General features: G+C 33.1%; 4 protein-coding genes across 4 annotated transcripts; 3 read left to right on the forward strand and 1 right to left on the reverse strand.

Annotated features, from left to right (window-relative positions):
• The first annotated feature begins 496 nt into the window (after nucleotides 1-496).
• LOC113498187 (circadian clock-controlled protein-like) lies at nucleotides 497-6,035 on the forward strand. The gene is made up of 5 exons (XM_026878129.1): nucleotides 497-550; nucleotides 855-1,132; nucleotides 3,875-4,005; nucleotides 5,077-5,232; nucleotides 5,807-6,035. The coding sequence occupies exons 1-5, from the start codon at nucleotides 497-499 to the stop codon at nucleotides 5,971-5,973; spliced, it is 786 nt and encodes a 261-aa protein (XP_026733930.1). The 3' UTR covers nucleotides 5,974-6,035.
• A 7,161-nt stretch (nucleotides 6,036-13,196) lies between these two features.
• On the forward strand, nucleotides 13,197-25,903 carry LOC113498314 (circadian clock-controlled protein-like). Its single transcript, XM_026878293.1, has 5 exons — nucleotides 13,197-13,624; nucleotides 16,891-17,110; nucleotides 23,369-23,499; nucleotides 23,966-24,121; nucleotides 25,284-25,903. The coding sequence occupies exons 1-5, from the start codon at nucleotides 13,546-13,548 to the stop codon at nucleotides 25,448-25,450; spliced, it is 753 nt and encodes a 250-aa protein (XP_026734094.1). The 5' UTR covers nucleotides 13,197-13,545; the 3' UTR covers nucleotides 25,451-25,903.
• Nucleotides 25,904-40,413: 14,510 nt separating this feature from the next.
• On the reverse strand, nucleotides 40,414-44,113 carry LOC113498145 (circadian clock-controlled protein-like). The gene is made up of 5 exons (XM_026878085.1): nucleotides 43,889-44,113; nucleotides 43,397-43,619; nucleotides 42,308-42,432; nucleotides 41,649-41,801; nucleotides 40,414-40,670 (listed from the first exon to the last, which is right to left on the reverse strand). Exons 1-5 carry the CDS (start codon nucleotides 43,959-43,961, stop codon nucleotides 40,519-40,521), a joined length of 726 nt encoding a protein of 241 aa, XP_026733886.1. The 5' UTR covers nucleotides 43,962-44,113; the 3' UTR covers nucleotides 40,414-40,518.
• Nucleotides 44,114-46,701: 2,588 nt separating this feature from the next.
• Nucleotides 46,702-58,205, forward strand: LOC113498188 (prominin-1-A-like). The gene is made up of 15 exons (XM_026878130.1): nucleotides 46,702-46,782; nucleotides 48,225-48,448; nucleotides 49,219-49,406; nucleotides 50,702-50,797; nucleotides 52,245-52,447; nucleotides 52,876-53,011; nucleotides 53,411-53,581; nucleotides 54,081-54,180; nucleotides 54,357-54,438; nucleotides 55,162-55,325; nucleotides 55,714-55,935; nucleotides 56,005-56,120; nucleotides 56,768-56,958; nucleotides 57,751-57,945; nucleotides 58,128-58,205. Exons 1-15 carry the CDS (start codon nucleotides 46,702-46,704, stop codon nucleotides 58,203-58,205), a joined length of 2,247 nt encoding a protein of 748 aa, XP_026733931.1.
• Nucleotides 58,206-62,514: the final 4,309 nt, after the last annotated feature.

Consider the following 62,514-nt stretch of genomic DNA (forward strand, 5'->3'; position numbering starts at 1 on the left):
ATCGTAGAACATTATATATAATAATAATAATAATAATATTTATTTCAGACTTATTTCATAATAGTCCATAGTTATGTATAACATAAATTCTAAACAGAAAACTACTCTAGAATTAATTAAATATTATTTTATATAACTAAATGCTGGTCGATGTCTGGTCATGCAGCGCCACATTATGGGGCTATCTACATGACCAGCTACAATAGCAACCCGACTGTTAGAACTATCGCGTACTCTCCGCATCAGTGATGCTGAACGCTGTCTCACAAGTGAACCAAAGTCAGGAACACCTGCATCAGCGAACATCCCTGATGCGCTACAAAATCGCGGTAGTCCCAAAAGTACTCTGAAGGCATTATTGTATTGGATCCGCAGAGCATTGAAAGACCGTTTAGTGTAATTGACCCATAGGGCACACGTGTACAAAGATTGGCAATATGCCCTAAACAGAGTAACTTTAACATCCCTTGTACATCGTGCAAATCTACGAGCTAGCATGTTACACCTTACGGCCAACGCCCTGCGCTCTCTATCCAAATCCGTATCATCAGTAAGATCATCGGTGACCCAGTGACCCAGGTACTTAAACCGAGTGACTCTGTTGAGTGGACTACCTTTATGGGAGAGGCAATTTATCAATAATTGATGTTTACATAAATCGTGTATTTGTCAATGCATCATGTTACAACTAGACTTAGACAGCGTATATTCTAAAATACTGTAGAGATTTTTCACTGACCTACTTAGCTATATAGGCAAAGTGTTCACAAATTATATATGTACTTCATTTTTGACTGACTACGTCAGAAAGGGTTATGTTCTCACATTTTCGGAATGACGGTCAAAACTTTTAGGAAGTGGCCCTTTTTTGCAGTATATTTTTTAACTATTGCAAATTTTTCCTTTCCACAGCTGATTTCATCCACCCATGCAACAACACAGAACCAGCCTGCCTGATTAAAGCGACGCAGGATGCAATACCACAGTTCTGTAAGGGTCTCCCACATCTTGGAGTGCCGCCCTTAGACCCGTTTGTCATTGATGAGCTCCCGATACAGCTGCCCGGAATCAAAGTTACGTTTTACGAGGGTAAAGCGACGGGACTACGGAAATGCCAAGTTTTGAATGTTGAGTACGTATTACTAATTATAACCAAGTTGTATCACTGTGAGCGACGGTTCGTTGCTCCAATCCCCGCGTAAGGCAAGCATTCATGATATCCACAAATGTTTTTTCGAAGTGTATGTGCATGTGACTGAATCTATATTAAATCCCAAATACCCGAAAATTAAATCCGTTAGCGGAGGAGTTGTAACAAAAACCTATCTAAGAAAATGCTGGTGCCAAAACAGTACGGTATGACTGCTAGTTAATATAGAGCAACGCTGACAGCATGTGTTTTGTAGATAGGTAATTATTTCAAAGACATATTGAGGTAGGCAGTGGCTTCATGTAAAATATAATTCAGTTAGACTTATCTTCTCAGTTGAAGTCTTAAAAGTTTAATGTTATTTCAAACCATCAATGATAGCATCAAATGAGCTTTCTTTTATAGACACTGGAATATGATATTCCGAAAATCACGTAAAAAAAAACGAATAACCTAATTGAGGAATCCTGAGTATCGCAACATTCTATCAAACCCTTTTAAACTTCTATTTTTATTTATTTATCGTTTTTTTTTTTAATAAATGTTTCACCCATTTTTTTTTTTTTAATTCTTTTGAGTGGTGTACTGGATTATTTTGGTTTATAAACCAGCCTATCAGAATAACGTTTGCCGGATCATCTAGGCTCATAGAAAAATATACAAAAGCACACTATCATTCATTAGGTCACAGTAAGCAAGCCACTCTAACAGAAAGACGGAGATTTTCCCACGTTTTTATACATTCACTTTTCTTCTATTGCTGCTTACTTGTGAGTTCCCGATTGACATTCATGTTTCTACATAAGGTTTCCCTTCACTATTCTTCAGTTTCAGTCCGATTCTTCAACCAAAACCCTACTACCAGAATCACGTTTTCAACATCCTTCTCTAATTTTTATTACACACCAAACGTGATGTAAACTTGATGACATAACAAATTTTGTTTTTTGTTTTTCACTAAAACAAAAGTCATCCATTTAAGTAAATTTGACTTCGCAATCGGTACTTGCTTTGCTGCTTACCTAACTCGATTGCTAAGGAAACCTTGCCTCACCACCGTTGAATGTAATGCGGTTTGTTCTCACGCCAAACTGTGGCTTGACGAAACCCTTTGTATTTTGCCTACGAATTATTCAAACGGAATGGATTCGTATAAGGAGTTTTCAAGGATGCACTCTGCTGGAGGATTTTGTTCTTTGACGGGGTTTGTTATATCAAATCCGTAAACGTTCTTTGACTTTGATTTCGTTTAACGTTTTTATGCTTAAGTAAACGGGTATAGGATGAATGGGATTGAAATCTGTGCTGTTATTATCGTTTGCATCTGTAGATAAAATATGTTTTGTGAATTAACAAAGTTTAGCTTTTATTAAAAAAAGTTAATGAATCCATTTCTTTTTTAATAACATTAAATCTCGCTTACATCACTCAAACACCAAAAAGCGAAAAGCAATAAAAGTCATTACATTTACTTGCCTAAATATAAAACAAGAATCAACTATTTTTATGTTACTAAATAATTGAAGTCAACAAAAAAATGATATTTAACTACCATATCTTTAACAACCATTATAACAATTGATGACATCAAAGCATTACAAATCAGCCTCACCAATGATGTATCTTTGATCTCTTTATTACATCAGAAACGAACTCTTTTGTGCGTCGACCTTTTTCAAACCACAATGAAAAGGCATTTGTACTTAGATTTAGGAGATACTCCCTTCAACTTACTTTCGAGACTAGATGAGGAAACGTTTATCCCAAAATAGGACTTTTCGTGAAGTGTGGAGTACTATAGAGCAGGGATGTTATACAATTTATACGAACTAACGTATATCTGAAATAACAAATTATCCGCAACGGTAAATAGAATGGTTGTAGAGCTATGGATGAAATTGGACAATGTTATCTATTTATGTGAATTTAAAAACAATTTGCTATGGAAGATCGTTGCCAAACAAGTCGTCACCCAAGACTCCCGTCTCTGAAAAGGTTTATTTAACTTCTGTAAACATAAAAACTTGTCTTTGTGTAGCGTACTTGAGTGTTGTAAAACCACCCGCGACATTAAATGTGGAAGTTGTTATAAAAAAAAACAATCGTAACCGAAATCAACGATTGGATATTCATATATCCGTGAACTTATCCGAAACGTCATATCTGTGACATCCCTAGTACAGAGCTTATTATATTGTCGTCGGGTAAAAGGGTATGTCATATCTAAATTGTTTTTCCTATTGTTATATTGCTCCAAACTCCAAGGGTTCTGAGCGCTGAATAGAAAGGCTTATAAAACATTTGTTGATGAAGAAGGAAAGTTTATTGTTCAAAGTTTTGTATACAATCCCTTTTTATTCAATAAATCCATTCAAATATTGTTGGTTTAGATTTTAAGCTTAAGAGATGAGTCATACTTACAATTTTGAATTTGCTGATGTCTCATTTTTGTTTGTTACTCTCACCTCCGATGTAGTTTTAAAGGCACTACAACTTTCGTATAAAATCTTATACAAACTTCTTTTCTTTCGTCATATTTGAACATCCCCTGACATTGTCTGGAATACACATCTAGCTATTACATCTAACCCTGTACGCTTACTTTACTGTGTAAACAATAATATGTGTTGCATAGAGCGCCTTTAGGCTTTCACGACGTTAATTCCAATCAAAGAATTTGTTGCGTAGGTACTGGGTGATTTATTATTATTTGTTTCATTTCAGGGCTTATTTAGAAAAGAACGTGTTTATATTGGAAGTGCGATGCAACATCACAATCAAGGGCAAATATACCGCAGTGGGAAGACTTCTACTCTTCCCAATCAATGGAGAAGGAGACTCGAAGATCAAAATAGGTTAGTTATTTTTCATTCAAATCTTCACAGCGAAGAAAAACTGCCTTTTATTTGTCTCAAATATTTATCTAATAAAGTAGAGCGTCTCGAAACATGACTAGATTATTTTTTCCCCTACAATTTATTTAATGTGAAGAACTATTAATTTAACTAATTCTCCCTCTACAATTATAGCGTAGTAGATGATTGAAGAGGTGCGAATTCAAATACAAGAGGTAACATTCATAAAACAAAATAAACTTCCAGTAGTTTTTCGCTATATAGGATTCCGAAAAGGTTTAAATGTTCTGTTCACAATGTTTGCTTAAAAATATAACTTATGGTGAAACTATCTCAATTTCAACTTAATTATACGAATGTGGGTATTTTTTCAGTGACTCCAAATTACGCTTAGCTTAGTATCTCGGGCAATCCTCTTTTGTTATACGTCTTACTACCCTCGACATCATCACCATCGTTAATATAACTCCAAGAGTTATATTAACGGATATAGCAACTGACGATTGAATAGAAACCGTGCATTCGTGCATACGTAATAATGAATTGAATGAAAGACATTGCTTCATTTTAGGCGCCTTTTAAAGAGTGTTAGCAAAATCACGATGATAAGTGCTAAGCTATTTTAAATAATAGATTTTAACTGATAATTTAGATATAAAATTATTTTTTGATTGAAGACACGCGCCAGTACTCGATTATTGAATAAAAACATTAAAATATTGATCAGATTTGCTATTAATTTATCGTAAGGGGTCGATTAAATTAATTATTTTAGTAACAATCTCTCTAAAAGGAGAGTCGACCATTTCATAATCATGTACCTATTTGATTTCAATCTATTTGTTGTATTAATAAATGTTACTTTATAACAATTAAACAAACTTTTCCCATAACATTTACCCTAAACAAAATTTACGCTAGGCAATCAAAATAATCATTTAGAGGAAAAAAAATGATCCTATCTTCCTACCTTTTTAACCGACTTCAAAAAAAGGAGGAGGTTCTCAATTCGACTGTATTTTTTTTTTTATTAATTCTGTTAACTTAACCTTATTTTTTTGTCTATTCCAGTAAATTCTATAATAAAGCTGAATATCAACACGAAATACTTCAAGGACGCCGAAGGCCGAGATCACTTTGGTATCAAGAACTATAAATACACTTTTGATTACGGCGAGAGGATTGTCTACACAATCAACAACCTTTTCAAAGGCAACCCTGAATTAAGTAAGTATTTACAACCCTACATTTTTGAAACACCTTATATACATGAATATCATGAACAATGTACTAATAATAGTGGATTTAATGGCCGAGGAATTCCCTACCAGTCAACCATAGGGTGATGTAGAGATAAATTTAACAAGAAGTAGAAGCATAAACGAAAAAGGTTCAGGTCTCAAGGCAGAACCTAGTTAATAAGTTTAGACACTGTAACTGTGTTTGACTACATTTTAGGGCATCGTAATTTCAACCAATAATAAAATAACTGATTCTGTTCACAAATAAAAATCGAAACAAGTTTGGAAATTCGGGAACCACGCCAAACCCACCGAGTGCGTCGTGTCGCGGGTCCGATCCCTGCGTAGAACAAGCATTGTGTGATCCAGGAACGATTGTTCTGAGTCTGGGTGTTGTTGTGCATGTGTTCATTTGTATGATTGTAAAACCCCCCGCGACACAAGGATTAAATTCCTTGCGACGGAAGTCGTTAAAAAAAACTGTTATCTAAAAGCGGTATTTAGACTTATTGAGACTGTGATGTAGTTTATCCACTCATCCATATTCCTTACTTTTTCAGGTAACACAGTGCTACAGTTCCTGAACGAAAATTGGAGAATAGTGACTGAAGAATTTGGACAACCTGTTGTGGATTTTGCGCTAAATGTGACTGTCAGCACTGCGAAGAAATTCTTCGATGCTGTACCCTACGACGAACTACTCAATGTGCCTATACCGAAGTATTAAATAATCAAATAAAACAAATTATGTTATAATACTTTAATTAAATATAGATGTGTAGGTTCGTGTCAAGATTTCTTATTTGTATTGAGTGTGTGTTTCACTTCGGTCGTAAACGTTCTTAAAAAACTATTTTAGTGTATTTTATGAGAAATGATTTGAAGACATACTTATAAACCTAAATTCGATCAAATTTGCTCTAGCAAAATGTAGAGACAAACGCAACGAAACGTTGAGAGTTGCATGAGGAGAAATGAATTCTTCTGAATTCTTAATTCTCTTTATATCGCTGCTACACAACTAAAACAGCATCTGCGACTTTAAAAGAAATGGCAAGCCCTCAGTTACCTCACAAGAGTGGTGGAAAGACCTTAGTTTGTCTTAACCTCAATAGAATTGATCATAATATCAAAGAAATATGAATGTCAAAGTGAAACATACTTACGATTGATAAGAAAGTATTATCGGTATTTGAGAGGCTAAAATATTTGTTAGTTTGTTTAGAATATAAATTTTCATTATGACTGACTCGGTAAATTTAAAAAGATTTCAACCTTGAGAAAACGGGTGGGTAAATTATGAACCAACAATATACTTTACTATTTATTAAATATCTACTAAAACTATGCTTAAAGGACAGTTATCATTTAAATTTTGTATCACTTCACTGTCATCTATTAAACTATTATTAATCATTATATAATTCATTATTATGTTTAAGTACGTAGTTCTAATTTATGAACAAAGTTTAAAATTGTTTTAGTTTTACAATTAGTTATATTTTGTGTGTTTACCTAAAAACGTAATTTAGTTAAGTGTTTTGACAAGCCAAAGGCGTATTATTAGGCCGGTTATAAACTAAATTTTATCTGTCAGGCCACAATATATGTTGGGACAAGACAATCCCTGTTCCCAAAAATGTTTTTTGTATATAGTTACCTATACCTTAAATTGTAAAATATTGTTTTGTATTATAATAAATAATTAAATAATATAAATAAATTTAACACTATTCTCGGTCTAAATTAAATATCCAAGGTCATAATTTTATTACCTCTATTTTATGATAGGTAAGCGTCAAATAAAATGTCAGTCGTTAAAAATAAATTTAGAGAAGTCAAATTTGATCATGATTCATGTTAATGAAAAAGAATACAATTAACAGTAATCATCGCAAAAGATTAAGGCCATTGAGTATATTTTTGAAAATAAAGAGATACTAAATCTAAATTGCTCAAATTACTTCCGAAGAATCTAAATAGCTAGCAATATTCGTTTCAAAAGATTGATCAAAATAAAAACTTGGCCTTGAATATTATGAACACTAATTTGTTCGAAAATCCTCTTTTTGTTGCTATAAAAGTATTATCTTGATAGATTACACATAAATGCATTATTAAGACTGATTATATACATATATATTCCAATCCGGTTATGGATTGTAATAAAACTTATAACTATATTATAATCTATTAGGAAAACGGCATCTATCGCTAATTCGAAATTGGATGGCGTCATAACTATTTTAATGAATTGACATTGAAGAAACAATGTACACTTCTTTTGTTTTCGGATCAGAGAAGTGTTGAGGGGCTGTCAGACTACTACTGATGAAAACCCGAACATGTTCCTTCCGTTGCGTACCGGGGCTACGTCCCGTTGAATATACTCTCTTACCACACTTTCTTATATTAATTTCATTTTGGGTCTAAGTTAGTCGTTTGTCCTTGGGGCACTCCGAGTTGAAGAGCTATGCCTATGGTATTTATTGATATTATAATTTTCATCCTTGTCTACAGGAGCATTAAACGTGGGTATATCTAAGCGGCCTTTTGACATAAAATACAGGTACTTGTATTTTTGTTGACAAATACATACGTCGAATTTAATTTTTACCATGTAGTAGCTGTAATGTGGCAATGATAAATTTCTTATTTTGATTTTTGAAAAAAAAATCCTGTACTATGGAATTTAATCCTTGTATTGCGGGAGTATGACAAACATTTAAGTCACATGTACATTGACACCTACATTTAGGACGTGCATTTGAGATTCAAACAAACGCTTGTCCTACGCGGAATCAAACTCGCGACACGTCGCGCCTCATGTCCGACCTCAACCATTCGGCTATCTGTGAAATCATTATATTGCAGTGAAGGTGAAATACTTGTAATTATAATATAAGACTTTGTGCCACATACTGTGACAGTAATAAGTCAAGCAGTTTTCCTTCCTTCAAGGAAAATATTGACTTTCCGTTTTCTGTCCCACAGAGGTACAAAGCCTTTACCCTTAAAATGTTTTTTTTTGATAAATAATGAAGAAATAATATCACAAGATTTATGCTCATAAAACAACTAAGTATATTATGTGAGCAAAGCACCAATAGTTGACCGATTAATTTAATCGTGGGATAACTCTCACCACATATTCAACGAGTTTGTATAATAAATATACAAACTTTACAACGTACAAAACAATACGACAATAACTTATGTTCTATCTAATTTCCAAAACGCTTTGCATTCAGTTTGCCGCCCCGATTGCGTTTGTTACAAGTTCAGAATGCATAACTAAGTAAAACAATTTAATTCATCGATGTTTCCTCTTTGATTTTTTGAGACACTTTAATACGTGGCACCCTTACTTACTGTCGGAAGTTACTGTTATCATCATCATCATCCACTGCCTTTATCATCCCACTAGTGGGCATAGGCCTCCCATCATCCTACTATCCATTTCTACGGTCTTGTGCTAGCCTCATCCAGACTCGACCCGAAACCTTTATTATGTCATCGACCCATCTTGCTCCCGGACGACCGACGCTTCTTTTGCCTTGTCTTGGCCACCATTCTGTCACCGCCTTAGTCCACCTGCCGTCACTTCGTCTGGCCAAGTGGTTACTGTCATATTATTTAGTAATTAATGAAATTTAACTGGACGTAAACTTGGTTAAAATGGGTGAACACAATTGACTAAAAAATAGGTCAAGTGTGAGTCGGACGCCGCCGTAGACGTCGATTTAGATTTTTAGTTGTTATAGTTACAACATAAATATATCTAGCTATCACAGTTCCTGAGATACAGCATAGTATCAGAGGTACGGATTGACAGCAGTGCCTTAGTAATAGGGTACCGTTTTTACTCTTTAAAATTCTAGATATAGATACTTAGATCTTACTTAAATCTCACTTTCGATACTAACTGCTCACTATTGCAATGCTATTATAACGTATTTTATATGTACGTTTACGTACTTTTGATAGAAAGGTCCCGATTCCTCGAAATGTATCTAAAGGTAAGCTTTCTATGTAGTCTCTAGTACGTATCTTATTAAAAATTTACTGGAAGCACTTTCACCCTATATTAAAAACGTTAATGTTTTATGAATGGGAAATATGAACTACATTGGTAAGAATATTAGTTATTTATTATTATTAATATGAGTATTTCTTTATTAAATCTACCCGAATCTAATTCTGTATAATGTTTTAATAATATCGCAATCGATAAATCAGGGATGCAAAACTAAAAAAAAATCACATTAAAACAAAACCGATATTGTTTTAAAACATTTAAATTTAGAATCGATTTGAACTTGACCTCAATCAAGTTCACTCTTATAATCCTGGTCTTATTTTATTTATCGAAGGTCATTAACATTTATTTTTAATTGCACAAGCATGTACCTCTTTTAAAACCCGATCGTATAGTCATTGTCACTTTTTAATAAGGCTTTTAATTAACTTTTCGGCCAGTAAAAGCTATTTGCAAGCTGAAGTAATGATGTGACAGTATCAACACTGAAACCGGGCTTGATCACTGCTCGTACCTTCTTTGTGACGTGATGATTCTTGATTTGATGAGGCCTTTGATCTGCTTTGAAACAAGCCAGCGCCATAATGAAGTACAACCTATATTTACGTGTCTCTGGTTTAGCAAGAGATGAAACTACGCGGTAGAAGACCACGTTTGTGTAGGTAAGTTTTTTTTTTTTTGCTGTTTTGTAGCAAGCTTTTAAAACCAATGTGTTTTGCCGTTTGTTATTTAAATTAATAACAGCGATGGTGTGGCTAAGCAAGAAATGTTGAAGGTTGTCGAAAATCCGTCCTTCGATTTGGATAATGTAAAAGTACTTAAGTGGGGTATCTATGACTAGGTAAAAACTTCGACCGAGATAAAGGGATGAATAGAGGCTTGAAAAGGATGGATCTGGTTGATCTAAGATTAATAGAAAAGATTAAAAAGAAAAACAAAATTTGTTGAAGAATTGATTCCATTCTCTACATTTATTTTTTAAACAGAATATCTTTAAATTTCAATTGATTGATTAAAAACAGAAACAAGTAGGTACTGTATTTTACTTTGAGCTGTCATATGTGGGCAAAAACCCTCCTCTCTTACGTTTTATATTATTTTATCGTACATTCAAAAGGGACAGACATCGATTGAAATACCCTGGGGTTAGGGTAAAGCAGAATAATAATTATTTTTTATTTCGCTCTTAGATCGTTATAAAACTAAAACATTGAATTAATGAACCTTTTTTTTTTTAGATCGTTTGAACACGATAAATTAGGTATACAAAAAATGGACTTGACAATTCCCTCAGTTAATAATAATACAATTTAATACTGAAAATATCATCTACGCATTTAAAACTTTAACATTAGTCAGTACTTTAGTTGTTTAAAAATAAAAAACTATGTTCATTTTCCCAGTTTCTTGTTTACCTCTATTAAAGACTGACAATGACATAGGATAGATGCATAAATTGATATGAAAGTAATATTTTAAACAAATATAAACCTTTTACAATCTACTTTAGGTCTGTATTGGTTTTTATATTTTTTGTAGCACTCATGCGTATCCTAGCGCAGTTCCAGTAATGTGGCAAGTTTGAATGAGTACCATGGAATTTCATTCAAATATGTGGCCCTAGTATGGAAAATTAACAGGAAATTGTAAGGTTATTTTATTCTTATAAATCTATTTTAATAAAAAGCGAATAAAAAGTTATTGAGTTACTGACAGTCTTATTTATTAAGTGCCGATATATACATATCATTAATATGCAGGAATTGGTGATTAATATGTTTTAAATATACTTCATTCTATCAGGCCTATTTATTTGGTTACTTGTTACACTATATTTAGCAATTCTCTTTCGATACAACTGTATACAACAGTTGTTTTTAATATATTGCTGACGCTACTATGCTGTTAATAATTTTACGTCTAATACAGATTTTTTTATTGTTTTGCGTTCCAAACGACTAATATTATTAAGTAAACCATAAATTTAACCGCATTACAGTAGCGTAATTAGGTTATAAAAAAATCTAAAAAAAAATACGGAAATAATAACATCAAAATGATGGTCACCATCAAGGTCAGTCGGTGTTTAAAAAACATACACTTGTTTTCTTAGGTATTTTAAATATGAGACAGTGTCAACTGCAGAATTAGTCTTAAAAACTTATAAATGAGGAAAAAACGAAAAAAACATATTATTAGATAATAGTGCAACAAGAAAATTGATGATTAATGAGAAGAATATTTTAAAAGGCACCTTATCAAAGGTGTCATAAAAATTGGTTAAACTGCTTAGCAATACGAAATTATAAATATTTGCATTTTAGCTTTTTATATTAAAAAACTCGTTGCATAAAACAAGTAAAATACAAAATGTCAAAGGTGTTTCCTTAAATTTAGATGTTTAGTTTCAAAAAGTGATTAATTAGATCCAGAACCGAAATTCTTCTTGATTTTGAATTTGATACCCAAAAGAATAGAAGTTTTGCCTCGAATACCTAGAAATGGACATAATTTTGTGATTTTTGACGTATTTTTTTCTGCCAAATACAGTTTTATAATGGGTAGTGTTTTTGTGTAACTGACATTTTTTATGTCTTTAGTAAGTAACTGCGTTTATAAAATAAATGAAACTGGTATTATTATTTTTTTTGTACGACATTGTCTGTCATTGACTATTACAAAATTGATATTTTTTATTCATGTGACAAAAACACTTAGTAAAATTAGAGCATTAGGATTTATTTTTTTATTATTTCCAGATATTAAAGACAGATGCATTCGATTTTCAGTTGCTGAATATACTTAATCTTTTAGAGGAGTTCTGATGGGCATACTGGACTGGAAACCCGCCCAAAAAAAAACAGATTTTTGTTAATTTTTAAAGAAAAAGGAAATTGGTATACATCCTTGAACGGCTTTAGTTCATGCGTGATCTCTAGTATTTAGGAAAATAATTGATCCTGCCCTGAGTTCTTTAACTATTAGGTACTTATTATAGTTTTTGGTACATAGCTAATCATCTTCTTCGGCATCTTAAGCACTTCTTACCACCACTATTTATTATGTAAAATATTTTACGTTAAATGTTCCTTCGATATTATCACAAAGAGGATTCAATGTCACGATAAATTACTTCAAGAAACAATCTCTGTAATTATATAAAAATAAATTATACTAAGGTCTCGTTTTACGAAGTTTTAAGAGTTCCCAAGTAGGAATTATTGTGCACAAAAGAAACAACTATAGTATTATGGAGGTCATAAATATTCCTGAGGAAGGTGATATATATATTTTTTTCATTTCAGACCTCAATGTTCAAAAATTATATAGATATACGTATAACTTTTTAATTTCGTGAAAAACAAATATCACTTTGAGAAAAAATTAAAATATTCGGCCAATATGTTTGTCGTCTCAAACACAAATTTTACAAATTGCCAGAGGTTTTATTAATCATGCACGGAATCAATAAAACAAACTAAGAACTTTAAATCACTTTGTTTTTGTTTAAAAATATCACACCTACCAATATCAATCATTATATAATACTAGCAACATTTTTTTTCTGTATTCGTATCACAAAAAAAAACAGCCTATATCATAAAATATTTTTATGGTGCTGTTTATGTTTTATTGGCATGGAAGTCAAAATACATATAAGCTAGACATATAAAAATAGTATTTTATGATTAAAACATTATTTTGTTGAATCGAATTTCCTTCAACAGGAAATGAAAAACGAAACATTTTCCTTTTGTTTTTAGGCTTTTTTTTATTCATCATTTTCACAAAAAAAAACAGTACTGCATCCAACATTGCATCGTTAGAGACAAAGTAAAAGTATTTCAAGCGAAAAACTAAAACCGCTTTAATTTATTTTTATCAATCATCCAATAACATGTATCAAAACATTTGACATAAAAAAAATCACAGCTATACTCAAATAACGTTACTACATACTCGAACAATCTCAATCAAAATAAACAACCGGAACTCATACATGGATTCACTAGGCCGTTCGCAACACCGCTTAGCCGAAGCTCATTAACTTTGTAATGTTTTCATACCAGCTAATCAGTATGAGGTAATTGTGATAATTCGACGCTGATGTTCCTCTTAAGACCGGTCGTCCGCCTGCAATGTCGGCTCTCGAAGGTCTAATAATAATATCTTTCCATTTAGTCGATATATAGCAGTTAAACACGACGCCACGATACAGTTGTAAGCACACGGTTAATTGTTCAACATTGTTGATCAACAATGAATTTGCAAGTGCTGATCGTCAGTGTACTAATTAGTTTTGTATTGTTTTTCTGTAGTTGTAACGCGAAATTGGCACGTAAGTTTTTTATATGATTATTATATCTAGACATTTTTTATAATTATGTTTGAATTAATTCATATTTCATGTTTTTTTTTATATTTTATGAACATTCCATTTAGAGGATTTAATTTCTATGCAGATCAATCAAGATTTAATTTAAAAAGGGTGTGAAGTGATTGCAATTAGACGTAGGTATTTATACCTGTGGTAATTTTAAAACATGAGTTGAATTTTAGTCTAACTCCCTCTGAATCAAATGTATAGATAATTAATAGACAAAAATATTAATGTAATGAATATTTACCTCGTTAAGAACAAAACAATGTTGATATGATTTTTGTTTTGTGTATTTTAACATGTATAAAACGTTAGAGATACCTACATAAAAACGATTAAAAATAACCTAAACCTTGTCCAAACCAAATTAAAACTAGTTTTATTTTAGTTAACCGTCGGGTTATAATTTTATGTTATTGATGAGGTTATTGACCATATATAAATCAGAGTTACAAAAAATTCGGAAACAGTTATATAAAAGTGTAATTATATTTTATTGTTGTATATTTTTCGTCCTTCTCTTTTAAATGGTTCAATATCCAGAAGATAGCCAGATCAATTGATTTTTGGATAAGCTTCGTTCAAGTCTATTATTTTTATTTGTTTAAAAGCGAATGACTATTTGCTAATGTTTGAAATGACTATCTAACATACTATTTTTACACTATTTTGTTTCCGCCAAAACTAAGACTACCATTGACATATTTAAGACCGGGATATGCAACCATGCCTCACTCGATTCCATAGTACAAGATATTAAAATGAATTCAGAATTTATGTATATTTTACTGACCAAATAGTCCGAAACTTGTCACCCTTGGTATGGTCCTTTTGCTTAGCTGTAGAGTCGCACAAGGGTATAATTTATTTAAGCATTTAGTGTCCCAAAATAGTCATGATTTCCATCCAATACTTACGGTTTTAAGCTTCACGGCAACGGTTCAATGAACGCATAATTAGGCTGTTTTTACAGATTCAGAAACACGCTTGCTAACCTTTTTAAAGTTTCTTAGATAATTCTAAAATAGCGAATGAAAACGATTATTGAGATGAAGTTTAAAAAAAGCAAAAATCCTTAATTTAGATCTATACTTCTATACTAATATATAAAGCTGAAGAGTTTGTTTGTTTGTTTGAACGCGCTAATCTCAGGAACTACGGGTTCGAATTGAAAAAATCTTTTTGTGTTGAATAGACCATTTATCAAGGAAGGCTATATAACATCTGGCTGCGACTAATAGGAGCGAAGATACAATCGATCACGTGGACGAAGTCGCGGGCAACAGCTAGTTCCAAATATTCGTCAACCTGTCTTCATTAGTCCCACTGATGAGAATCAACGAAGCAGTGCTATATTCACAATCACGTAACCACAATACACCATTTTAACGCCTATGCTTGCATCATCTTTAAATATTAGATCTTAATTATTATATAGATCAAATTCTATATCAATAACTTCTTAGATTAAACTACATATTAAGTTTAATAAACTATTACGTGAAAATTAATTCACTAATTAGTTTTTAATTACGTATTTAATTAAGAGGAAGGTCGTACTAAATAATTGTATGTCAAACCATCAAGGCCAATGTATTTTATTAAGTTCCTTTAAAACCTGATGTTGATTATAACATAGCAACACTCGAACTTTAAAATCTGGTTGGATTGAATGCAACAAACATTTTCCGCGTACAAAAAGTCGATAGAAATTTGAGATCGATACAAACAACATCATAAAAAGCACTTGGTTTTAAAATAAAAAGATTATATAAAAAAGAAATAAGTTGTGACATCAAGAAATAGTCTTTGAGAAGCTGGATGTGTCACATTGACACCTGAATAAAGTATTTAACGCAGTAATTTAAGAACTAAAATTTGAGTAATCCGTCACAGGTATTGATAATGACCTGATTTTAATACTCCAAAAGTATTTCAAAATCAAGTTGTTCATTAATTTAAAAAAAAATCGCAACAAAATTACTTTGTCGCAGTTACATTCGTGAAACATTTAATAATTTATTAAGGAAATCAGAAACTTAAAATTCCTTAAACAAAAAGCTTAATAAAAGTAACATAAACAACTCGTCATACAAGGCAAGCCAGTTAGGTCTCTTTTCGAACGAACAAACTAGGATACTAAAACTAAAGTCATAATTTTAAAACATTTTTAGGTAATCTTTTAAACCTTGACTTTGTCCTCGAAAGACTTGCTCTGATTGTTATAAATAATTTCATAACTCCATTAAAATTGATCGTGTTTTAATTATGATTCGAATTAATTCACGTTACTTGAAATTTTGAAATAGTTGAACAAACTTTATAGATGCTTCATAATGTGTACCTATATTTATTGGTATTGTGAGATGTTGAGACGGTTAAAATTTAGTGCGAAAAAAGTAACTCAATTTAGTGATTCCAATTTATTCCATTTTAATTCTGGAGCTTCTTCTAAGAAAATTATGAAGGTTCTGTACATTTCTGTAATTTAAAAATGCCTTTGCATCCTTGGCAAATTGCAATTCGTTAGAGGTCAATCTAACCGAATGCATGTTTAAAAGGAGCGTAATTATGTAGTATTCCCAAAAGCATTGCATAATAACGTTGTCTGTATACTAACAATACTATAGTCATAAAAATAAAATAAATGGAATCCAGATAACGATAGAGCTCAATCAACCATTGTTTTAAACATAAAGTTCCAGTGATCAACAAACAGTTGTCCACTTCATAATAAACATTTTACTTTTTTCTTTGTTCTAAGATATTGTTTATTGAAAACTGCCGATGTATAATATTGATAAATTGTACCTTTGAGAACTTGCCGTCATAGATATATTTTTATATGAGAATCAATAAGCGTAGAAATCTTTCAAATATAAAGAAATCACATTCATTTTCACAATTGTTTCTCTCTTGACAAACCTGTAAAAATGAAATGGTTTCTCGATAAATCATACTCGCTTGTAGACAAGTTATATCATACAAACCTAAGGCTGTTCAAATCACTCGAATGTATGAAAATGACCTTCACAACAAATGATGTTACTTCTATAAATTCAACCTCAACATTAAAAACACAACGAAATACGAATAACTCCAAAACTTAGCTAGTAGAATCACAATTTGTATGGCCCGTTCGCATTCTCTCTGTAACCTGTCAATTCCATAAATTTGAGCCAAATGACAAATTCACAGATCCCTGTTTTTCACTCTCTTTCCAGCCGACTACATTCGACCATGCAACGACACATCCCGAGAATGTCTGGTGAAGTCAACACAGGATGCGATCCCAGAATTCGTCAAAGGGATCCCTGAACTTGGTGTCGTTTCCTTGGATCCCTTCGTCATCGAAAGACTGTCCATCCCTCTAAGTGGATTAACCTTCACCTTCTATAAGGGAAAAGTGACGGGATTCAGAAAATGCATCGTCGATGACGTCTTGTAAGTATTTTCCTTATGTTATTTTGTTCCTTTAGGTTAAGGATAAGTTTTACGAGCTGACAAGTCGTAAAATTCGTCTTAGAACTGAAGTTGCTTTTTTGCTTATGAACAAATACAAGCATGCATTATAGTCGTTTTAAATGATAGTTATTTAATTCTGCAATTTAAAGCAAAGCTTATAGTCTTTCTACGACGAATTTTTTCGCTTTCGATAAGAGTTTCTACTTCACACCATATTATTATAAACAAAATCCCAAAGCATTGGGGTGATGGACAGTGCGGATTCCTGTTGGGTCCGAAACTTCTCTCGGGGTTACGATAAACACGCGCGAGTTAACCATTATTAAACAAATAACTATCTTCTTCATACTTTGTCATAATCATATGTTATCATAAAATTTCAAAGCAAGAGTAATACAGTTGTCTAAATGACAAGGCGCAATTAGTCTAAATACAAAACCAAATACGGAAAAGTGCAATAAAGTATTGCATAAACCGTACATAGCAATCATTATCGATGATAATCTGTAATAGTAATAATCCTGGGTCATTCTGACCAGCGCAATAATTAAAAAAACAAGTTCAAAACGAGACAATGTAACAAGGTGATATTAGATAACCTAGCATATTGGCTGGGTTAAGGTTTTATTTAATAACTCTAAGTATTATTCTTGTATGAGAAGGAAAATATGTACCGTATAATTACGTTCCTATGTTAGAAATATTATTATCAAATGAGCCGTGTATAGACCTAAGTTGGACACCTAATCAATCATGCTAAAGTGATATTGGAACATAACATAAATGTAGAGTCTATCCAAGAAGTACCTAGTCAATGAGCTGTAAAGGTCAGATTTGGACGTTGTTGTGAGTTACTAGGAGCACCGATATAGCTTGACTACTGACGAGTTACTACCAGGCATCATTTAGGCAAACGTTATATGTACTAAGAGCAACCTTTGGAGTTTCTTGCCGGTTCTTCTCCATAAAAACAGTTTTGTTTAATTTTGATTTTGCTGAGAATGAGAAGAGTTCTCTGGCTTTTCACTAACGGGGCATAAAATACGTGCGTGTGACTTCGATGCTTCAATGACTTCAAAAACCAAAAACGATCAAGATACGATAACTTTGAGATGTGAAAGAGGACCCTCTGTATAGGCAAGCGTGATTGAAGATAAAGTTTTTGGGTACAGGAGACTTGCACGGGCTCGTAAACGCAGGGCCTAAGACTTCAAGTTGTCAACTACACTCAGGTACGGGCTTATGTTATATATTGATAGAGCACATAATCATTATGGTAGTTAATCCATTTAATATCATCAATATTATGTAATCTGATACTAATCGATGACAACGATAAGCAGATTAAAGGAATTTTTCCCAACGTTCATGCAAATTTTATGCAAAATATCATTATCATAATGCGAAGTCGATTATTACTAAAACACATGTTTTTCTATTAAAAACAACTCCCGAATTTAGGAATTTTACCAATTTGTCAACGGTTAGCTTTACTCTTGAAGCGTTTCACAAACATTTAAGTCACATACACAAAGACACCCAAACATTGGGCACATTGGGTTCCTTATGCTCACAACAACTGCACGGACAGTCGAACGGTATAGCCGTTCGACTGTCCGTGCAGTTCACACATAAATTTTGAGTATGTGCTTTCTATAGCTGTAAAATATGTACCCATGGGGTCTAATCAAATCTTTATTATTCTTTCTCTGCTAAAAATCTGGTAAATATGATTAAAAATATTTTCCCAGAAAACTTTAGGTCCTTAGAGCATTGATTCTAGAATGAGAACACAGCACATTAATGCTATTTAAAGAACTGGTTAATAACCAGTTTATTTAAGTCGCTTAAAATTAGGTAAGTCGATTGGCTATAACTGTTAGTTGAAACTAACTTTTATAGTTCCTTTGTGCAGTTGCAAATGAAGACGCCGTTAGTTCTTTTAAATGAAGCAAGTTCCTGCAATAACAGAGTTAAGCTATTGATATTGCAGTCTGGATTTTGTTAGAATATCTATTGGTTCAAATAGACTAGACTAAGATAGCATTCTAAGTTCAACCTGTTTGGTTATTGATACTGAGATAATTATGCCTTTTTTGTTGCTTGTGCTGGTGTTAGTGTTTACTTTGTGAAAATTAAGTAAGAAATTAAGTAAGAATGGTATTATGTAAAAACGAGCCATATGTCTTCTACCAAATATTTAGGAAATAAAACTGTTTGTAGCTTAAAGGTACAAAAAAGGAGGAGATAGACTTGCAACACAACCGGAAAGGTTCGTACTCACGACGAGGTAGCCGTAAAAACTACTGATGTCACTGCAACGATTAGTTTTAGTGACAATAAATTACATCATCTGCGAATATTGAAAAACACACAATGTATCTCAAGGAGTGGTAATATGGCAAAGGAAGAGAGACATGCCACTTAAAATTGCATTCGTCTTACGTGATAGAGTCCTTAAATACTAAAATTTAATGAACCAGTCAATGCTTGATGCCGATCTCCCGTAAAGAGATTCATTCCGTATATTGTCCAAGTAATAACAACTAGTGACGTCATTATAAACATTGCTATTATTTACCCGTGAGAATGAATCATGTGAAATGAGAAAAAAACATATAGAATTGTCATTCTCGCCTTCTTGTTAAATCGATGACGGATGACAGCAAGATCATTGTAGGATAATGAGCTTAATTAAATACCACTTAGCAACAGATTTCTCACACATTGTCTATTGGAAATTTAAAAAAAAACTTTTGAACTAACTTTATATTTTTTAGATTTCATGGTTCTGTTTTCTTAGTTCAAAAAAATATATTATGATGACGTCAACTGTAACCAAACATAGGTCAACGAACTCTTGCGTAAAACATTACAATCTGAATATTCGAATACTTAATGCATCCTTGCAAAATAATTAAAAACGAATAAATAATGTAATTAAATTACTTTAACACAAAATTTGCGCTCAAAATATTGTCTACTTTGGAAAATATTTTGGTTTTGAACTAAATATCCTCTAATTTATATTCCACAAATATGTTGAAATAAAAACAATTGCACACCGTTGTGTTCTTGACTCCTATCGGTACCACATAGGTACAGACAGCAAAAAAGAAGATTCCAGTATTTTTAAGTGTCATATACAAATTGGAATTTAGTATGTTTTTACTAATAAGTGTAAAACCTTATTTGTATCCTTATAACACAAAAGCAACAACATTGAATTTGGTTGTGTGCAGTTGTTTTGTGTTAGTGACTTCTGGTGCTGACTGTAGTATGTTAACAAGCGTTAAATGGATTTTATTACCTGTCATTGTATTGTCACATCATATCATTTACCTCTCGTAAAAATATTGTTTGACACAAAAAGCGACTGTTTCACGGAGCGATAAAACTTACAAATTATTTTATTTAGGAAAAAGTTTATGAGTTTTATTTTGTAAACCGTGTCATAGGTAACGTTACCATGTTGTATATTTGACTTTATTTGTGTTTTACCCTTTTCCTAAAGTAACATATTTTGAGTTTGAATTTAGTTTATAATATTATGTACCCGATACTTATTTGCAGACATTTCTTGTATTAAAATTACTGAAATTAGTTCAAATAACTGTTTGTTGGATTAGTAACTGAATGTCCTTTAAATTTATTACAAAAGCTTATCGAGGCCTTTCATAATTGACCTGACCATAACTTTAACTATTGTGGAAGCGAGACGCCACTATTCAATAAAGAATGCGCCATCTCGCTTTAAAAACATCACCAATCCAGCGACCACTGTGTTCCAGTCAATATCGATGAATATTAATGTAATCGGTGGACACCATTATATCATAATCTGAGCTATTAATTGTGTAATTAAGTATAAGCTTCATGTCCTATAATATGACAGTACCAAGACAAGTACTTTAGAATAATTACATGTAGAGCCACGCAAAGAGGGTTTACGTTGAGCAGGTACACAAACAATTTTAATTTAAAGCATAAAATGTACGTAAAGTTTTAACATCGTTTGTTTTATTTTAATTAACTTTGTCACGCACGCAACTCAATTAGGTGTGCCATATTAATAAAATGTGTTGTACTTTTAAGATTTATTAAGTTTTTCGTCTTTGAACATTAAATTTGAAAGTTGCTGTAATTCTTACACAGGTTGCTAGCTCAAAATTCAACCGCATACGCCGTTTGACCGTATTTGAGGAACAACACCAGGTCTTAAAGAAGATACAGCTACAAAATTGTCGAATGTCTTGGTTAAAAGCAGCGTCTTATTACCACAACAGCAATAGCAATGTAAATCGTCGTTTTACCGCTTTTTGATTTTCAATAGCTTATTGAATTAGTTCATGAAAAAGTCGGATTAGATTAAATAGTGATAATGGACATTTAAAAGATGACCCATAACTGTAGAATAAAGTATCCGTACAATCTTTGTATGGTTAGTGGTAGACGGAAGTCTTCGTGGTATAAAGAGCATGAATAGACTTCAGAGTGAAACAGTGTTTTCTTTAAACAAACCTATGACGTGTTTTATCCTTTTCCAGTTTTGTAACTATTCGTTCATAGCCACTTACGTCATTCATAACTCACATCGTGCATCGCTGCCAATGTTATTTGCATGAAGTCAGTTTTGCATTCAAAGTACATCGGCGTCTTCCGTTCACCTAAAATTATGGTTACAATAACTTAACATATTGAACAATGATTTTATTGTTTGAGCTCTTTGTCACTGTATTAAAAAGTAATCGCCCAGAAGTTTCTATCAGCCCACTTTTCAAGACAGGACACAATATTATGCGATGGTATCTAATTATTTATGCACTTTTGTTGCTGATGTGCAATGTTTGTTTTTTTTTATAAAGTCTGTGTTTTGTTTTAGCACACCTATAAAAGTACAAGAACCAGGTATAACCTTTAAGTCGTAAGAATTTAAAAATATCTTGATTTCTATTTACATGGTCCACCACTTAAATTTAAAAGTAAACTACAAAATACGTTCGGAGTGTTAATAATCGCGTTAAAGGACAAAAATCGTTTTTCCGGGTGTTGTTTATCTTTACTAAACATTATAGTACATACATACAGAAAAACTTGTTTACATCAAACTAAAAAAATTAAAGTAAGTAAATTGGAAGAAAAAAATAACAATAAAGGTTTTTGTTTTTAATTTCGAAGGCGTAAACAATTTTATGTCTGTAAATGATACACACTCATACACATACGCTTACAAACATTCGGATCATTACGGAGTAGTTTTTTTTATTGAATAAAAAAACGTAGTTCCTTATTTGTAGCTGATATTGATATAAGCTTTTGATATAAGGTTGTGTAATTAACATACGTCCTTTTTAGTGTATTGTTTTGTAATTTCAAGATGACACTCTAATAAATAAAGTATTCTTTAAATAACGTTGAAGATCAACACGGTGGAAGTGTCATTGACTCAATCCGACGGTGTTACCTGATCTGAACAGTTCTGATTTTTCATGCTTTTTGCAATTTTATTTTTTTTCATCATAAATTTTATTTATTGCTGTTTTAAAAAAGGTTATGTTATAAAAACTAAACACTCAGTTAAATGTTACCGAAACGAGCAGAAAAGAATCTGTAGCTTGCAATGGGCATGAGTCCTTGTAAAGCGTAAAATTTGTAACCGTTCGTTTCCAAAATGTACGATTTATTTAATAGTATTTGACATATCGATTCAAGTAATTGCGCGAAAGGTTTTTTCCATGCTTTTTGTTCTTTATAAAATTTTAGATTGTATTATATTTCATCAGCGTTACATTGCTTAGTAAGCATCTATAACTCGTAACACCAGAAGAATAAAATTTCGCTTTCATTTTTAAAATTAATAATGACGAGTAAAGAATTTTAACTTTACAAACCAACTTTAATTAGGCTGAACTTTGTTGAATATTTAGCGCCGTTTTTGCATAAAAGTATGAAGGAGCATTCATAATTATTTTCATTATTTCTTGATTATTTTCAAACGAAAAAAAAAAAATACAATCGTAAAACTGATGAACTTTTGTAAATGATTATTTTTGGTTGAGTTGCATGTGTTATTCAAAGCTAAGCACTAGTTCATTAATAAAAAAAAAACGCTTGTACTTTAAAACATAATTTTAACATGAATAGAAGCGAAAACTTCTTGTATTTTATATTAATAACAGATTATGGAGGAAGATTGGTTCCGCTAAACTAAAAATACAATTCTACTTTGTATTTCAGGTCAAACCTAGAAAAGCGTCACTTTGCCCTCGCTTTTCACTGTAACCTCACAATCAAAGGCACTTATGACGCCGTCGGAAGAATCCTTCTATTCCCCATTGACGGCGCGGGTGAGGCCAAAATACGCCTTAGTAAGTATCTCCTATTAATAATTCAACAGTTTTTGATGTCTATGTCGAGCTCCCTTTATCTCGGTTTCGGGTTAGGAAGGTTTGCGTTTCGAAACTCTTGTTTCGCAAATTTTATTGCAGTTTTCATGACCCCATTAAATTAATATGCGCAAGGATTTGTTTTGTGGTAAACAAAATGGTGAATCATGTAATGCATTTTTTAGAAATCACCACAGTTTTGCGTGATAATAAAAGTTTATTTCAGTTGTTTAGTGCAAGAATAAGATTTGATAACTTGAGGATTTTTGTACGAAAATTGCGTGGGAAAGTTTTTAAAATATGTAAATTTATATTTTGAACATGACATTTGCCAAACGAAAAAACTTAACACCTTAGTATCAAATTGCTGCTTTTCAAATTTTTCTTTGGAAATCGAAGTTTTTGGTTTTGTCTCAATATTCTAATGGCCAAATTCTGTTATTTACAGCTAATCTTAGAATGAAGGTCGATATAAACACAAAATACGTCAAAGACAAAGATGGTGTCAATCATTTTGGTTTGAAGAATTATAAATACACTTTCGACTACGGAGATCGTGTTTCATTTGACCTTGAAAACTTATTCAAGGAAAGCAAGGAGCTCAGTAAGTATAAAACTGGAGATTAAATATTATTTATGAAGTGTTTTTTGTAAACGATTTAGATATTTACGCTATTTGGCAGAATTAATCCTGTTTATGACGTGAAAATATGTTTAGGTGAATAACGATTATAAAATTTAAAGGTTCATTCGGCGAATTTAAAATATCTTATTTTTTAGTAACATTTCAAACCCTCATATGTATTTCTCATATTAAAATTAGCTCATACAATAGCTATTAAGAACCGGTAGGGTCTGAATATAATGCAAAAGCGTTCGTCCTCCTTTTATAACGTCCCTTGGCCTCCCTCTATGGCTATTTGGGACCAGAAGGCCTAAAGGTTCTAGCGGCTGTGGAAGAGAGACGGTACGCTAGGTTCCTCTTTATTTCGATTTTGGATTTCAAATAGACCGTTTTCAAGGCTCTTTGAAAACGTTATAGTTATGACTTTGAGCTGCGCGGTTCCAGAATGTCATTCCTATAGAGGAAAAACTCCATAACTTACTCTTTCAAAAGAAAAATACACAAAATAAATACACGTTAGGTTAATTGGATATAGTAGACATATTGTACTTCTAAGTACTTCACCCGGTATTGCAAAAAGTAGGCAATTATCGGAAACAGACTTGTCCTCATTACGTTTGCCTGTCAATGTGACAAGACAGCAATTATTTCACTTAATTGTCTCCAACGGTATATTCGTGAAGGAAATCCTGTTCCGATTAAGATGCGTGAATCGACTGATGAGCCTGTGTAATAAAACTTACCGGAATTAATCTTTTGCAATTCGTAATTAATAGCTAACGCGTTATTAGGACCTTATCTTGCAATTTATCATGTTTTTTTTAATTCTTGTAATGAGCAGTCAATGATACTAAAAAACTAAAATAATAGAACCACTGCCAATTTACTTGGCAATATATTATGTATCTTTTAAGTTCGATTATAAATATAATACTTTTTAATTACGTGACGAGATATGACATTGGAATCATTTGTAAATACTATGATAATATCAATAACTGCTTGCATTAAGGCGAAGCTTATTTTTATGATAAACAATATAATGTCAATATAATAACATATTTTAATCTCAATTTATTTTCAAATGCAGAATTTGCGTTTTTTCTTTTACATTAATTTCTATCATGTATTATTTTTACAGGTACCACAGTGCTACATTTCCTAAATGAAAATTGGCGAACAGTAGCAGAAGAATTTGGAAAACCTATCGTGGACTATGCAGTAGACTTGGCAGTAAAAACAATTGAAAAGTTCTTTGTCGCAGTACCCTACGAAGAACTGATAAATGTACCCATTCCTAAATTCTAAAGTGATAATAATTTTATGTACATTAGTTAGTTTTAAAATATAACTTGGTTTTAAGATATCATTGAGTTTAATTGCTAAGATATCACGTCGTGAAATGTCACCAGATAATTTAAAGCATTAAATGTTTACTGTAATTTAAACTTTATGACATGGTAATAAGAGCTTTGTGAGAGATCATTCGTTTTGGAAATATCTATTCATTTGTCTTTGTAAGACGCGAGAGTCACGCCCTTCCCGCGTTTTCTTCATCTTGACAAAATCCTTTCCTATTACTTGAGGCGTTAGATTTTTTACACTGCCTTTGCTACTAATGGCAAGTGAGTGAAAGACTTAAAAAATCAAGCAGTTACATCTTATCGCCCATTTTCTTAAGTACTTTGAAAAAAGTTCTATGCTTGCACAAAAATACTTACATCAAATTTGTGCGTTTAGCTTTGTTTTTACAAAAGCAAATAAATAAATCAGATGTTAAAATAAAATCAAACGAATGGCCAATGACAAAAATTAATAATGAAAGATCATTGGAATTTTTTCGTTTTGTTGACCGCTTAAGAAACAGTTTAAGTGAATCATATTATTTATAAGAAAACCGTCTTTCTTTTAATCACCGCTTGTAAAATTAAACGTGTCATGTACCTTATTCAATATTTTTCCCAAACAACGTTTTCAGTATTACCATTTTCAAACTGAACTACCGTTGAAGATAAGTGCTGAAGTTTTTAACGCTCGTAAAAATATATTTTATATCGCAACTTAGTTAATTTTACGTTGTTCATATAACTCATAGCTGTCAGCAGACGGATTTTTACCGTGTTCCGACTTTATTAACGTTGTAAAAAATTATATAAAGGTATGCAAATGTTTTAATTAATGTGACGCACGTTTACGGCCTAGAAAATGGCGTATTTACAGTAAGTGTTATGAGAATGCTGGATTGAAGGGCAATAAAACAATATACGAGAAATGAACTCTATAAATAAATGTATATGTGCATTCTATAAATATCTTCTTCTATTAAATAACACCTGCTCGAAGAGTAAATAATTTATTATGTAATCTTTCATCATTCTTGGGAAATATATTTTAATATTATATTTTACGATGTCTGTTCTCCCCAACAAAAATCAGTTGAGTAAAAAATTATAACATTAAAATATGTCTCTCAATGTGCATACAACTATCAAAGAAAAATGCTTTCAAATAAAAGAAGACGCTTAAGTAACTACTAACTTATGAATACTCGTCCGACTTAAATTAAGAACTCACCAACGCTTATAATTTTTCAACAAAAAATGCAAACTGCTCTATAATTTTTAAGTACCGTATCAAGTGTATCAACCTCATTTGCAATTCAATGGTACCACAGTACACGAGAAAAAGCAACTAGTTCAAAGATGGGACAGCGCTACATCAACGAAGTCGAGTCTGAAACTCTTAATTAAATGGCCGACCAAGCCAAGAGATAACCAAGTGCAGCGAATTCTATTTTCAGTAACAATGCCGCACCGAAGCGCGGAACTAGTCGGAACTAGTCGGAACCAGTCGGTAAGTTAACAACTTGTTGTGGCGAGTGCAACTGCTATGTACGTTGTATAAGAGGATTGTCCCGGCTGACCGATAGCTATTTTATTGTAGCCAAACTTCCTTTCTATTGGATTTGTGCGTGAATTCACTGGGTTATAGCAACAAAGGGGTATTCTAGGTTTTTCGATTTCGTAGAACTCGTGTTGTTTCACTAAAATTTGCCCTCACGAATATAGTACAGTAAGATTTTTGTCATGAAAATTTCGTCCATACCAATACCTCTATCTCTCTTGATCCACACCCATTCTTGATAAAGTTTAACTGATTAAACTATAGTCCAATAAAATAAATCCAATTTGTATGTCCTTACACTAAAATTAAAACATGATCCCATGAAACAAAATCACTCTAGGTATATAGTTCGAAGATATAGATCCCTGAAAGGTATATTTTTATCGTATACATACCTAGTAATGTTTTACATCAATTTGCTTACTGAAATTTTAGTTGCAGAACCCCAAAATGTAAATGAAGTAAACTCAGAGAGCGCTAACTACACGTCAATTGCAACTCGCATCGAAAACCAATCAAACGTGAACGTTAATCACCACTGATTTTGTATCAAATTGATGCCAGTTTTGTTACACGTAGGGGATAAACTTGTTAATTATGTTCCCGAAGTAATTTGTTTATTTAACAGTAGATACATAAAAAATAAAACTAGATGAAATACACAGCTTTGAATTTATGAGTTTTGATCGCAGAATATTTATTAAAATACTAGATTTTTTACCGAAACTCAGGCTACTTGTTAAATTTTTGAAATGCAAATGTTAATATGTAAATTATATATAATATAATGTTCATCATCACCACTGTAAAAACGTAATTTAATTGCTCCCAATAACTCCACAATTCGAGTCCGAATGAAACTCCACAATGCGGTTCGCACAATTTGGGTCCGAATATGAACGACAGGTCTATTGTATATTTTCCAGTATACCTAACAGACAATATGAGTTAATTTCCAAACACCTAGAATATAACTTCGTGTACAGTAATGTTGACTTACATCCAATCGTGTTAAAACTTCTCCCACACGTTCAATCCGAGGTACTAATTGAATTGTGTTCATATAAACTTATTATTTGGATAAGCTTACGTAACTCAATTCGTTGTGTTTAAGCAAAATATTAAAACAACTTCCTTGATTAGTCAAGTGTTAATCAACGAATGTCAAAAAAGTTCCGTCATTGGCGTCATGGAACTCGTAATTTCATACCCGTTTAATCTGTTGTAGGCAATTTTAATTTGGATTAATAATAACGCGATCTAATGTTTTGCATGATTGAAACTAAATTATGTAAGAAATAAAATTATTTATCATACCTGCGTTGGGTGTCTTTGTGTTTGACACGAAATTTAGTATTTTTTGTGAGATTCAATTCCTTAGCGCGTAAGGAAATTGTATTATTATTGGTTTGTTGACGTGCGGCATATATATATGTATAATTGAACTTTTGAACGTCTGAAAAGTCGTTTGAACGTCTCAGAACAAAATACACTTAAAACTATCCAATTTATTTTCGGAATTTACTCAGACGAAATCGCGCGCAAAATCTTCACACCGCACGATGGAATGACCTTACTGGTCACTCATTAAGATGTTGAACGGTATAATTTAAGTTTTTATATAATATGTATTAGGTCATTGTTTAATCTCAATCATTCGTTGGTTTAACAACGGATCGTGGCATTGACCGTCGTGACCTTAGCGGTACTTCTTTTATAATATTCGTTTAAAGATTTATTTAATAAGAAAGAGGTTCTGTGCAGTTGAACTAAGAGTAATTATTCGATTAAAAAAATCTAAAAGCCCACTTTTTTAAACGTCACTCCATTCAATATTTTTCGAAATCGATCAAGCCGTTTTAATATCTAGTTGTAAATTCCATTATCATCGCGTTTGAAGCTACCCTGCAAATTTATCGGGAAGTGTATCAAATACAGCTGCAAAAATCCAACCGGAACGACTAACTAACAAGTTTATAAAAACGTGGGAAAAATAGTATTATTAGGAACAGCAAAAAAAAAGAAATGAAATTTGATGATGATCGGCCATCGACTAGTTAATGACGTCATGAACCTACATGAGTCTTATGTAGCCTTAAATTATCTTGATTAGCTATGAGTCGTAATCATCGCGAGTGAATCTGAACTGTCCCTCTGAACATAGTAGCTAGTGGTAGATTCCAGCAGCTGGGAGCTTCATTAATTGGAGTGACACTTATACAAGAAGATGCAATCGTAGTTTTTTGTTTCTCATAACCCTTAGGCATCTAGCCTTTTCGATTTTAATGACTTTGTAGAATTAATACTTTTTAGTGGAAAGTGTCTAAAATTGTGTTTTGAGCATGATACTTTGCAGACTTGAAGGTAGTTTAGAAATTCAATAAAGTAAGCTGAGAGTCTTTTCTTACAGGCTCAAGCATATGTCCAAAACATACTTCACTTAACGTTTAATAGCTGTAGTAAGCCTATGACAATTTCATCAAGTGTTTATTAGGAGTAAGTTGTAGGTTTTTGTTCTGAAAAAATAATATGTGCTTATACTATGAGTTCTACAACACACCTCTTTGGCCTGTCCGTCGGTAAAAATGAAACATTCAACACAAACTAAGGGACGGAACCGATCACATGGGTGCGCAGACACTGCTGTGTGTTCGGACACGAAGTTTTTAGAAAATAAATCCCGAACTTACTGGAAATTCTGAACCAAAGAAAACACTTCTCTTGGCAGAAACAACTTGGACAAACTTGTCTGAGCTAATTTTGTCGTGTAAAGTTTGGACTTATAGCGCGACCCGACGACGAAATTTATGGTTTAGTCCACGATTTCCATTTTATTTTCGCCTGGTTGAATAGAAAAGGACTTGTTTTAATGTGGAAGATTGAAAAATATATTTATGTTCTGTTTCAAACTGTCTTGCCTTATTGCTAAAAGTTTTAGACACTAAAAGCCAAATTCCTGGCTTGAACCTTCGTTAAAGTGATATTTTATTTTGTCATGATCGAGGCGCAAAGAAAACAGTATTTTCAGCGTACTCTCGGCGTTCTCTGATAAAAGTATCAGAGGACGCCGAGAGCGTCCGCAGCGAAGGTGGTATGATAACCTAGCCAGATATCCTAGCACACGAAAGAAAGGTCTGGAAGGAAAAAGGGGGAGTACCTACCTATATTGACCAGCAGTGTGATCATCATTTCAAACCCAAAACAACCAGTATCAGCTTAAAATAAATTTAATGACAATGAAATAGGGATTAAAATCCAACATCTCAATGATAATAAGTTCAATAGTACAAACGTAGCAAAATATCTTATAGGTCGTAGAATATGTAAATACAAGGACTAACCTTTGTACGGTTGGTTGACTTGAGAGCCGTTGCTCTCAACTCTGTCTTGTAAATAGCCCGCTTTGACATTCGTATTACAAGCTTATTAGTTATACGGACTTTTTATCCATTAAAATTTGCTTCCAGATGTATCTTGTCTGCATCAATTATAACATACTTGTCATGATTCTTAATGTAGTTTCCAAAGCAACAACATTTAAAACAGAAACTTCACTTATATTAAGCTTATGATGTTGCCTGAAATTTCAATTATTTCTCATCAGCATTGATATGTCTCGAGTTGACCACCTCTGATTCTAAGTCCATTGCTCCCAAGACATTGTGTCTCTAATTGAATCTGGTTTCTGTTAACTATTTCAGTCCGTAATTAGCTTTCCATGCTTAAAATCAAGCTACCGCTGTCAATATTCTTTTGTCATTATTACTGAAATTTGGACCGTTGTCAAGAGACCCCTTTGTTATAGGAAAACCTTTGAGTAATAAAAGCTTTTAATATACAAAAAGTATTTCAATTAAGAATAATAATATTCAACCATTTACAAATTGGTTCCTTTTGTCAAGTCTTGCAATAAGTAGGTAGGCATTTTATTCGATTTTCCGTTGAAGCCCTATTTTTTGCCACGCTGTGTTAAACTCATAATAAAAATGTAAAGCCTCCTTTTCTGTTCTTTTGTATGTAAATATTGTCAAGTTGGTAGTATTCTTAACGATTCTACAGCCCAAAAGGAAAGTAAACACCTAGTTCATTAAAAAGGCTGAATAAAAAAAAAATGTTCTAATATCAATTATAATTTCATTGTAACAACAACAAGTAGTGATATAAAATCTCACTGTCAAAAAAAATATATATTTTCCAAAACATTTCCATCAAAAATATTCGCGTTTTATTTCCTCTTCGCTTTCTATCCTTTTTGGAATCTCGTTAATGTGTAGGGCTAGGTTGCGAGTACTCTTGAAACAGCTGTGAGTGCGACGCCTAGAATCTCGTAAATTTCGCAACTGCAGAAACGCGATTTGTGCGTCATTGAGTCTTTGATGCGAAAAGAGTGAACGAGGCATACTTCGAACCAAATATACAACGTTTAAAACAGACCGCAGGCATATTTTGAATTCCGTTTCTTGAAAATACTTCAAAATGTAGCCTGTGTTCTTTACTGAATATGAACTACATTCCATAGCTACGTGTGATTTGTTTATTTGAGTATTTAGAAAACTGAAAATAAGGATTTCACTCAATATATATTTTTTTATAATTAAATTACACTAAAATAACCCTTCCGTACTCACGTTTAAGTCACAATTTCGACGAGGTCAGTTTTCTGAACAGAAAGGAACAAAATAGAATGAAACCATTTATCACACCGTTTCACAGGCTATTTTAAAAATAGAAAACAAAACACAGCGAAACAGATGGTTCACTTATCCCAAATTCAACGCAAAAGAAAGACATTTGACCGTATTATACACAGGCACTTGACCCAAATTTGAATTGATTGATAGAATCATTGGATGCAATCTACAAAATTAAACGTCGGTTCAATTTCAATTTGACTAAAGGACATTTGGGGAAATTGGACATAAATTTTGGGTCACTTTCAAAGTATATGTCTGTCTATTGGTTTCTAAATTCTACCCAAACTTCTAAGTTAAGATTAGATAGGATACTGCATTTAATCCTATAAATAATATTCTGCTGGTGATAACTTAAGTCCCGAATGTGGGTTTTAGTTACTTTAGTTTTTATTATGATGACGAAAGTTTAAGGAAATTCACTTTCAAGAATCGTTTCTGGTATTATAGTAGTAATCAATCAATTTTGCCTATGAGAACCTATGAGAGACCACTCAACAATAGCTTTTCAACAAAGGAGTTAGGAACAAAGAGGTCACAATAACCAATACAAATCATTTGAATCTTATACTAATTACACAAAAACAGACGATAAAATGTCAAATATAGACATACAAACCGAAATACTAAATGGATCGTGTATATTCCAACATTTTATAAAATAACGCCATACTGAAATACGAAGGCAACAGTCAACGGGTAGAACAGAAACGCGCTGAGTGACATCAAGAGCCCAAGCGTAGGGTTACCAAACAAACTGAATACAGTAATGAGTTTTGAAAACGAACCTTCCTGAAATTGAACTCGGAAGACATTCATATGGATGATTTTAGTTTTGGTCTGATTACTGAGGAGTTATGCTTGATGGTATCGTTTACATGTGATGTATAACTTTTTGTTTATTTGTTTCTTTCTGCAGCGTAGCTGAACAACATGTTTATATAAGATAGTCTGTCAAAAGGAAGTTTAGTAACGTATCCGTTGCTCAATACGGTAATGGTCTTATCACATTGTAAAACAAAAATATAGTTGTATGTTTGTGTAATACCTGGAGATTTCCCTTGACATATAACACAAGTGCAAGCGAATAACCCTCCAAGCCCAAGCTTCACCCTAAAAATATATTATGACTGTAACAACGTCCACTCATCACTCCTGAGATACAGCCAAGCGACTGGCATTCAAACGTCGAAACAACAACGGATCCTTTGTAATAAGGTCTTGTTCTGCTAAAAATACATTGATGTCTTAAATGAATATTCCAAATTCTCCGAATTCAATCCCATCACTAGCGGCCGCTAAAGCTATGACTCCAAGGGCAAGCTATAATTTTATTATTACTGTTAAAGTGGCGGAAAAGGGTTTCCTTCCTGACTTGACATCAAAGGTTATACACCCTTAATTAAATGCCAAGACAGTATCCTACCATTATACGACTCTAAGACATTTCCAATTTGATTGTCATGTTTTTATTATTTGATTTAGTAATTGAATTTTGTATTTTCTGTTCATTAAACTTAGACTTTGATCGTCCGGTAGGTGAGGTAAAGTATATTTACTGCAATGTCTATTAATGCAGGTAAGTTTTCAAATTAATTTTCACTCTTACATCAAAACAGGTAAAAAATCCGTTACCTGAAAACCCGCAGTTCATTATCGTATATCGCCGTATCTAAATCTTAATTACTTACCACGTGACGGCGAGAGGTGTAAGAAGAAAAACACGCTGCAAGATGCTGGCCGCGGAGATGGGAGCTGCGCCCCAGTTGTCGCGGTAATTAATAGAAATATGATGCAGCAGGGACGGACTTTGCTGACAACATTTTGTAAGGCGCAAAAATGGCGGTCTTTTTTTCTTGAAGTAGTATTTTTGAATAGGGATAGTTTCACTCTCGAAACAGTAAGATAGTGAAGTAACAAAAGTCAACATAAGATTAACTGAATTTATAAAAGCTGGCCAAAAAATTTCTCAGCCCATATTCGTCCAATGCTGGACATAAGAATCCCCAATTGCTCGTTATCGAGATATATCTTCGGCTGCAACTAAAACACATCAGACAACATATTTACTATTCTAATTATACGCATTTTCGTCAATCACATTCAATAAAGCCCTTAAAAATACGATGGCTCCACTTGAGACACTTTAATTGAGGGTTTCGAAAAACTAACAAAGAGTCTCAGTAGGTTTTATTTGAATCGAATGCAACTACTTAAGCCTATTCAAATGAGAGATGATGAACCCCTTGATACTTCAGAACCGTCTCAAGAGGCCCTTTAGATGTGATTCTGAGTTTTATCGCCTAATTATTGACTGATCCAAAAATAATATGCTTTTCGGATATTCATGATATACGAGCATGGATTAAGACTTCTTTTGGTATCTTAGAACATCTAGATAAGTAAAATGATAAGTACGAAAGAAGATATTGTACTTCCTAAAGTTTTAATATTGGTATCAATAAAGTTCTGAAATGTCTTGTTCTTGTATTACCAGGGACTCTCTGTATTAGCACCAAAGTTCGCAGTATACGACACTGAATTTGGAACGATAAATTTAAAATATGTCATGCCGCAAATTCGTCCCTGGTGATACATGAACATGACACGCCACCGAGACCCGCTGACCCGTTTCCCTTCAACCACCTGCGACCAGTCAATTTACTTTTAAAAAAAATCTCGAGCAAACCTCAGCCAAAAGAAAAGCAGTGTGTTTACTCAACACACATACACACAGTAACGGCCGCGTGCCCCCATTTCGTCGGCCACGCGAAAAGTCACTTCACCCTTTTCACACCTTTGCTTTTAAAGTGTATATTGCTGTGAACTGTCAAGTGGTGCTTGCGACGTTTCGAAAGGTGATTTTTAGAGGAATGCTTAGGAATGGTTGAGACCTGAAGCGCGATGTTTACGGTATTCAAATTGCTGTCACACGCCATGCGCGCATTTAAAGGTTTGATCCCACTTATGCTGAGAAATATTCTACTTGTATCAAACAAAGAATTGCATTGCTTAGGTGCGAGTAAGCTCTTGTGTTAAAATACTCACAAGCAATTTCTAGGATTTAAGATTTTTGTTACTTCTTATCAGGCCGTTAAAGATCTTTTGTATACCTTAGACGTGACTTTTGTAAAATAGTCAGCGTAGGTATACATGGTATATGAGTAAAGAGAGATCTAAAAAAAAACGAATAAATAAGCAACAATATCTCGAAAGTAAAATATACATCCAAAATAATGATCACAACATCTTATCTTAAATCCATAAAGTAAATCGGTTTTGAAAAGTGTCAAACACTTGCAAAGTCGTACATAAAGCGCGATTGCATTTCAAATAGTATCCGTTGAGCCCGCGTACAAGTCGAATGAATTATTCAGGTCAGACTCTGTATTCAAATACCGTATGTATGGATGCAAAGGAAATCCGATCGGTAACTACTTGGAAATTTGTTTTTACATGTCATTTGCGTTTTGATACGAAAAAAAAGAGGATGAATACACCCGCTTCCGTGCTCAAGGGAGTGTAAAGTTATTTGTGAACTGTTTGTCTTGCCGCCATTTGTGAGGATTTGCTGAAAGTAGAGTTTCGATGTGATGTTATGACTTAACTACTTACGACAAAATGGTTTTGATAGTTCTTTCGCTCATCGGTATTCTTTCAGTACTTACTAGGTTATTTTGAGTATTAGAACACTTGCAATGATTCTTTACTATATTCAGGATTGCAATTTCACGTTATACTTGTTTCAAGAGCCTGTTTATTTTCACGATGAATTTAGGCAATTAGGTGGAGTACTCTGGAAAGGTCTATGAGTAATCGCATCGGACTGCAATAGGCTAATGATGATGAAATTAGCAAGTATCCATTTAAGTTTGGTTCTTATCAAAACAGAGTTGAGTTGTAGAGTTGATGTTAACTGCCAATATTTCATCCCTATCTCTATCTTGAACAAGCATAGTTAATATTATAACACAGATACAATAATTTCCTCTACATCAAAATGAACCGCAAGCCTATCTGTGCTACTTTTAAATTAGAACAAACGATAAGCAACACATGTCACAATGACATTAGCTGTCATTGCTTTGTAAAGAACAAAGTCATGAAAGCTTAAACAACTGTCAACTGACACAGATAAAATATGGAATATTTCTACGTTTCATCTACGGTATTTCTCTTGTAGGAGTATAATTAAAACGCAGAGCGTAACAGTCTTTTTCATAGATATTATAATCATCACAGTTTTAGATGTTATAGAAATAAACAAGGATACATATAACGAGGTAATGCTGGTAGATCTATTCATTCACCAAGATGTTTTTAATGACACATATTAAATATAGGAAATTATGATTTGGAGACCATCTTAATAGATATTATTATAATATTGAAAACGTAATTTAACGATCACACAAGACCCTCTCCTCCCAAACTAGACCATAAATATAACTCATAATCATATTAGGACGCACGTAGATCATGACAACGTTGAAAATTTCCGTCGAGGAAAAGCGCAATAAACCACTATTTCTCAGAACTGCACGAGACTTACCTTAGAAAATGCTTGTAAGGGAATTCTTTTAAAAAGCTCCAGTAACTTTCAGCACAATTTTTAGGGTGATACACACGTCAGGTTTAAAATTAAAGTAGGTACGCGGTAATAAGGCCAGGCACACCCACTTGACTATTAATAACGATGTAGGTTAGGAGCCGTTGCATGCATTTTATATGAGAGTTTTTGTAGAGAAGAGCCTATTCGACTAGGTACGTAACGTTTTCACGAAATCCTGGCTGAAAAGTTGTATGAGATTTTTGTACTACTGTATTATGCAGATTGCGATCATGTTTTGCTTTTGTTTGAATTTATAAGCTTCATTAGTTTTAAATTAGGTAAAGGTTCATTTATGATTTGCAATATGTGTATAGTCTTTCCCAAAAAATACACCGTTATTTTTAATATGCTTATATTATAAAAGGTAAAATAATTGATCTTTTCCTATATAATTGTTCCGTATAACCTCTGGAACTATCAGCCTATCCTTGCCACGCCTATCTGGTTGTCCCGGCCTTGATCCTTATTATCAAGGATAATATTAACGTTTTGTATCTTAGTATTTTTATGAGAGCTACACTACATAAAAGCAGTCCACATATACTGCAAATGTAATTTGTTTTCTAAGTTCTAAAACATATATTATACAGTCTTAGGTATATTTAAAATGGAAGGTAGTAGGTGTTAGCAATGTAAACATGTATGCACCTATACTTGTTATTTTAAAAGCCGTTGTAAGTCCTTGAAACTGACAATAATCCTTAAATCGATAAGGAACTTTACAAGACACATGACGTCAAGTAAAGCTTTCCTTAAAATAATCTTAGGATTAAAACTATGGTTAGATATACAGTAACCATAATTACCACAATTACTGCATGTTTTTAATCTAAGATTATCCACTTTCATTGGTTTTACCTTAATCCAATGAGGTTTTAAGTTTTCTTTAAGCAAGTGTAATTTAAAACCACTTTTCCGTAAATATTATTTCGTGTATTCTGAACTAGCTATCGTTAATGTTAGGGACTCTATGTTTTGTACTACTGTTTCATCACTAAATTTCACGCATGTGGTCACATATGAAATGATTATTTTTATGACTTGCATAATATATTATTCATAACGGACTACTGACTAACATAACTCTGTTTTCCAATGTTAGTAAATTCATTCAATTGGAAAAAGATATTTAAAATATTCGGCAATCAAAATGAATGTCCGTTCTCAAAATTTAGCTTAAACTGGGTACGATTTTGATATTACTCAGGCATTTAAAAAATACCTACCAGATCATGAGTTCCGGAATTGTGGAATTATGCAGGTGTATACGCGTATTAAAATATTTTAATCAATAAATAGTAAATATAATGTTCTATAAGGTACTCTCCACGTAATCCAGTAAAGGTTCAATAGGAGCGTCGTGATACGATTGTGCAACGTCGTTGGGCAGACTGCTAAGTGCTACAAATCCCCCGTTCAATGTCCCGCACCCCACGACTCAGTCAACCGTCGTTACTTACGATACACAGTCGCGGGACTACGTAAATACTTAACAAAAATATGACATCGCTATGGCGACAATTTATATAATTCTCGCAGTTCTCATAAATCAAGTTAACTCACAAACCAGCTTAACAGTGTTGAACGAGGCCAGCGAAATAAACAGTTTACCAGAAGGACTACGAGTTTCTGCCATTTTTCCATCGCGAATCCAACAAATTCAAACGACATCGGAAACGACGCCTGCGGCCTCCGCCGGAAACAATCTGAATGTCATTGGCGGCACCGCAACTACCTCTCTGAACGTACCAGAACAGAATTTCCAACCAATCTCCACAATTTACTCGGTGAAAAACAAGAAATCTAATAATGATAAAAATGCGCACGAAGGCAACATCAAATTACTTTCAGATGAAAGCGGCTTGGAAAATACCGATGGAAATTTGCAAATATCTAAGGAAACTGGATTGATAAAACCTGAAGCTTTAGTTTGGGATAATTGTCTCGAAACAAATTTCAACGAAAGCCCCCAAAACATTGTGAAACCTGTAGATGCTGATATTGAGACTGATAATTATGACTACAGTCCTCAAAGACGCGACGAACTCGGAGGTTTATGGCGAAAACGGGATGCTGGTAATTTAAAATTAAACTCAACGGCAGGAAAGGCTTGGTTGGAGAAATATAATAACTTGTTGAATTCCAAGTCAGAAGAAAGACGTCAGCAGAAACCTGATCTAACAGTGGTTAAAAAAACAACTAGGGATGCGACTACTACTACTACTACTACTACCACTGCAGTGACAGTCACATCATCCACATTACCTACAACAACAGTTCAAGTCATACCAATAACAAGGGATATTTTCGAGGACCAAGTGGATATATTTAATACAACGCAGAGTGAAGCAACCGAAAGTGATGTAGTGGCAAGTTATACAGAGGATTGGTTTGAAGAAAAAGACAGAAGTAAAATAAGGTTTGGTGATCTGCCCCAGAAACAAAAATATTTGATACCGGCGCTGAAACTCGAGGAGGGGTTCCATCCGTTTCAGTTCATGTCTGAATTCTTTTATCTGATATACCCGTTCGATTTTCCTGTGGGTAAGGATTTTTTATTACTTTTTATTTATTTGAATAAGATTAATAAGTTTGGCTTGCGAATGGGCTAGTGGGCGGAACTCTTAAATGAGAAATTGTCTAGAGTCTAAACTAGTCGGGGGTCTCAAATAATAATTTTACGCAGGTTATCGTTAATATTGTGCCAGTTTGGTCAAGAATCATGAAGCGTTTTTTTTCCATAGCGTTCGAAAAAATATTTCAAAGTACTCTATATTTTTATACGTAAGGTGTAACTTGCCAATAAGACTTCGTGACACTGAGTACAATATCAAAAGGCTTCGCCTCGTACGAGGTCGCGGATGATCTCGTTACCTTACGAACTATGTATTGAAGACATATATTTTGTATCAATTTGGTTAGAATTTTAATGACAGAAAGAAAAGTAACATTTAAGTATCGTAATACTTTCGTGACGTATTTAGTGTATGTGTGTTAATAGAGTAATTTAAAAAAAGGTGTTGAGATGATGTTAATTGAATTCAAATAATTCGAATTCTGAAGCAGTTTCTATAAAAAAAAACACTATATTTTGTTATTAAATGATGCAACACTTACTCACGCGCATTCATCGGGATTTCCCGACTAGTTTCAGACCCAACCGGAGTCCATCCACGTCATGAGCGGACACGGTCACGGGGTAACAAGCATCACTGAATAATGAACTTACCATGAAAACATTTTTGTGGTGTTATTAATTTTTCTCACACGCTTCATAGTGTATTAAACTCAAACATATTTTTTGACATTTCACACTGTCATTTAACACAAACCATATGTTTTGCAGGTCTCATTAAGGATATTGTTTGGGGAGAGTTCACATTTCCATATTCCTTTCTCCAGGTGAGTTACTTTTTTAATATGACAACATGAGATAGAACGCTTAATAATGTAGATACGACGTACCATGAGCACTCAAAGCAAGGCTTATTTTGTTGAGAGAAAGAGACGCTGCTCTACGCTGTGTATCATCATTTCGCTCTCACGACAAGTAAAGGCCTGTGCAAGGCTTTCATAATACAGGTGCTATTACAATAATCATTTCTTCGAATACGACATCGTGTTTCTTTTAGATATATTTCGTAACAGAATTTCGTTGTAATATCAATACAAGTAACATTTATCACTATGAATAAAAGTCTCATTATTCTTATTACTACCATCTTACCACACACAGATTATTTCGTATATTCAAATTTATTTCACATTTTTATGTCAATTTACATATATTAATTTCAACTTATCAGCTTAATTAAATTTACATGACCAAGTACAGTCAGCAACAAAAGTGAAGTCCAAGGTAAATTGAAATTGAATCTCAATTTCAATTACACTTACTACCTTATACTCTTTGCGATAATAAGTTAAATGATAATTGCACCAATGATTATAGCTGTACCATGAAGTTAAAAAAAAAATATTAAAGTATTTTGGGAATCTTTTTAACGACTCGTGCACTGAGAATTTTTGTCTTTGTTTTGCATCGTCTTATGCGCGAATTAAAGATCGACATTTTCCACTCGGCTTTGCGTGCAGTTTTTATATTTATCATCTTTTGTTACTGACTCTACATACAATACTAATCTTAAAGTATTTCAAGTTACAATTACTTAGTCAACAAACAGTTCATCTTTAGGTACAACAGTAAAGAACTTGGTAATAATTTTCGATACAATACTCACTAGCCTATCTACTAAGGGTTGTCCAAACTCTTCCGCTATTTGTTTCCAATTCTGGTTCAAAAATTGTAGAACCGCCTCACCTGTAAAACAATTGGAAAATCATTAGGAATATTTCTACTCGCGACTCTGCCGCCGCGTCAGTTTATGATTAAGGACTTCAGTTTCATCCGAAAGTAGTCAGAATAAATATTACAATAATCTGTATTAGAATATATCGAGACACACTGGTACTGGTACTCTATATTAGTATGCGTCTGAAAAAAATATTTTTATTCTTAATTTTTACCGTTTTATCCTACGCCACATCGTAAAGGAAATATAAATTCTGTTTTTGTCACTTATTTTTTTAAATAGACTTCTCATAAAGCATAATAAAAAATAAAAAAAATATATTTTTTTATAGTTGTTCAAAAATAAATTCAATATGATTCTATAAAAAAAAAACTTTTAAAGTACCAGTTTATTTTTCTCTTTTGAATATGGTAATAAATGTCTTTTATTTCCTTAATATGGGGCTACTCAATTATGTGCAAAAGTTCTGGTTGGCCTTGACTTGTCGCTTGCCTCTTACATAAACTTATACCGGTTATCATAAATCAGGCTTCAAGATTATTGACGAATATTAAATATGTCTTTTGAAAGATTTCTTGTACCGACTCTGGTAGTCTAAAAACGTTGATTTAATTACACATAGGCATACAACCTTCTAGATGGCTATGAAAAATCGCACTAGACAACGAATAGAAAATTTTAAATATGCGAATGACATATGCACAAATTTTGTTTTTTTATTCCTCTGCTTCAAGCAGACTTTGATTTGTCAGCTTTAGCTACAGACCCAGAACAGGAAAAAACTTTAGGCAGATATCCCTCAAAAGCTAATTACCTAACCCTGTAACTCAACATCTTCTCTAGGTATCTACGTTCTTCATAAAATCCAAGTACTATTATTACTGGTGTACTCTATTTCGCATTCTTCTATTGATACCAGACGAGTTCCCCCCATTTCACACATCTTTGCAACCATCTAAGACGTCTATAACAGAATATTCACTTACTTAATTCAGGGTTTCCTTGGAACAAGTTCGTTAAGCTGAAGATAACCTTGTCTCCATATTCATGCTCAATTTTCAAGTCTTTGGCTTCATGATAGATAACACCATCTCTTTCTTTGTCTTGGAACTTTATTTTGGCTACGAGCTTTAATTTTTCTGTTCAAAAGAAAAATATGTTAAATGTTAATATCATGAATTCGGTTAACACATGAATAAATAATAAAATAATAACTATAATATTCCACAACTATCAGACAACGCCTTCTAGTCACAAACCAAGCAAAGCTTGTATCATTAGTACTAGGCAACTGATAAACTCATATTTCTAAATACATGTATATTATAGATTAATTGCACCCAAACATGGCAAAAATGTCGTGCTGATACGCTAATATGCACAGAAAAAATTGTCCTGGTAGAAAATCGTGGAGAATCGAACCCACCACCTTCGGTATAGCAGCTGGGGCCACTAACCACTACACCAACAGCTGAACTGTAACATCCTAACAGCATGAATATTTTTTTAGAGTTTTCAGTATTGAGGTTTTAATTCATTTTCATGAATGGGAAAATGGAATGCCATCTCTCTAAGCACTTTGGTCTCCTGAACGTTTCGAAATTGGTTACTGTAACGAGTTATCAATTATTTTTGAATTACTTACTGATTTTGATTTTAGCATCTCCATCACCATTGATTGATACGATCAAAATTCTTCCTGACGCCTTATAAACTCCTTTAATCGTGAGATTACAGTGCATTAACATATTAGCTTCATTGTTTGCGTACCTGGAATTGAAATACATAATCTATTAGCAACTATTCAAGCTTTAATTAGGTATATATTTTTCACCGTGGTTTCACTCGCTTTGCTGATGTCCCAAGGCAAGCTTTAGTAACCGATCTAGGCTATAAATTGAGCGCAGGCTTAACTGCTTCCTGAATTATCAAGGCAAAAACCGAAATGTTACATTTTACAATCTAGAATTTACATATGACATACATTTTTTCTAATCAAAGTCTTGGTTGAAGATATAAGCGCGTGCAATTTAACCCATTAGTTATATTATCAATTTAACCCATTAGCTTATGCTTATGCAAGAGAGAAAAAATCTATTCTCGATTTTTAAACTTCCGGATGACAACACGATCCCGGTAACTACAATTTTAGACCATTTCCCTGTATAGAGGATTTTCATGATTTTTTTATGAGGCTTTCCACCTTGTAACTGTTAACGCTTTAGTTAGCTATATTATGTTTGAAAAATCTTGCAAACTGCTATTAAATACAAAAATTTAATAATATTTATGGTAAAATAACTGGTATCAACGGAAGTATATCAAATGGTGATCTTCCAAAAACAGGTTATAGGTATTACTTTTGTTGACTTAGTAACATCTATAAAAATAATAAAATGCGAAATTTGGAGGCTTTTATTACTTCATGAGTCAAATGCCATGGAAAGAAGATTCGTTCGATCACAAAAATTTAACAAATGAATTGTTGCAAATTTATTGTCTGTTTCACAAATTTTGTTGTAAATTTTAGAAATGCGATATAAATACTGTAGATACGAAAGCTTGAAAAAATTAAGAAAGAAATCTCTGATGATGTCTGAGTAAGAAGATCTAATTATAATAACAATTAGGTACTAATTACACACACGGTAAATTTTACCTTAATGCTAAAGATATTATTAACCCTACGACTCCTATCTAGCAATCAGATCACTCAAAACAAATGAATACTTACGAAACAGATTCAATGTCACATTTCCTCAGTCCGGTCATAGTTCCATTATGTAATTCGACCTTGAATCCTCCAGGAAGAATAAGTTTGACGTGGTCTTCTGCCAATGGATCGATAGGAGCTATCCCCAGTTCGGGAATCCCTTTCGCGAAATGAGGCAATGTGTCTTCTATGGTTTTTTTCAAACAGTCTGATTTAAGACCCGGGCATGTCTTGATGTACGATGCTGCAAGTAAATGATTGAAACATTATTATTTAGACCACACATAATACTTAAGGAAAATCTTATTTGGAATAGTAAATTATGTTTGTTAATATAAACATTAATTAATCTACATCAAAAAAATAAATAAGCTTTTTTAAATAAATATTATGTTTATTTTTCACTGATTCGAAAAGATTTCACTTTATTTAACAAGACAGTTATTTAGTAAATATTTAGTAGTAGTATGGTAGTATTTAGTTTTTTTAGCAACAAAAGTTCAATTTACTCACGTGCAACCTTTGCAGAACTTCCATGAATAAATAATGCCGAAACTATTGAATATAAAACAATCATTTTAAACATTTTGCTCGAGTCGTTATCCACTGTTGAGGTCCAGTCTTACACTGATCAATAATCAGAAGGTCCGGCCAAATTAAGCGCGATTATCATTCCTTTTTTAAATATCACGCAAAGTTTTTCTTGTTTAACCACTATTGTTGTATTTCATTCAGCCAAGTAATGTCAACAACGGAGGAGGTTACAGTACAATACTACTTTATTGGTGTCTCGTAGGGCGAAAATTGAAAACCAGTTACATTGCGTAGGTACCAATGTATGTATTTCATAAATTAATGAAGGGTTCATTAATAAGTCAAGGTATACTATATTTAAGAACTTTAACGCTCAATATTATGATTGCGTATGACTAAAGAAATTATTGTAATAAATGAAAGAGGTTTTACACAAGATATATTCGTCGTAAAAGGGGTTTTGCAATGATTTTATATGTGTCATCTGTGTTTGCAATAATTTCCTGGTGCCTGGCCTGAAGCACCTCAAACCGGTCATAGGTATTTAAATTGCCACGATTGCAAATTCACACTATCATACATTTTGCTTGCATTAATTTAGACAAAATAAATTGATATAAGTTATGTAACAAATGTTTGCTACAACAAAAATAAAGCATGCAATAAATTATTCTAAATTTATTGCATGCTTTATTTTTTGTGTCACTTAATCTAAACATTTGTGTAAATGTCATTTGATATACTAAAAAAAATACGTATATAATCGTAATATACATTGAATATGGTAACTTTTACTGAAGTATATTTAATTAAAATATGCCATCAATATGTTACTTAATTTCTTTCAAAGTATGGCAAAAAAGCGTTAGGGAAAGATATTCCCGTTTGATTCCAGCTTTCTTTACCCGTAGACACTTCCCAGAAATTTATTTTAATTTCTTAAAAAAAAAATCAATGTACCTAAATCTTCCATCAAGTATAAGATAGCCTTGTCGGTGTGTCAAATAAATCATTCTCATTTACTTACTCAATATTAAATTGTTTTATAGTAGTCAAAACTTTACCGCATTTATTTCATTATAAAAACATTTAATTGTACATTTTTGACGACTATCCAAAATGCCGTTCAATTTCTATACCATGTTCTCTTCAGCCAGGCATGTCAAAGTTGCGGAAGGAGATAGCATACTACAAAGCATATCTTCCATCTCGCTTCCATACGATAACAGTCATTTAGGGTCTCTTAGTAAGGACAGACACTATATTATCAGCTGACAGTCAAGTAAACAATAAGACATTGACATTTTAAAAGGATCGTTTCCTGAAACTTGATCGTACGTACTGATGGCTCAAGTACGGGGAAAGGCGATAATGTGTCGCCTAACACGAGTGTAGTTCATGTTTGTTTGTCTTGTATATGTTTATGACAAAAACGCTTTTAATTATTAAAGACAACTTGATTTTTTGAAAATATTTTTTCCCTCAAAAATATACAATGATATTCAAATAAATACTTCTAAGTTTGATGATTTTTTTATGGCATCCAATTACTTCTATTTCACGTTAAATGTAAAAAGAAACAGTTTATATATGTATAGATTCTAAGATATATCTATTTAAATAAAAAACAGACGAATTGAGAACCTCCTCATTTCTGAAGTCGGTTCTGAATGGATTTAGTTTCTGTTAGTATCCAATATCTAAAAATATTAATGACTTAAAACGTTTCTGATATTTTAATAATCATATAATATCATTGCCAATTAGCATAGATAGTTAGGTGAGTACTTACCCGAATGCTAAACTAAAAACATACAGTTAGATTTGTGAGTATAATTCAATTTTAAAGATATATGTCACACAACTTAGTGTACATATTTGAATATTCTGAATTGATTATTTTCTAATTGAAAAAATCGATCACTGTCTTAAAACCTATTTTAACTTGTCAAAAAGTTGATTCTAGTATTTTTCCTATAACGAAATAGCAAGGACAATAATTTAGACTAAGCCTAAAATAGAATGCGACATTGAAAGCTTAATTAATGTTAATCCTATAGATTTTGCTGTTTCTACCTTGAATTTAAGATCAAAACAATTCCCTGACTTTATTAAGAGACTAATATTAAATTAGTAAAATCGGTCAAGTGCGAGTTGGACTCGCGAGACAGGGGTTCCATACAGATTGTCTAATGATAAACAAATTGCTTGTGTTATAACATATTTATGTCTGTAAGAACCGTTACTTTACCCTGATCTTATAAATTTTGAGTTGAGATTTTCTTCAGTAATAGGGCTTCGATTTTATTGTTTGTGTATATAATAATACCTACTGTTTGATATCATTTTTTAAACTAAAAATATACTATACTGTGTTATTTCTCGCCTTGCTTTCTTTTCAACCCAGGTAGCCCGATGTAAACTAGTATAAAATGTATCCCGAGAAGTTAACGTTAATTCTCGTGATGTAAGTACAATAACGTTTTGTAATTAACCTCTTTCAGTAGGATCTCCTACTTCATGTAAAGTATACATTTCAATAGGGTTCAAACACAATAAAGGCAACATTTCTACATACAAATGCGAAGTACAAGTCAGTTTGTCAACTTCAGATTTACTTTACAGTTTTCTAACACAACGTTTCGAAACTGCGGCAACTTAAAAAGAAAAATATAGCTATGCAATAGTTCCTCAACGATTTACACTGTATTCAAGCTTTGAAAATCGAGCTTTGACTTCCAGTTTTTATATTTCGAATGGTTCAAACATTCAGATTTTGGTTATAAACTTTAATGACGGTGACGTATGAGGAAAAAGAGAACCTCTTTGCATCATCATCGTCAGCCGATATTTGCCCCTCTACATTGGTGTTGGTTTCCAGTCTAACAGTCTTACATCTAGCGACAGCCTATGTGTCCTCTTCAACCTAGTGTCCTTGCACTATCTTAACGATATTTCTTGGGAAGTCAAGGCTGGTTGTCGGAGATTCTCAAGAGAAATGAAGTTATAATTTTCGTTAACAATTGATTTTCCTTTTATTAGCCTGCTGTACAATAATTACGTTCGCCGACGCGAAATTGCATTGAAGGCACAGGAAGCCGTACATTTGATCCCGGCGACAATCGTATTACCGTTAACATAATTGCCAAACGAATTACGCTGATTTATACAATACTAAGTAGTATTTCTGAACAATAATAGGGTGTGTCAGAGACATTAGACTGATTTCAGTGAGATGTTATCCTCTCATTTACACAAGAGCACATTTTTCTTTCGGGCAATACACATCGGTCATTCCTAATCTCGTAAGCGTTTTTAGAGTTCCGTACCCAAAGAGTAAAAATGGACCCTATTTATTGAGACCTCGCTGTTCGTCCGTCCTTCACTGATTGAGTTTAAACAATGCAGATATTATGCTGATGTATGCAGATATATATTTTTTTTGGGTGACACATATATTGGATAGTTATTTGTCACGAAACTGTAGTATTTTTTTTACGCTAGCCTTTTTGTACCAAATCCTATGTATCGCGAGTTCAAATATAAATATACAGCTTTCTGTATATTATATTTCTACCTTTTTTACTTGTTGATTAATCTTCAAATATATTTAGATGCCGAGTAATAAGCTTTTCCCAATAGATAATTGTAAGATATTTCATTATTCGTGTTTTTTATGGTCACTAACTTTTATTAATATAAAGACCAACCTAAGAATTAAAGTAACTTTTAAAATCTTTAAAATCCAGAGATTTTAAATTGACACATCTACCATAAATGTTTAAATAAACAGTAAGATGCATATTTTTTTACTTGAAAAAAAAAATCTTTGATGCCGTACCCTTGAATAATAATTAACCTTAAAAAAAAGTTATAATCACCATCTTAATATTTAATGCTTTATTATAAGAGACCAACATGAAATATATCCGAAAGCAATTCTGCTTATAATTCTTCTAAAAGACAAATACATATGCTCTTAAGGCCCTGCTCATTCGTCTACAAGAAAAATATGCCCTAAACGCCCCAAACCTTCATTAACAATAATCTGGTTGTGTAAAAAAGAGGTTTTATACACTTTTTAGAGCAAACTCTCGCGTCTTCTCAAAAGGACTTTAAAAGATAGGCCTTCAAGGCCTGTACCGTTGTTGAATGATTTAAAGCATTCCTGCATTTTTGACCTCTGTAATATTTGCATCAAGAGGCCGTTCTTTTTCTATATTTATATCCTTAGTGGCCTCGCTCATTAATTATATTACCTTACAGTCAAAGTCATATAACATTATACGTAACTTTCATCTTATTTTTTTTTCAGTCAATAAAAGTGGAATCAACTTTCTTAGCTTTTATCATCGCGTTTGCCTGCATCGCTCTCGTGATACCTTCCTACTTCCTCGTCTTGGGAATACTCTCCCTATTTTCAAGGTCCAGGTGTGACGATGAATTGGAAACTGGAGCCTTATTCCCTGTAGCCGAGAACACAAATTGCAATGATAAAGCTTTGGTGGTTGTTACTTTACTCATCGTTCTCGTTTGCTGGTAAGTACGATATTAATCTTGTATTTTCCTTGCGAACCCTCAAAGGCGTTACTACTCAGTACTAATAGAAAACTAAAATAAAAGCGAAATAGATTTTTAGCGTAATATTTCTCAAGTACTTTGTTAATTTATTTATATAACGTGCTGAAGTTAATGTACACTTGAGAAGTAAGTGTGCATTTACGGATAAAACAAAAGCATTCGAGTGTGTCCATGTCCTTCTGGACTTGTCGTAAAATCTTTTTTTTTGCTTTTTAATTTATTACGTCTCCATATAAAACTGAACTTAAAAGAAAGAAAAAACTCCTATAAAATACTTTGTCCAATAAATTTAGTTGTTGTTTTGTTTAGTGATTTACCATTCGCTTGTGATTCAGTCGTACCTCTATGCTAATCTAAAAATCAATATTCATTGTATTTTTTTAATCTGTCGTCATAAATTAATTAGGCTGTAATATAAGCAATTTATATGCTTAAGATGCAAATTACTTCCGTAGACTAAACCATACATCAAACTTTAAGTATTTAATAAGAAAACTGGCTTAAATGTAATATGACTTATCTTAAAATATAGAATAAAAAAGTGGAATATAACTCAGCAGTTTTAGAAACCGTTTTCTAGATAATCGAAAACGGAATGTATGGAGGTCCAATAATGATGGTAAATTTCCCTGTAAATGGATCCTAACAACTCACTCTTTCAAGAATTTCATATAGACCCTAACCTTATATTCCAAACCTATCTGAATGAAATCGTTTCACATTTTCAGTGTCCTTATATCTGGCATGGCAGTGAGCAACGAACAGGCTCGTGAAGCTGCCTCTGATGGTAGGAACGTGATCAGCTGCGCATGCGCCGACCTCGCCTCCTGGCTGTCAGCAGCAGCGCGTGAGCTACACCACAGTCTTGTACCACCTGTGGATCTAGTGCTGCATGCTTATAAACAGGATTTGAAAAGTAAGACAAAAAAAGACAAGAAAAAAGGTTATTTATCCTGGAAAACTGTCATGGATTTCCAATGGTGGCAACGAAAAATATTTTTAGGTCTATTGCCAGTTAAAATCACTGCAGTGTTTCATTCTTCAGCCTTACCGTATATTGGGGAACATGAGCATCCGGTGCAAGCTACCGCTACCCTAAGCTAATCTTTCTTGCAGAGTACCAAGCCTTTCAGAAATAACCCACCAAAGAAAGACATTTTCCATTTTATTCATCACTACGCTCGTTAACAGGGTATTTATATCATAGTATGATGACTTTTAAAGACATCTTCAAATTTATTCATATTTTCCTAACCAATGGTAACCAAATAAATTGTTATTTGTTATACATTCCTAGCTAGATATACAAACCCCGATTGCATCATTTGGTAAGTAGGAAACCTCAAAGTTCTACAACCAAAATCTAATCCGGTATTGTGGATAGGACCAGCTGGATTTCTAGGAACAGCGAATATAATTGATTTATATTGCGCTCACCGCAAACGTTCAGTTGGATTCGAAACTTTGGAAATAATCCTACAAACTAGGAAGTCTATTCCAGAGGTTCATAAATTACAGAACAGTTTTAAGGTTTCCGAATGGCAAAATGTTTCGACTTTTTTATTTCGCACCCTATCAACCGGACAATTTAATCGGACAACCGAAAAAATCATACATGAAAATATTAAAGTATTTTTCCACTGGCAATGGCAATTAATAACTAGTGAATTTAACTTTAATTTTAATGATAATTAAAATATATCTTGCTCTTTTCTTAGTACCATCCTAAGGTTAGTTCAAAGATTCTGCCTTATCGTTAGCATCATAATTCTGAGCAACGTATAATTAAAAATAAGGCACATACGATGCTCAGGCGATAAAGTAGGACCGTATTCAAACATTTTTATCCGACTTAATTAAGTTTTCAGAAAATCCAGAGCACGTATTACGAGAGAAACCTTCTTTTTATTTTACTGATAGGACCTCATGTAGAGGAAGAGTAGCTTGGAAGTTATCAATTATGAAGTCAGTTTTTGTCCGAGGTTCGGCTGAACTATGTTTAAAAATTCTGAGTAATCTGTATACTGGTTAAAAAGTTTTTGTGAACACGATTTTCTAATTACACTGAAAAGAAAAACCATTTTGCATTTGAAAATCTGATTCTGGAAAAGAGTGTTTTAAATAGGAAGTCTCCATTATTTGCCTTTCGAGAACATTGAGATATTACCGGCATTGTTTTAAATATTTCTAACTTCTTTTGTTTATTTACAGATGTAATACCATTATTAGGAGAGCCAATCCAACAAGCAATATCAGCAGAGAGTGGCATCGATTTAGTTTTCGATTCTCTTGTTGACATAATCTCTGGTACGAGTTCCTTTTAAATTATTTTTTAATCATAAGCCCTTATAGGCAAAGCCACCGTTCGACAGTCATAATTATCTATATGAAAAGAGGCCTGTGGCCAGCAGTGGGATGCTTATGGGCGGGTAGGATAGGAAATAGTTTATTTATACGCTGTTTGACTTTGGGAGTTAAAGGGTTTTATTTTAACATCACCAAATTCTTCCTGTAAGGTCACTGGTTATTATAGTTTTTGTCCCGTTGGATAATATTTTCATCTTTATAAATCTCTTATGTCATCATTTTGTGCAAAAGCGGTGCATACCGGTTAACATAAGTATATAAGTGCTTGATCTACATGTAACAGCTGAGTTCAAACTGAAAACTAAATCTAACTTGATCTCCATGACAACAGACAGATCGATAATACTACAATATTTACCGTTGTCTTCCAAAAATGTTCTGAGGTACGAATAATTGTATCACGAAAACAAAATCATTAGACGCTTATTTATCGATTGACGTCATTGATAAAAACAGGTACTACTACTACGGTAAATAATGAAAAAAAATAGTATCAAAAACAATTATATCAACAAATATTGACGACATTGTTTAAGCAAACAAGTTTCCGGAACATTTATTAATAACTGTTCTGAATAAATTATATCCATTTACGTATACGTGTTTGTACTTAACTTTATTTCAACTCGTTTTGATTTAATACTACCTTATTGCTATTTTAATTATTCCAATGTAACTTTACTTACTGTTACAATTCCCTTCATCAGGAACTAGGAATTATTTTTCGCTTATTTTTCGCTGTTTTACATTATTAAATACTAGTTGTTGCCCACGACTGCGTCTACGTGGACTTCAGTTTACAGCGTCCGGTGGTATCCGTTTCCATGGATATACTTTCCTTAGTGATCTTATAGCTTTTACACACCTTTTCAATTTTCCCTCGGGAACTATTTTAAAATCGGGATGAAAGGTAGCCTATGTTATTTGCCATGTCAATGGCTAAATGCATGCCAAATTTCCGAAAATCCGTTCAGCCGTTTATGCGTGATTAAGTAACACAAATCCACACTTTCACATCTATACTAATATATAAAGCTGAAGAGTTTGTTAGTTTGTTTGATTGTTTTTTTGTTTGTTTGAACGCGCTAATCTCAGGAACTACTTGTTCAAATTGAAAAATTATTTTTGTGTTGAATAGACCATTTATTAAGGAAGGTTGTAGGCTATATACCATCACGCTGTGACTAATAGGAGCGAAGATACAATGGAAAATGTGTAAAACCAGGGAAAAATTATTCGTCTTCGAGGGCTTCCGTTCAAAAATTCCTAACTTATATCTTCTAACCACGCGCACGAAGTCGCGGGCAACAGCTAGTTTATAATATTAGTAAGGATAGTATATCATGCCACAGCACTGCTATCACCATTTTTGCATTTTACATTACAGAAAGCCTCGACCTCTCGTCCAAAATATCTACATTAAGAGACGTTAGCGTCAGAGCAGGATCATTGGCGTCAGCTGCGTCAGATAGAGTCAGGGACTTAGCTCGCCAAATTGAAAACCTAAAGAAACATTGCACTTTAAAAGACTTGCCGCTTTGTGATACTATTAATACAAACTCGTTGGAATTGAAAATGAAGTTTGATTTGGTAAGTTTATCGTTTGTATTATTAAATATCGTTAAAGAAAATATTTTGTTGATTTGAATTTTTAGTTTCTCCTCCTTATTGGTTTAGGCAAAATAGCTCCTTAGGCTTACTTACTTTAGCCTTACTTCTTTAAGTAAAATTTTTGGGTTTATATAACCCAAAATGATAGCTTATACAGTGAGGGGCTGATTCGTAGTAAAGACTTCAACTATCTTACCATTCAAATTGCATCTTGTTCTTGGTCGAAATAAGAAGCTTCAATCAGAGAAGCTCATTTGCTGTTCTAAAGTAGAATTTACAAAGACTTCAAAAAATTCGTTTAAAGCTACTTCCAAAATGGACAATCAAACATCACATCACAATCAAATCCATCCTAAAATATGTTTACTTAAAGAACAAACATAATATCAAAATACTTATCATTTCAGATCCTACACGAGCAACAGTTATTGGAACTGCGCACTTTAGGCGTTGAGAATTTGACTCGAGCTATACGCGTAGCCCGGGAGGAGTTCAAAACTTTGCCGTCAGCTATATTAGCGCAGACAACACAAGTTAGAGAGGGTACTTCATTTGTCTTACTTATTTTGTGCTCAAAGCTTTAGGCTGATACTAAACGTGGTTGTACTTTATGCGAGATTATGCTTAATAGTAATGAATCTGATAAAATCAGCGAAAATCTGCGAGGGACTTAAAACTTTTATAAAATAAATTGAGATAAAAATGAGAGCAGCTAAATAAGTAGTTGTTAATGATATACGGGTTTTAAATCATACATACAGAAATTATTAGTATACATCTTAGGCTAAAATATAATTTGATATGCCAAAACAAAGTACATTTAAATAAACAACGATATTAAAATCCGGAAGTAGCAAGTCACTACAGTTATGGCTCTACATTTATTTTCCCAAAGCGCTCAGCTTCTGAAAGAAAACAAAAATTCATTTTCATTTTCCTCAGATATCCTTAGAGACGTGGAAACACGGAGACAAGCTGTTCACAGTTCTGCTAAAATCCTTAGTGACATTGTGCGCCATCTAACGTCCGGGCTACACACTATAGCCAGTCAATTGGAATCGAGTCTCGAGAGAGTCCATAGATATGAGTTCGCGCGGTGGACACTCATGTTAGGTAAAGTTTGTCTTGCATTGCCGCTTACTTGCTATTTGCTCTATGGAATGGTTGGGTAACTTATTATGCAAGTTTTCGCATGTGTAGTGGTTTTGAGCTGGTAGTATGTTTTGGCTTTTGCCGTTTGCTGTAATTATTATTGTTTCAAATACATGAGAAGTTCGAAATTAAGCAAATGATGTAGTAGTGATATTTTTTTTTAAATAACTATCGTGAGACTGATTCATTATTAAATGATGTAACAGTTTACTCATGCGTTTTTATCATGGGTGCCCGACTAGTTTCGGACCCAACCGGAGTCGCGAAATACGCGTGACTAAACCGTTAAATCATTTAATAAAGTAGTAGTACTAAGTTCTTAAAAAATACCAATTACTTGTAAAGTTAAGGAATATTTAGATTAAAGCCATTTTCGGAAAACATGAATTCCAAAAGAGTTATAATTCTTTAATGTATTTTTACTTGCTTTATTTAAATTCTTTTACTAACATGATTTCAGCATGCATTGTAACGTTTGGCTTTGTTATGGTGCTTATACTGATGGCTTTGCTTTGTGGTTGCGGTCATGCGAAAAACCATGCGAAAAGAACGCTTAAGGTGTAAGTATAAACTATATGTCACAATGAAAACTGAACCTTAGATTTTGATGATAAGGTATGTTTTTGTATTACTCTTGAAATAAGGTAGGTATATTGATTCCACTGCTTTTTTTTGTCTACGAACTTATAATACTTTTGGTCTGTCAGTATTATTTAAAGAACTAATTCAATTTCAGATCAGCCGTCTGGTTATGTCTAGCGTCCCTTATACTCTGGGGCGTAGTATCCTCGGTGTTCCTCATAGCTGGTCATGCGGAGGTAGGTATACCAAAAGCATACTTACTTCCAAAGAAAATTACACGCACATTAATCACAGAAAAGTCAGAAGCGCCTTTGTTCCGCGAGTTAGAAAATCGCTGTCGTGTGCATTGCTAAGAATTTCTTTGAAGGCGCATTGAAAAAGCTGTGAGCAAGTTGTGTTCAGCAATATGTTCTGCGGTACAGATTATGCGTTCACTGATACAAACTTCGAGCGCTAAGTTTATTATTTGTAGCGTATACGGTTACAGGATAAGTTTCATAATATGTAAGTTGTTGGAGCGAGTTGACTTTACGTAGTGATTATGAGACGGTAAACTTTAAGTGGCTGTTGTGTTGATCGTTTTACCTGTGTTAAATAAAGACAATGAATGTTTTGATTGATACTTAAACATCTCGAAAAAGCAAGATGGGTTGTTAATAAAAAATCGGCTATGTGTGAGTCTTGGACATTGAGGGTTCCGTGCAAATGGTCAAAAATGGTAACCCTTCATGTTTATGGCCGTATCATATACAAAAATATCATTATCTTTGTAATTTTCAATTGTAACCTGATAAAAGACGGGCGGGCAAACAGCGGAGCCTTAGTAATAGTTCAATTTTTACCTTTCGGGAACGGAGCTATAAAAATCATTTTTGTATCTTATCCTAAAACACGCAATTCCTACAAAATAGTTTGTATTTAACCAAAACTTCTCAAACAGCTTAATAATGCATTTTCAGGTATACGTCTGCCATGCGTTATGGGATGCGCCGCAATATGAAACGCTAACGGCTCTATTAGACAGACCGTCGCCGCTCCTGCCAAAAAACGAAGGTATCTTCGACGCCATGTTCCGAGAACTTGAGAACATAACTATCGATGTATCGGTGAAAGATGTGCTCAGGTATTTTATATTCTACGATATGTGTCTCCTTTCTCTTTTAGTTTTTGTAGAGTTATTTTACAAAACACGGGTCAAGCAAAGGGTCCGCAAACAAGTTGGAATGGAAATTTCATACAGGTGTGGATTAAAATAACAACGCTAAATCTTAGGTTGCTTTTGGTTTTTTGGACATTCTGTAAATAGCAAAAACCATTGAAATTACTACCTAAAACAAAATTGATTATAATTGTTTTGACTGAGAATCGTCATCCTACAATACTTGGGTTTTTATTTTATGCTCATTTTTCTAAAGGTTGGTTTAGTCTTTGAAGCCCACGCTCCACAAGGATTAAATCTCTTACAGTGGGAGTAGATATTATTATAAAAAAGCGTGGTCATTATATTTCAGAGATTGCGAGAGAGACCGGCCGGCCTACATAGTGTTTCAACTGGACAAAATATTGGATGTTAATAAGGAGACCTCATATTTTGAATGGGAAGAATTACAATCTGACTTCAGGAAACTATCGTCATCAATTGACGTTGGACTGCTGAAAACAATATCAGTTAATTTCAGTAAATTGTTAAACGAAATGCTCTATGTTTCAGACGTCAATATAGCTAAATATAGGTAAAATCATTTTAAATACCCTTAACTCTTAAATAAATGTGAATAACTGAATTCCACTATGTGTTTTAGAATGGATTACAATGTGCCCGTAGTAAGCAAAGATCTACCTTCTTTGGTCGATCAACTGGAAAATATAGCTGCTCAAGTTACAGATTTAACTACGGCAGGAAGATTGGAGACTATAGGTAACGACAAAATATTGAATAGACTAAAATATTACCACGAAAGAGACAACTCAGTCACTATAGCTACAAAACATAAAATGCACCCTATAAACTCAGATGTAGTTAGTACTTGTTAGGAGCAACCGTGCCACGGACAGAAATTTATAACATACTTTTTTGTCCGTGAGTTTAAAGCTGAAATATAAAACTTACTCATATCCGTAATGGATCTATGTAATTTGCTGTTCGCTTAAACCATTTTGTCATTTACAATCCAATTCGTGCATCTTTTTATCTAAAGTTATTAAGGATCGTATTGACTTCAAGTATATTTCTTTACATATATTTAGTAACGGAAACAAATGTGTTCATTATAAATTTAAATGTTTCTAGCTTAAAATTATTGTTTCATAAACACCCGCTGATTAAAAACAGTTTTAACTGCAAACAAAGACCACAATAATAGAACCTTAACTGTAATGCCCAAAAAACAAAATCCAATCTGGCAATTATTATTTCGAGGGCCCGAAACATTTTAGAAGAGTTGTGTGGACCTCGCTCTACGAATGCAACAGTTACTTAAAAAGTAACGCAATCGTAGGCTCCAGGTGACTTAAAAAGCTTTATAACATTTTCTGCAACATATTTCTTTAATTTAACATTTCCAGCTTCAAGAGCTCAAAGGCTGTACTTGACAAACATAAAACCACTTGAACAGTTGCGGGCTGACGTGGTGTTCAAGTTGACGGAGTTGGAGCTACAGTTGTCGCCTTTTAGAAGAAAACTCAACATTTCTTTAAGTCACATACATACAGCGCAGTTTTATATCGACAACCAAGGGGATGTTATTGCTCAGAAGGTATAATACGATATTTCACACCATCAACTACTTAATATTACTCTGTTTGGTTGGTGGGCTTTTATTTCTATCACAAAATAGATTATGGTATCTCAAATTACCCCAAAACAAGAAATATGTTAAAAAAAGATTTTGATTATGATCAAATTAATCTTTAAAAAATGATCAAGATATCTTATTAACAAGGTATAAGAATAATAAATCTATGAGGAAAGCAAAAAAATTCAAGGCACCTCATACTAAACTTTTCTGAATCCTACGTTAAATACCTTAATTAATTGATTTTCGCTCGAAGGAACTCCTCTGAGTACCAATTTTCCAAGAACTAATTAGCCAGTGTAATGCCTATACTTTATATAAGGTTCCCTATATCCTTAAGGTTCCCTATACTTCAGCGAATATGTTTTTGAATACATTAAGACTCCAAGTACAAAAACTTTCTTTAAAAACATTGGAGAGAATTTGTATTTTTTGGGCAGAATGCATCTCCAATATTACTTATCTTCAAGTGGAAATATTTCTAACTGTTGACTACTACTACCCTACTGGCCGGTTGGTCTAGTAGTTAGTAGCCCTGACTGATATACCGGAGGTTGTGGGTTCAATTTCCACCCAGGACAAATGTTTGTGTGATGATCACGATAATTTGTTCTGTGTCTCCGTGTAATTTATATGTAATATGTCTGTATTTAGAAATATATAAGTATGTTTATCAGTGGTCTCGTGCTCACAATACAAGCTTGATTATTATTTCATCCCACATACTTTCGTCTATCTAATGTTTTGTTCTAGAAAGTATCAATGTACATCTCGCGGTTGGTCTCCCACGCCGCTGGTTGGAGAACTCACGTGCTTATATCAACTGGGAAGCATGCTGCTAGATGTCGTCCTCTGTATGCTGTGTATTCTGCCGCCAGGTCTTTGCTATGTTCCAAATATGTTTCTTCTTTGGTAAGATTCTTTCCAACTTTACATTTATCCATATTGGTATTCCATATAATTCCGAAAAGAACAGTAACACTTTGTCTGGTGTTGTCAACAAAGGGATTTTTTTTTTTGACCTGACTTGAGAACCTCTGACTGAAAAGTGAATCGTAAATTCAATACAAGAGTCTTTGAACAGAACCTCAAGATACGAAACCTTATTTCTAGCTTTATATCTTTTCTAGAACGGTATACTTAATGCATGGCAAACTGAGATATTATGTCAGCAAAGAGAATACGTGTCACTTTTCCTTTGTTACTAGCAAATCAAATAAATAGAGTTAAATATATATGAATAATGTTACTTGGCTAAGGGTTGTTCTTGCCTTTAGTTAGACATTTCTTTTTATTATTTTCAGCATGGCTGGTGGGTATGTGGATTTTCCTTGGCGTTTCATGGTGCGCGGCACTTGCTCCTATTTGTGTGAAACTTTGGCGCGCATACGGCAGGAGAATTAGGGCACATGAAGCTATGACGCTTGCTAACTTGGGCTCGGGGTTAGTACAAGTTTTGCTTAGAACTGTTCCATTTAAATGTTACGTAACGAGTCTGCTTCTGTGACGGTTTGTAGGTCAATAGAAATTGTCTCAATCTCGGTCTATTAAGTGCACAAACATATTTATATTCGCCTGACCTTTGTCTTTTCGATTAAAATAAATTATTTATTAATATGCTACTTTATAGAACAACAGTAAATTATTTTTATATCCTTCTCTCAGGCAACAAGAGACTCCAACAACAGCATTATGTGATGACAGCACTTGGAACACACCCGGGTACGTTAACAAAGTTAATCGATAGAATGTACCTATTGGTAAATAAATTGAGTAGGTACGAGTACTCATACCTGCATGACTACCTGAACGGGCTTAGAGAATCATAGCAGTATTTGCAGTTCTAGTTCCACAACTTTAAAGAATGAATTACAGGCTCGAATAGCCAAATGGGGTAAGTCACCACACTGTGTAGCATGTCGCATGTTATGTCCCCGTGTAAAACCACAAATTGTGAGATCAGAATTCTTGTTTTGAATCTGGATGCCTTGCACATGTGACTTGAATGTTGGTAAGAGACTAAAAAAGTAAGTCATTCAGTAATTTTCAATGACTGGATTTACAAGAGCAAAGTACAGAAGTACATCCCTATTCCTTACATAAAATACAATGAAGTCACTTACCTACAAACATATCTTTCATCTTGTATGACCACATCGACATTTACGAGAAAAATCTGTCGCCTTTCTTTGATAGATGTGTTTGTATAACATCTAGTGAATGTCTTGTGAAATTTGAGCACCTCAAGACCTTTTACTTATGGTCATGGTACTAAACAAATTTAACATAAACCTTTAAATATCTTGGAATAGTCTGTCTGCCGTGAATTGTTAATAAATAAACTGAGGTTATGGAGGGATCTGTACCATAGAAATCTAAATAACATGTTATTTAGATTTCTATGGATCTGTACAAATAGTCTAAAAAGAAAACATTTTTTGTGTGACCATTAAGCAACAAACATCCATCGTCGGTCAAAATTTTAAACGACTAGCTGTCACAGTTGTGAGATAGAGCCTAGTCTTGTTGTAATAGTGTTCCATTTTTACCCTTACCCGTTTTGCCCTAAACACTGGGTAGTCATGTTTAGGGCAAAACGGGTAATTTATTAACACAATAATAAGCTATTTAGAAAACGGCACTATGTATGGATAGAAGCAGTAATATTTAACCAGGGACTACCTTCTTGACTTTGAAACATTATAAAGTACATATTTTTGTATTTCACAGAGCACCTGCTCCGCACCAAGGAACGACAGCTGGTGAAGCGTGATCTGCAAAACCGATGAAGAGCTTTAACAGCACAAAATATGGAATAAGATGTCATCCATATTGACTACGCATTCTGGAGTTATTTTCTTTGAAGTTATTATTAACAACAAAATATCTCGTTTCGACTTATAAATAGTTTCGTAGAGAGGAGATTTATAAAAAGAGTTTTTTTTTAACATAAAATTGTTATTTAAAGTAGGTTTAGTTGGTAATTCACTTTGTGTTTTAGTTATACGGTCTAAGTAATTATAAAATGAGAAAGAAAACTTCATTTTGTTTTATTGATTTGGGAGGATACATTCGTAGAAGAAAAAAAACAATATTTCCTGACCAATCCTCCTCGTCTCCGATAAATTTAAGATATTCTTCAAGCAATCATTGATTGAAAATTTTATTTCGTATGTTCAATGTATTTTTTTTGCACGTTTCTATACACTCAATTTTATTTGTGGTTTATGTTTGTCGTTCCAGTTGGATTTTTGCAACTCAATTTTGGGGCTCTTTCCGATAAGCTAGCAGTCTGTAATTTTCAGGGCAGCTTGAAACCGAAGACAATGCAATTTACACTATAAAAACGACTTGGCCGATTTTGATCAATTTGAATGGAATTCAAACGTGGATCTTTTTTTATATTTTATCGAAATAAATACGTCGTGCTTTTAATGTATGATGTACATGCGGGTAGTAGATATTATGTATTTTAGTAGTAGTACACCATTAGTACTATGATTCCCTGATTGACGTAATCTACATATTTCGACAAAAATATATTCTCATTAAAGTGAACGTACTCGTACACTATTGGCATAAACTAATGACGTGTGACCCAAATGCCCGTTTTATGTACTTTATGGTTCAATTTAAATTGCCGTCTACAGCCCAGCTTAATTAAGAATAAATAGAACGATTGGCTATTATTTTTATCGTACTTACACAGGGATTTAAATATTTTGGACATTTACTTTTCAATATTTTTTGATTGATTTGATTAATTATTAAATGATGTAACGGTTTACTTACGCGTATTTATCGGGTAGCCCGACTAGTTTCGGACCTAACCGGAGTCCTTAATCATGAGCAGAGGCGTCGGGATCGAAAAACATTGTGCGTGTCGGCCAGTATAGAAAATATCTAAATAAATAATACTTATACCTATTTCTACCTATGACCACACTATAGCTTGTGAAGAGATCACAAAAATAGTAGAGACAATATTCTCTGATTGATATTAAAAGAAATCACGAACTGAAATTATCAAACACTTTTTATGAAACTTTTACAGAATTCGTTTTTCTGTTCACAATGGTTAATAAAAATTTAGTTTTATTCAATTTTGTCTAAAATGTATCGTGATATGAAACATGATACAAAATAATTTACGTAATTATTAATGAAAACAAAATTAATTGTTTACCTTAACAAAATAAGCGATGCGGTAGTAACGAGTTTAACGGAAATATGGAGGTGTAATAATCGTAAACACACGTTCAACTTATAAGTTAACTGTGGACCAATTACAGTTAAAGTATACAAACATGCATACACAACATCGGAGCAGTTTATTCGAAAATAGGCCTTAATCCTCTTAAAATAAAGATGGTAGGTTTTTATCAATGTTGCAACTCATGTCGGTACTCTACAACATAATTGATGATTTCAACAATACGCAAGGCCAGTACAAAAAATTAGACAACAATTTTAAAGATATAAATCTTGTAGGCAAATTAGTAAATTAATGACATTCTTTAAATAGTGACTTGTTTCGACTTTACTTGTAATTTCAGATTAGAATATTATTGTTAACGAATTAGACATACTCTTCATAGTCCAATATTCCATCCATATTTTAAGGGATCCTTGATATCCTTTGTATTTGCACCTAAAACCTCCATGATATATGTCATTAACCGTGATACCTGGAGAGACAGGTAATATTTTCATACATAGACATTTGAGCTTTACAGATCTCTAATAATGTACTGTCACTGTAAAGTTAAAAGACACATTTATACAAAATTTTAAAACATAGATCGTGTTAACTGAATTCTATAATAACTGCCCAAAACCATTAAAAATATGGTAAGCATACAACCTAATTTTTATGGCATATTTGTTACCATAAAAAGTGCCAAACCAGTATGGCGGATTGCCAGTCTTTGAGCGTACTACCGGTATTTGTTTACGCGCAATATGTATCAGATTGATTATACGTATAAATTATGTGCATACGTCAAAACTTCCGTAGGGTGAGGTCCCTTTTAGGTAAATCATAGAGGTTAGAATTGCTCGTCACGATTAATAACAAACAATAACTGGAATAAAACACAACAAAACACATAAATGACTTATTTTTTTGAATTGAGTAATATTTTTTTGCCAAGCAAAAGTCGGCATTAACTGCAATGCCTAGAGTTCGCTTTTCGGTTTCAACATATACAATCAAAATCACTACTTATTTATTAAAGGTAGGCTACTAAGTAACACTTCTTGATAGTCATAATAAACACAAATAAAGCCTGTTTATAACCCGCCCACAGCGCCCCTAATGCTGTAGGTGTGGAGAAAAAAAGGCGCAACAAACTCTACAGCAGCTTTTGATGCAAAACAATTAATAGGTGCTAGTTGCAGCGTACGATATTAAAAGTAGATTAAAACTAGCCTATGTATTTATCTAGATCAATAACTTCATACCAAACATCAATTGGTCCAGCCGCTTGATGATGAAAGAGTTACAAATATCCCCTA

Source organism: Trichoplusia ni, chromosome 10 (assembly GCF_003590095.1).
Source record: "Trichoplusia ni isolate ovarian cell line Hi5 chromosome 10, tn1, whole genome shotgun sequence".
In the NCBI taxonomy this organism is placed as follows: domain Eukaryota; kingdom Metazoa; phylum Arthropoda; class Insecta; order Lepidoptera; family Noctuidae; genus Trichoplusia; species Trichoplusia ni.

What these genes read in the sequence shown, in the direction of transcription:
- LOC113498187 (XM_026878129.1), top strand. Translation starts at nt 497, where the DNA reads ATGTTACACCTTACGGCCAACGCCCTGCGCTCTCTATCCAAATCCGTA. An exon ending in TGCCAAGTTTTGAATGTTGA is followed by an intron (nt 1,133 to 3,874) that starts GTACGTATTACT and finishes GTTTCATTTCAG; the next exon opens with GGCTTATTTAGAAAAGAACG. An exon ending in CAAAGGCAACCCTGAATTAA is followed by an intron (nt 5,233 to 5,806) that starts GTAAGTATTTAC and finishes TTACTTTTTCAG; the next exon opens with GTAACACAGTGCTACAGTTC.
- LOC113498314 (XM_026878293.1), top strand. Translation starts at nt 13,546, where the DNA reads ATGAATTTGCAAGTGCTGATCGTCAGTGTACTAATTAGTTTTGTATTG. An exon ending in TTGTAACGCGAAATTGGCAC is followed by an intron (nt 13,625 to 16,890) that starts GTAAGTTTTTTA and finishes CTCTCTTTCCAG; the next exon opens with CCGACTACATTCGACCATGC. An exon ending in TGAGGCCAAAATACGCCTTA is followed by an intron (nt 23,500 to 23,965) that starts GTAAGTATCTCC and finishes TGTTATTTACAG; the next exon opens with CTAATCTTAGAATGAAGGTC.
- LOC113498145 (XM_026878085.1), bottom strand. Translation starts at nt 43,961, where the DNA reads ATGTTTAAAATGATTGTTTTATATTCAATAGTTTCGGCATTATTTATT. An exon ending in AGATGCTAAAATCAAAATCA is followed by an intron (nt 41,802 to 42,307) that starts GTAAGTAATTCA and finishes TCTTTTGAACAG; the next exon opens with AAAAATTAAAGCTCGTAGCC. An exon ending in CCAAGGAAACCCTGAATTAA is followed by an intron (nt 40,671 to 41,648) that starts GTAAGTGAATAT and finishes ATTGTTTTACAG; the next exon opens with GTGAGGCGGTTCTACAATTT.
- LOC113498188 (XM_026878130.1), top strand. Translation starts at nt 46,702, where the DNA reads ATGACGGTGACGTATGAGGAAAAAGAGAACCTCTTTGCATCATCATCG. An exon ending in GCGAAAAGAACGCTTAAGGT is followed by an intron (nt 54,181 to 54,356) that starts GTAAGTATAAAC and finishes ATTCAATTTCAG; the next exon opens with ATCAGCCGTCTGGTTATGTC. An exon ending in TCATAGCTGGTCATGCGGAG is followed by an intron (nt 54,439 to 55,161) that starts GTAGGTATACCA and finishes ATGCATTTTCAG; the next exon opens with GTATACGTCTGCCATGCGTT.